The 68,805-nt window shown below is 43.7% G+C and overlaps 5 protein-coding genes and 1 long non-coding RNA gene across 15 annotated transcripts in view; 4 read left to right on the top strand and 2 right to left on the bottom strand.

The window, feature by feature from the left end:
- LOC116321730 (BTB/POZ domain-containing protein KCTD9-like) overlaps positions 1–5,213 on the top strand; it is a 5,937-nt gene extending 724 nt beyond the window's left edge. Inside the window, exons 3-12 of the mRNA XM_031741648.2 lie at positions 8–51; positions 337–430; positions 808–866; positions 936–1,064; positions 1,138–1,205; positions 1,269–1,364; positions 1,636–1,785; positions 2,363–2,468; positions 2,567–2,700; positions 3,330–5,213. Of these exons, the coding sequence (XP_031597508.1) occupies positions 8–51; positions 337–430; positions 808–866; positions 936–1,064; positions 1,138–1,205; positions 1,269–1,364; positions 1,636–1,785; positions 2,363–2,468; positions 2,567–2,700; positions 3,330–3,446 (997 nt within the window). The 3' untranslated portion in view covers positions 3,447–5,213. The remainder of the gene's footprint in view (positions 1–7; positions 52–336; positions 431–807; positions 867–935; positions 1,065–1,137; positions 1,206–1,268; positions 1,365–1,635; positions 1,786–2,362; positions 2,469–2,566; positions 2,701–3,329) is intronic.
- Positions 5,214–12,096: 6,883 nt separating this feature from the next.
- Positions 12,097–17,209, top strand: LOC120441256. Of its 2 annotated transcripts, XR_005613928.1 has the most exons (4): positions 12,097–12,401; positions 13,220–13,313; positions 16,104–16,253; positions 16,818–17,209. It is a non-coding gene; the product is annotated as an uncharacterized LOC120441256 (long non-coding RNA). The 2 variants fall into 2 exon arrangements; XR_005613927.1 differs by having other exon boundaries at positions 16,104–17,209.
- Positions 17,210–21,173: 3,964 nt separating this feature from the next.
- On the top strand, positions 21,174–37,372 carry LOC116321739 (fibroblast growth factor receptor 1-A-like). Of its 3 annotated transcripts, none has more exons than XM_031741661.2 (17): positions 21,174–21,389; positions 25,553–25,682; positions 27,956–28,060; positions 28,137–28,309; positions 28,390–28,513; positions 28,656–28,846; positions 28,992–29,136; positions 29,218–29,420; positions 30,958–31,103; positions 31,432–31,553; positions 31,837–31,947; positions 32,049–32,239; positions 32,757–32,879; positions 32,963–33,033; positions 35,795–35,932; positions 36,346–36,451; positions 36,907–37,372. In XM_031741661.2, exons 2-17 carry the CDS (start codon positions 25,586–25,588, stop codon positions 37,003–37,005), a joined length of 2,145 nt encoding a protein of 714 aa, XP_031597521.1. In that variant the 5' UTR covers positions 21,174–21,389; positions 25,553–25,585; the 3' UTR covers positions 37,006–37,372. The 3 variants fall into 3 exon arrangements, with proteins under 3 accessions (XP_031597521.1, XP_031597530.1, XP_031597538.1); XM_031741670.2 differs by having other exon boundaries at positions 21,174–21,352; positions 36,907–37,042; XM_031741678.2 differs by having other exon boundaries at positions 29,218–29,408; positions 36,907–37,042.
- Positions 37,373–39,947: 2,575 nt separating this feature from the next.
- LOC116321763 (fibroblast growth factor receptor 1-A-like) lies at positions 39,948–56,147 on the bottom strand. Of its 7 annotated transcripts, none has more exons than XM_031741698.2 (12): positions 56,057–56,147; positions 55,472–55,613; positions 55,054–55,178; positions 49,752–49,918; positions 49,539–49,662; positions 49,016–49,206; positions 45,630–45,774; positions 44,086–44,222; positions 43,868–43,991; positions 42,705–42,895; positions 41,073–41,220; positions 39,948–40,361 (listed from the first exon to the last, which is right to left on the bottom strand). In XM_031741698.2, the coding sequence occupies exons 3-12, from the start codon at positions 55,133–55,135 to the stop codon at positions 40,285–40,287; spliced, it is 1,386 nt and encodes a 461-aa protein (XP_031597558.1). In that variant the 5' UTR covers positions 55,136–55,178; positions 55,472–55,613; positions 56,057–56,147; the 3' UTR covers positions 39,948–40,284. The 7 variants fall into 7 exon arrangements, with proteins under 7 accessions (XP_031597558.1, XP_039471721.1, XP_031597575.1 ...); XM_039615787.1 differs by having other exon boundaries at positions 55,472–55,573; XM_031741715.2 differs by lacking the exon at positions 56,057–56,147 and adding an exon at positions 56,031–56,049.
- A 2,041-nt stretch (positions 56,148–58,188) lies between these two features.
- Positions 58,189–60,477, bottom strand: LOC116321306 (stanniocalcin-like). The gene is made up of 5 exons (XM_031741104.2): positions 60,280–60,477; positions 59,610–59,752; positions 59,429–59,536; positions 59,024–59,127; positions 58,189–58,737 (listed from the first exon to the last, which is right to left on the bottom strand). The coding sequence occupies exons 1-5, from the start codon at positions 60,389–60,391 to the stop codon at positions 58,440–58,442; spliced, it is 765 nt and encodes a 254-aa protein (XP_031596964.1). The 5' UTR covers positions 60,392–60,477; the 3' UTR covers positions 58,189–58,439.
- A 6,288-nt stretch (positions 60,478–66,765) lies between these two features.
- Positions 66,766–68,805, top strand: part of LOC116321786 (excitatory amino acid transporter 1-like) — a 16,927-nt gene continuing 14,887 nt past the window's right edge. The window contains exons 1-2 of the mRNA XM_031741741.2: positions 66,766–66,822; positions 67,018–67,134. The gene's annotated coding sequence lies outside the window, so the exon portion shown is untranslated. The remainder of the gene's footprint in view (positions 66,823–67,017; positions 67,135–68,805) is intronic.

The following is a 68,805-nucleotide window of genomic DNA, read 5'->3' as shown; positions in this document are numbered from 1 at the left end:
TGTGCAGAGACGATGACGTGCTCTACGTTTCTGAGGGAGACTCATTTGAAGGTGAGTGTGATGACCTACAGCAGAGGGGTCAGAGGTGTGCTGCTGGGGTGTTTTTTGACTCTCAGCTCAGAGTGTGCAGAAGTTCCTGCACATGCTCTGAACTTGTTTTGTTTTGGGGTCTTTTCTTTTCTACTCTGGCATCCAAATGATGTCCCTAATCTGACACGGAAGCCCCACCCACCTTTTGTGCAGACTTCCTGTTTTTAATGTTGATGTCTGCTGGTAAAAGAGCTGATTGGACTCATGTTTATTGTACTAATGCTACCTGTGCACTCACCTATGCAGATCCGCAGGATGACCCGAGAGGCCCTGATAAGGATCAGACTCACACTGATTGGCTGACTCTCAACGTCGGTGGGCGCTGCTTTACGACGACGAGGTAAGCGTGACCGTCACCACAGCAGGTTTTACACTGATTTAAATCGGTGGTTTTTCTTTTCGTGATGACCTTAATGATCAGTCTTTAATGACGCTCAGCTGTCAAAGTCAAAACAAAGGTCAGAGTTGGAGGTGCTGCAATGTGCAGAGTGACATGCTGGGGCCGCTGTTGTCCCCCAGCAACGCAGAATATCCAGATTATTCTGTCCCTCACCTGAAGGCTGCTGATGGTGATCAGAGGCTGCTGATCAGCTTGTCCTGAGTTTTATTACAAATTTCATGATTTTGTTTTTGTGAAGCTGAACCTCCTTGACATGGAGGGTTAAAGATCATTGTTAATGTGTGTGTGTGTGTGTGTGTGTGTGTGTGTTTGCTCAGGAGCACGTTAGTCAGTAAGGAGCCGGAGAGTATGCTGGCCCACATGTTCAGAGAGAAAGGTGAGCACAGCTTCACGTCAGCAGGAGGTGGTGCATGTGTAGCGTGCTTTAATAATGTGCACGTTTCAGACGTGTGGGCAAACAAGCGTGACCGTCAGGGCGCGTACCTGATCGACCGCAGCCCGGACTACTTTGAGCCCATCCTGAACTACCTGCGGCATGGACAGCTCATCATCAATGAGGGGATCAACCCCCTCGGTACGCCACATACATTCACAGCGCCCACTCAGGCCACAGAGACAGCCTGCTAACCATGTTCTTACCTGTGCAGGTGTGCTGGAAGAAGCTCGCTTCTTTGGGATCGAGCAGCTCGCCGAACAGCTGGAGGCCCTCATAAAGGTAGGGGGTGGGGGGGTGTGTGTGTGTGCGCGCGCTCTGCTGTGATTGATATTTTGTGTTCAGTCCTCTCAGCCTCCTGACGATCACTCACCTTTGACCCGGAAAGAGTTCATCAGGTTCCTGTTGGCCACGACCACAAAGTCCGAGCTGCGCTGTCAGGTGAGCACTGTGTGTCTGTGTACCTGGTTGTCATGGTAACATTAGCTGAAATTAACCCCTGGGAACCAAACAGTCCCTCTTTCAATCGGCCATCCTGCCTTTTCCTGTGTTCAGTCGAGTTAACACTCCCTACCTGCTGGTTACCCACAGCAGCTACCTGACAGGTGAGGGGGCGTGATCACCTGTGCTCTGATTATCTTGGCTCAGTCAGGTATTTGAAGACACCACATGTAACTTGGGTAACAGTGGGCGCTCTGTGGTTTTGTTTCAGGGTCTGAACTTCACTGGTGCCGACCTGTCTCGTCTGGACCTGCGTTACATCAACTTTAAGATGGCCAACCTGAGAGGAACCAACCTGACCCACGCTAACCTGAGCGGGGCCAACCTGGAGCGAGCCGACCTGTCCGCGGCCTGCCTTGACGTAAGTCGCCGCCCACAATCACCTAATCATCGTGTACAATAACTCTGAGCCCTCATGGTTTCAACAGCCCAGCAGATCTCCACAGGTCTGTTAGAAACTAAACCCAGATCAGTTTAATTTTCACAATCTGATGATTGAACCTGGTGACTGAGCATCTGAGTGATCATCTGTCACAGTCTGAATGACCTGCAGCACTTTGACTTTGACACTTGTTTCTGATCACCCCGAGTGCATCCTGGGTTCAGGTTCAGATCGGCAGGTGGAACAGGTGTCTGCTGTATCTGGCTGTGATTCCTCTGTCTCAGAATCGTGTGTGTGTGTGTGTGTGTGTGTGTGTGTGTGTGTGTGTGTGTGTGTGTGTGTGTGTGTGTGTGTGTGTGTGTGTGTGTGTGTGTGTGTGTGTGTGTGTGTGTGTGTGTGTGTGTGTGTGTGTGTGTGTGTGTGTGTGTGTGTGTGTGTGTGTGTGTGTGTGTGTGTGTGTGTGTGTGTGTGTGTGTGTGTGTGTGTGTGTGTGTGTGTGTGTGTGTGTGTGTGTGTGTGTGTGTGTGTGTGTGTGTGTGTGTGTGTGTGTGTGCAGTGCGCCAACCTGCAGGGCGTGAAGATGTTGTGCACCAACGCTGAAGGAGCATCGTTGCGAGGCTGCAACTTTGAGGATCCTGCAGGAGTCAAGGCCAACCTGGAGGGTGAAGTAGCCAATCACAAACTATCTTTAGATAAACGCACCGACACTAGTTGTCGTGGAGAGCGAGAGATATATATGTGTGTGTGTGTGTTGGGTCAGGGGCCAACCTGAAGGGCGTGGACATGGAGGGAAGTCAGATGACGGGCATCAACCTGAGAGTTGCCACGCTGAAGAATGCCAAATTGAAGAACTGTAACCTGCGGGGGGCAACTCTGGCTGGGACTGACCTCGAGGTCCGTACAGACATGCACATACACACTCACACGTGAGGCTGGAGTTCAAAACAGATCTGACCTGTGTGTCCTGTTCACATGCTTGATAAATGTCTCGCTTCCTAAACGCATCACACTGTGCAAGTGCCTGTGCCAAGCTTAATCAGATGTATTTCCTGTGCGGGAAGACTGACTGAGCCATTGACTCGTGCTCGGTTCAAATGCTGAAGATGTGCTTTAATCTGACCTGTAACATTAAAAAGCTGATGACACAGCTTGAGTCAAACACGATCACTTCCATTCTCTTCTGATCTCTGTCCAGGGCATACCAGGCGGGGTATGCCCTGGACAGGTCGCCAGTCTAACACAGAGAGACAGACAACCATTGACATCTATGGGCAATTTATAATCACCAGTTAACCTAACCCCACTAACTGCACACCTTTGGACTGTGGGAGGAAGCCGGAGTCCCTGGAGAGAACCCACACAGCATGACTAATATAATTTAATTGGCTCCATTTATTCAACTTAAGAAATCTTCAGGAGGAGGTGAAGACACAAACTCATAAAAACCTCAACGAGCTCCACAAATGCACGGGCTGTTCATGTCCGTGATGCTTGCAGGTTCATTTTCTCTCTTGTTCCTGCAGAACTGTGACTTGTCCGGCTGCGACCTTCAGGAGGCGAACCTGCGGGGCTCCAACGTGAAGGGTGCCATCTTTGAGGAGATGCTTACGCCTCTACACATGTCTCAGAGCGTGCGGTGAACCCGTTTTCCATAACCATGTACACTCAGTGCCACACCGACCAATGAATGCCAAACTTTTTTTTTTTTCTCTCTACTCTCGACCCAAAAAAGTGGGTGAGCCACAAAATTAAAACCTGCTGTTCCTACCCTGAACCTTCTTCGCAGGTGGGGGCTCCTGTGTTCTGCTTTAACCTCTTTAAACCCAGTTTGGGCTCTTTGTTATTCTCTTAGATGCTGCTGAGCAGTTTGTGTTGTTGTGGGAGACAGCTGCCACCGGGCGTGCCATGCTTGGCTTACTGTGATTCTTTGTCGAGTGGTCCGTGTCAGAAGCGTCCACCTGAACACCAGGACCCGTTGGATCACAGTGAGATGTTCGGTGTCTTGCAGAGGCTTTAATGTTGTGGCTGCTCATAACGTTAGCTTTATTTCAGCGTTTTCAGACACATCTGAAGTTCTGATGCCTGCAGTATTTCTGATTTTATTTGTTTGTTTTTTTGTAAATGTAACGCAGGTTTGTGGTTGAGGCTTGTATAATTGTATATTTTAAAGGGGACCTATTCTTTGCATCCCTGACAGTTCATAAAAAAACCATCACAAACTAGGCCTCAGTGCAGCTCCTGAGCTCTGTGATGTCCCTCAAGGATCTACTCTTGGTCCTCCTATTTTTCATTATACCTGCTTCCTGTTAGGACTTATGTTTAGAAAGCATAATATTTTTTTCTCATCGTTATGGAGCTCGTACCCTGTTTTATTTTGCATATGACCAAAAATGCCCAGCAGTCACTTTAATGCTCTGTAAAAGGATAAAAAAAAAAAAAAAAAAAAAAGGCTGAAGTATTTAGACTGATGATTGGGAGTGTCAAAGGGAACCACAGCAATCCTGTCAGTGATTGAATTAGATTAAAGCAGGTCAACGGAAAAACGAAGGATCGACCTGTGAACTAATTTTTCTGCAGCTTTACAGATGTTAAAGTTTTCTCTGGTTTAAGGCCAGCTTGTGGTGGAAACTCTGAGGCATGTTGTTTTCCATTAAAATCGCAGGCCTTGGTCATCTGAATTATTTTGGGATGAACTTATTATTTTGTAGGGTATTTCTTTTACTGTGTAGGCTTAGTTCACACCACAAACCTTTAATCCATGCTTCTCTTTTGACCTCGCTGCTAAGAAGTGTCTTAATATTAGATAATCTTTTGTTTTAGTTTTTTTTTTTTTTTTTTTTTTTTTTTTAGCTTCCCCCACTTTAAGCCAACTTTAATCTGATTGGCTGTCCCCTCTCTGTGACATACAGAGCCATAAGTAGAAAAAACTAAGATGAACTAAGTGATTCGATCAGCACATTATCAGAAACTTACATTTAACATGAAACTCTGCTCTGGAACAGGAAGTGATGCACGACAGGAAGTGAGGAAGAGCAGAGCAGGTCCTCTTTAAAATCAATGAGCATTTCTCTGTATCATGTACATGCAAACAAAATTTCATTTGAAAGAGTTTCATGGAAGAAAAATGATGAGTGAGAAGTCAATCCTGCTCACCCCCGTTTGTGTGGAGCTGGGACCAGCTTTACCTCCCTCATGTTACCTCTGAGCGGCTGATTTTCCCCTCGTTGTGAGAGGTGCAGCAGGCTGAAATAAACTGGAATGAGCCTTTAATAAGAAGCAGAAACGGGTGTTGTTGTAATAAAACAGTAATGTCAGTGTTTCTGAGATTTTAGTGACTGTCAGGAGTGAGGCAAGGCGTCTCCTCTGCTCTTCATCCTGTTTAATAAATCTGTTGTTTCTTAAGTTTATCACCCGCTGTGTGTTTATTGGGCCAGAACTGAAATGTCTGAATGTTTCTATCTGCATGAACCAAATCAGTGATTACAGGTTCCTGTTTTCTTATTTCTGTTTATTCCTATTTACTTTGGTTTTTCTTTAACTTTGATGTTAGGTTATTCTCAGAAATATTGCACCTTAATGTCGTCAGCAGCGTCTGAAAGCATGCAGGATAAATCTCAGACCTGTCTGATGCTCCTGCCTCACCCTTGTGCCAGCTGACATCGATGAACACATTCAGGATTCACACATACAAAAACAAAACCACACGATTTAAATGGCTCTTCAGTTTCTCCCTGACGGGAGGCAGGATGTAGTCGGCTCTGTTTGTTAGCAGTCTGGTTTCTGCGGTTATTATCACATCATGTGTGATTGCAGACACTAGTAAGAGCTGGAGCTGATTTCATTTTTGATTAGGTTGGCTAAGCATTTGACCATTGTTTCAAAGTTCACCTTGAAAAAACTTCCAAGAAATCAAATTGAGTAATATATCATATGAAAGGGCATGGAGAGAGCTGAACAGCACACCTTATTTTTATTTTTTTTTTTAATGTGTTTTTACAGCTTGTAGGAGCCAAAGATTTCAGCCAATGTGCTCCTGTCATGTGTACAGATAATAAAATACACAGGTTAGCATGTAATCAGTGATTAAGTAAATGCTTTAGTTTCTACTGAATCATCTCTCAACTTCCCAGCAGTGTGTTAGTCCTTAGGGTACATCCCTGGTTTAAAACACTTTTTCAGTACAACATAATGATTTATATACAACACTAGATTTCCATAGTGTGCTGATATCAACACAAATGAAACATGAACACTGATGTCATCAGGCTGACCTCAGCATGTTATAATTAAAACAAAACTAGTATAGCTGTTTTTGGGTGAACCCAGTGAGAAAGGACTTAATTAGCTGTCAGGTGGCAAAGGAGCAAAGTTTTTAGTAGAGACTCAACAAGCACAAACTTAGAAAATCATCTTATCTGTTAAAAGAAGAACGAGCCAGGAGAGGGCAGCAGTCTGTGGTCTCCACTTGCTGAACCTTTTTCTTCTGCCTCCCCAGCCCACACAAGTGTGATTGTAGAAAAAGCCTTTGACAAAGTCAGCTTGTCCTTCCTTTTCGCAGCTCTTTTTGCTGCTCTTTGGAAAGTAATTCAACCAAAAAACTCTCCAAACTGAATAGATTAATTTCACGGTATCTGTTTACCCATCTCCAAAAAGACTTTCAGCTGTCCTCAGAATCTGATTTTTGGACACAGATTTGTAAATATACAAATGTAATCACAAAAAACAAATGTACACCCCTTTCAGTTCAAATCCTGCACAGAACTCGTATCACAGGGCGGATAAAATGGGCTTCTCTGATTCTGATATTTGCACTCAATGTTCTCAAAAAGACACAGACACATATTTCTTGCACTATGGATCTGCTCACCTGTTCAGCATTTTTGGTGTGAAATTACTCAAACACATCCCATAATGAGTCCCATTATCTCCTCATTTGTGTTTACTGACAAAACCTCGGTCATCCAACCAAAAAAGCTAAACCCACACTCGCCAAACTAGCCATTGCTGAGAAAATAATACCTATTAATTAGAAAAATAAACAGTCCTTTAGCATTAATGATTGGTTGAATCTCCTAATTGAGCTCATGTCCGTGCAAAGAGTGTCTGCCTCTGTTATTGAACCATGGTCTCAATTCATTAACTCATTAGACGTAACTGTAGTATCTTGATTTTGCCTGAGATTGAATTGGACACGAGTAATTTTCCTTTCTGTTAATATTCTAATCACTGACTGGATTTATATAAATGTACTAATTACATTATCATCACTGATATTATTGATATGAATGGATTGTTCTGTGTTATTAACTCTTCCATTCTGGAAGGATTTTTCAGGAAGGATTTTTCTTCTTGCAGGCAGCGACTGATCTCTTGAGGGGTCCCGGGACGAGTTAGTAGGATTTCCTATTGGTTTTGTTTTTGGGGGGCCTTTATGTTCCAATGGAGGCTGTATGGTTGACCGCTACTACCTAGCCTGTGGGGGTGCTTGGACTAGCAGTTTTAGTGGAGGAGCTGAGAAAGCCTGAGCTCCACGCTGCTCAACCTGAAGATGTGGCCTGTGATGTTTGCAGTGGGAGGAAACTTAAAGCCACCAGGGTCTGTGGGGCCTCCTGCTGTGAGAAACACCTCCAACCTCACTATGACTCTCAGACTTTCAAAACACCAAAACTTGTTGAAGCTTCTGTTCTGATCTGCTCTCATCGCGATGAGGTGATGAAGATTTTCTATCATGCTGTTTACATTTGTATTTGTGTATCTTATATTAAACAATGAATCAGTGAGATGAACGACATCTTTGGGTGTAGATAACACGAGTCAGGCCTTTGATGGTAACAGAGGTGATTACAGGTTTGAGCTGCAGCGCTCAGAAGAGCCAAAACTTCATGTTTACCCTTAAAATTTTGGGACAACTGTCATTCTCAGCAGGTGAAACTCAGTGTTTTGCTGCATGTATGAAGTGAACGGAGTTACTTTAAACCAGTTTAGTGTGTCTCAGTGTCATACCTTCTGGGTTTGTAAGACATTTGAGTGAAATCAAATGTGTGTTTTTTATATTTTGAGTAAATTCTTCTTTATAGTTTTGTACTCCTTTAATATTCTGGGAAATGTAAATATGTTTTAAAACAAACAGTGATGACGTATGATTACTGGACAATTTTAAAAGTGCTGCTGGATGTAAAACCTCAGTTTGCCTGCAGAAGGCACCATCACCACCCTGAGTGATGATTTACTGTGAGTAAAAGATTTAAAGAGTCACAGGTTGGTGGTGTTCTTGTTGTCCTGCATGAACGTGATTATGAGCTGAGCAGCAGTTTGTTGCACCACGGTTCATTTTTAAGGTTTCAGCAGGTCATAAAAAACAGCGAATTCAGTTTCCTCAGAAGAAGAAAAAGAAATTAGGAAAAGTTTATGGAAACAATGTTTTTGTGGCCTTTTGTTTTTTTTAGCCAAAACCTGAAATGAACTCCACACCAAAAAAGTGCTGAGTCACCAACAAAGTTTATTCTGGTCATCTGGACTTTAAGTGGGAGAAACGTTCCATCGTCAATCACTTCTTCAGTTTCAGCTGACTGCAGGTTTCCCCAACCTTATAAACATTGCACTGAAACTAGCACAACTCACAATAAATGGGCTGTGAGGCTAGTTTATGGTCATTAATATCCAAATTATCATGACCACTAATCAAAGCCCACTGATCAATGTCCATGAGTACCAGTCACAGAGAGTTGGGGAATGGCTGCAATCACAGCATTATAAGATGGCGAAAGATGTACCCTTAGGCCCCCTCCTTGATTCAGAGATGGAAACTGACCTCATTGTTCATCAGTGGTGCTAGTTTCAGTCATTATGCAAATGTACTGTTTATAAGGTTGGAACCCTGCAGTCAGCTGAAACTGAAGAAGTCACCTGTATGACTGAGCATGTATCAAGACGATTGTTCCTGAGTAATAAGAGTGCAGCTGTGAGTTTGTAAAAATGCAGGTGTGTACTGTTGCTACAGAAAACCACAGTAACCACACTGAAATCTCCATCCTGGAAGTTCTTCAACAGGAAGTCTTTCAAAGAGCAGCACGATCTGCAGACACCATCACGTCTTCCTTCTGATCTGTTCCCCATTGTTCCCATCCCGGCCTCAGAGACGCAGATTTGGCGTGATTGATGACCTCCTTGGATGAGGTTTATTCACTTGAGAACTTGAGTTGTTTCAATTGCTTCCTTCCCCTTTTAGTTCGGTGTGATCTGTTTTAAAACAGCTGATGAGTCAATCACTCAGTCCATTCAAACTGTGGACTTTGAAGCTAAAAGCTGGTCACCACTCCAGGCTCGGGTTTAAGTAGGTAACCCTCAGATGGATCTACCACCACCTCATCTGTCAGTCAGCGGTAGACTTCAGCACTGCTGGTAGATGCTTGTGGTACGATTGTTTGTTTCACCTGTCGTTGTTACTTGTCTGTATTCGAAGGTCTCTGATCGTAAGTCAGGATTTAACTGCATGGGATGGGATTTCAGGACTGCTGACGGCTGGTTTCATAGGCCACCAGTTCTGCTCAGCAACGGTTGCTCACAGTGGGTGTGGATGGCCTCCTGTACTCCTCTCAGACCACGTCTTCTCATCTCAGACTTCTTCTTCTTCCCTCCATCTTTACAGGCTGTGGTCTTCACAAAGACAAACTTAGCTCAGGGGAAATGTTTAAGATCAGTGAGTGAATGTCACTTTTAGTGTGTAATGTAGAAAAAATCACTGCTTAAAGCTGAGCAAGATAATCTAAGATATTAAAAAAGGACTCCTGACCCGACCCAGCAGCGTCCTGTTGATGCCTGTTTCAGGATCTGGTTTCTGTCTGTGGTCTGTTCCTGTAAACAGGAGGTCCTCAGAAAACAGTGTGAGCCCGCTGGAACCAGAATATGATGATGTTGATGATGATGATGATGATGGAGGAGGCGTTTCTCAGCGTTGCTGCATCTCCTCATTCTCGTCCAACCATATCGGACAATGTTTAGATGGGGAAATTAGGCTGGGGGTGGAGGAGCTTGATTGGTGGTTTGTGGTTAAGAGACAATAGCATTGTGTCCAATCAGACTTCAGTGCACATGTGTAAACCACAGGTTACAAACAAACGCAGTGCTTCCTCTTCTTGTTTGAGTCGTTTTTGGATGAACCGTGGAGCTCCGGGTCAGGAGGTTGGGGCGGGTGGAGGCATCAGTGCAGAGGGTCTCACAGTGTAAAGGCTTCACTTTGAATTCAAACTGTGGACTGACGTCATGATGTGGATCCATGCGCTCCTGTTGCAATGCATCAGAGGAAGCTGTGGGTGTTTCCACAGAGACAGAGCTGTTTTCTGTTTGGATGGTCAGCTCTAAGGAGGGGAGAAAATGCTTGGCGTGGGTGGAAGTGTTTGAGTTTGAACGCTGTGAGCAGAGCAATGGGTTCCTGTCACGTTTCTGTAGGTCCACCGCCTTCATCAGGAAGGGGCTGAACATGACCGACAGTCACATGATGTGACTGACTGCTCACTGAGCTTTCAGCAGGGCTGGGGTTAAAGAGCGACAACATTCACGACTGCTCGCTGCAGGTGTGTCGCTCAGGGTCTGCAGATGCTGCACATTTGCCACCTGCCCTCACACATCACTTCACACATCTGTGTGATCCTTCAAGACATGATCGATACCAAATTTCCCCTGCTTGTTATTCTGAGTGATGTCATCTACATCCCTGATTTACATCACTGTGTGTGTGTGTGTGTGTGAGATGACAGCAGCCCACTCAGATATGAACTCAATATAACGTGAGTCAACGCCACGTGTGTTGCCGTGACATCAGTGGAACAACAACATGTCAGTGTTCCTTCTTACCTCCTTCTACTTCTTTGCTGTTGTTTTCATCAAGTTTCCTTCTTTGGTGTCTCTTTTAAACCAGTTTGTCGTAATTTTTGTGGACTTTGTAATGTTTTTCATCTCTTTGAATCAGTTTGGTCACTTTGGCTGGTACACGTCTACAAATCAAATGTGTTTCTAAGACCAAAACAAAGTGAATGTCAACTTCACAAAAAGCACTCCAAATCGAGCAGCATATGTTCGTTTAGCGCTGCCAAAAGTTCTGAGAGAGGAAACTCCACCTTCAGAAGAATGTGGACACCTCAGTTATGTGGAGAGCCCACAACACTCCTCAGAAATGAGTGAAAATGTTGTTATTAATATGTCGAGCATTAGAGTTATCCAGCAGGAGGTGGTGATGTCATACAGACAAAATAATCCGCTGGATTCATATTTTTTTTTCCAAATCCCAGCAGAGCAGGTGCTTTCCTGCACTGTATATAAAAGATGGACACAACTATCATGATGTCATTCACTGGGTTTGACTACTTTGTATTGGATTTTGTATGTCTAGCATCCTAGACTGTGTGGGACCATCACACAGTACACCTTCCTGCTAACATAACATGTAACATCCAATCAAAATCCGAGAATGGAAGTGGAGCTCCGCCTTCTTTGTACGGTCTGCTAGTAGAGTAACCTCACAGCAGCCAAATTATTGGTCACATGATGTGTCCAACAGCACAAACACGGTCCAGAGGTCTAGTTCAGGGGAAGCTAGCAAACAGCTAGCAGCTACATTGATCTGTGTCACCATCCACCTCTCAATCACACCACGCCCCTAATAATGCAAACTTTAAGTGTTAATGTGAGTTCTGAAAATGTTATGAAGGGGAAAGTTACCAATAAAGATCGGAACAGTTTGTGTATCAAGCTGTACACGTTTATTAGTTTTAACATGGGAGTCTATGGGAGTGAACTCACTGCTGCCTCTCCTGGACACTAGAGGAACTGCAGGGTTTGGCACAAAGGTTTTTAATTGCTTCAATCATCGTCTGCAAGTGTTCAGGTAGGACCCTTCTCCTTAGTTTGGTTGCCATGATGTCTCTGTGTGGGTGGAGGCTTGTTTCCTTGTTTGTCTGCTGTTTTTTGTAGGCTTTTCTTTGTTTCTGGTTGGAGCTTTTTTTGCTCTTTATGGTTGTTTTCCATCCTCTGTGTTTGTTGGCTGGCTTTCTCTATTTTGTGTCTTTCATGAAACTTTACTGACTTGTTTTCAGCTGAGTTCCTCCCACAATCTTTTTGCTGTGCGCCGATGAACTGAATTATTAAATGTTAATAACAGATGGAGCTTTTATTGTGTGTGTGTGTGTGTGTGTGTGTGTGTGTGTGTGTGTGTGTGTGTGTGTGTGTGTGTGTGTGTCTGTGTGTGTGTGGGATGTGGCTTTTGGAACATTTTCTTCAGGCCAAATAAAGCTGCCCATGTAAACTCCACATTCCTGACTCTGCGGTGCGTCTGACTTTCTTTATGGAGGGAGGAGGCTATCTATGTGTGTGTGTGTGTGTATCTGTGTGTGTGAGTGTATGTGTGTGTGTCTGTGTCTTTGTGTTTGAGTGTGTGTGAGGTTCACACACTTTGTGCTGACTGCAGTGAAAGCGGAGGGTCAGGGTTAGTTAGACCTCGTCCTCTCTGCAGAATGAACAGCTGGAACGACTCTGAGGATCTGGCAGGGAAACTACACCAGCTACATTCACTACTGCGAGTACTGCAGTACAAACCTGAGGTACTTCATCTGCACACCCACAGACGAACCTGTTGTTCACTTTAAATTTAATCTTTCATGAAGTACTGTCTGATACTTTGATAAAATACACTGCAGTGCTTACAGTACTTATAATGTACTTGTACTCCTGGGTGTAGCAGTTCCTCAGATGCATCCCTTCCTGCACTCTGGAGACTTTTGAGACTGAATCTGTCCTTTAAACAAACCTTTAATCAGTCTGAGGACAAGTCTGCAGCCCATGTGACCTCAGGACAGGCGCTGAAAGAACCACACACAAAAACACTCACAGACTCACACACACTCAGAGGTGAATTACATGCGATGAGAGCCCACACTGGGAGGATGACACTGAGGCAGTGTTATGGTGCGTTATCACGCCGCCCTGCAGGAGCTCTGTGATTATAGAGCAGCCAAAATTACACTCTGACTCTGGTGAACTCCAGAAAACCTGCAGGCAGGTCCAGAGCTTCAGCACACACACACACACACACACACAAGCACACACACTAACACACTACCACACATACACACACACACTGACACACAAACAATTGCAAATTCTTTTTTAAATCAGACCTCCACATAAACGTCTCTAACAGTACTTTTATTTTGAAAACCATGGCTTTAACTTGAAGCAAATGCATTACACAAGTGTAAACTACACCTGCCTTAACTGTACCTGTGTTTTCACCCAACTCCTGTGTGCACTGTGTGGCTCACACTGATTGGCTGATGCTCAGTCTGGTGATATCACAGAGCTGCTGCAGTGTCCTGACAGAAGGTTTTACTGAAACTCCATGTTTTTGTTTCCACATCAGGTGATTTTCACCATCTCTGTTATTGCTGGTACCTGAATAGTCTGCTGGATGGAGATGATGGTGCAGCAAGTGGAGCATAACTGTGCAGGTGAAGGTGAGCCTGAGGCTGAGGACGAGTTGTACTCTCCGTGCTCATCTGTTGATCAACACGTTTTAATTTTTTAATTCTTTTTTTTACATTTAACCTTTTATATCCAGTCTTTAAGTGATGACGTGATGAATCCTGCTTCCCGGCCCAAAGTACTCAGCGTTTAATAAGGCTGTTGTGTATTCAACATGTTTTAATGCTTTGTATCTTGTTCTATTTAATCTCAACAAGCCCCTAAAACAGTCAGTGATCACTGTCGGCCTCTCTTGGTTTTTATTATTATCGCTATTCATTTTAAAGCGCATTTATTAAAACAATCTGATTGAACTACAGCCCAGCCCATGCAGCAGTATATTAATGACTAACCTTGTACTGTTTTCTCAGTTGTTCTCCTGACTGAAGTTTGGTCCGTTTACAGCATCCTGCCATGTGATTGCATTTGTCCCTAACCATCGGGAACCCTCACATTAACTTTTATCGAGTGGAAAAAAGTTAGTGTTCATCCTCCAGCTTCACTGTTTATATTATGCTTTCATAGCTGTGTCGCTAGTGATCATGTAGCACATCATTATATACGGTGTTGGGGAGTAACGGAATACATGTACCGCCGTTACGTATTTAGAATACAAAATATGAGTAACTGTATTCCGTTACAGTTACCGTTTAAAAAGGTGGTATTCAGAATACAGTTACTTTGTTGAAATAAATGGAATACACGGCGGTACTTTCCTGTTTCATATTGTCGCGGGTCAGGACTGTTTGGGTTTGTTTGACAGCTACGTAATGTTGTTCCAGGCGGCAGCGTTACGGTTGCCATGGTTACAGGGTGACGCGCTCTTTCTCTGCGTGTTTCCTGGGTGAGAGAGCGCTTTTTTGTTGTTGTTGTTGTGCTAAGCTAAAAGGCAGAATGCTACAGGCATGGCCCTAAAGAATGTGGCCTCATGGGCAGTGTAGTCCGTGCCGCAGCGAGAATGGACTGCCATACACGTTATGTGTCTGTGAGCGAGGGAGGGAGAGAAAGGAAAAGTCCGAGCTGTCACGGAGCAAAAACGGGAGCTGGAAGCATGTAAATATAATAATAACCACTGCAGCCAAGAAGAGTGCCTGACGAGCCCATTTGTAAGTAAGCTATTAAGACTCAACTGTACACTGTGTTCGTGTTTTCCTCCGGAAAAAATAAGTTCCGTTGGAGCAGCCTTTCAACGCCTCTCTCTGTCTCTGGCAAGCAAAGTTGACCCAGACGACAAAGTGAAGCTAGTTTTCGGCTACCAGCCCGACACGGAACCCACCGTATTAGCCAGAGGTCCCTTTACTACGGTTCGGAGCCGCGGACCTTCAGTATCAGTAATAAATCACAGCAATAGTACATTCACGTAGTTGTAAACAGCATGATAATATATTAAGTAATCCAAAGTATTCAGAATACGTTACTCTCATTGAGTAACGTAACGGAATACGTTACAGAATACATTTTGGGGCATGTATTCAGTATTCTGTAATGGAATACATTTTAAAAGTAACCTTCCCAACACTGATTATATACCTATGTCACTGCTGTTTACTTTCCTGTCTTCATTTATGTCGGAAGTGACAGCAGAGCTGTACGTCTTAATTTCTTTCAGAAATCCCTCAGTCAGAACATGGTATATTATATTTAGATAGAAGCTAGCGAGCTAACTCCCTGCTAACTTCTAACGCTGTTAAATTTCATAAATTCTGTTTTCATGGATGCCTGGATGTTAAATTTAATTGTTACACTTGGTAAAGCAGCAACGCTGATCATTTTATTACAGATGAAAGAATTTAGACACTTTTTAACTCTCAGTGATGCCGCAGTGATCGTGTGACTTGCAGCGGAGTTTGGGCCCAGGGACAGCTAATGACATTAGACTTAAAGACCGGATGAATGTGGCAATATGAATAATAATACTTAAATGTACAGAAATATACAGTTAACAGCTGGTTTAAATAATAATGGATTGCATGCCCTGGGACAGAGGCGAGGCTGCCATATCGCACCATCGGCCCCTCTGGCCATCACCAGTAGGTGGTAGGTGAAGTGTCTTGACCAAGGACACAACGACCGAGAGTGTCCGAGCCGGGGCTCGAACCGGCAACCTTCTGATTACAAGGCGAACTGCCAACTCTTGAGCCATGATTGCCCTAAATAGCAATAATAGTAATAATTATTTGATGTTAAAAAAGTTTATAAGAATCGTTTCATATATTTTTCCATAGCATTACATTTGAATTTAACAGTTCAATCTTTCAAATAACGGACAAATATTTGTGAAATCATGATACATTTGTGAATGTATTTTAACAATCTAAATATGCGTATGTACAGACAAATACATTTTAAAAACAAGAAAATTGTGTTTTATTACAGTACAGTCATTTTATGTTAATCTACATTTGAAATGTGAAATCACAGTCTATGTAAGTTTAATGATATTCTAGAAGAACAGAACAAAACTGTAAAATACACAGTAAAATAAGTTTATATTAGGACTTTTTCTTACAGTGTGTGTCTTGTTACCCTCCTGTTTTCTCCACTCGACCCAGGCTCTAATGTATCCGTCATCCTTTATCAGAGTATCTGCTCCCTGTAGCAGTTTTTGGGTTTGAATTCTTTTGTTCAGACTTTGTCATGGTAGCCCATGACAGGTTTTCTGCCCTCTGTCCTACAGCCCTGGTGGCTGTGAAATGACCTCTGAGCTGCTCAGACGGTCTGTCTCGGCCTTCAAGGTCACTTCAGCTCTAATTTGCATAACATGGTTTGTTGGCTTCCCGCAGCTGTAGAGGACCTGGAAAGAAAAACCCCAAACATGCAGCACACTACGAAACATCCAGCTGTGCAAGACGAGCAGAAACACCACAGCGGGAAAACTCTGACAAGAAGTTTGAGTTTTCCAGCAGGAGAGGGACTCGAGTTCACAGCCACAGGTGAAATATTTTCCAGGCCACAAATGCAAGTTGACGTACATTAAACTCACCACGATCTTAAAGAAACCTTTCATTCAACAACACCTGTGAGCATATTTAGGGTCAAACATCTGCATCCACAAACACACGGCAGGAAATGTGTGCAGCCTTTCTTTATGACAGTATAACTCACTCTAAATCAGTATGAATTAAACTGCATCAGATTCAATGTAAGCTGTTTACAGTGTTCTTATTTGAACATGTTTAGCTTCAGTGAAGTTATTCTGTATTATTATATGGAGGATGCAGAGGGCGGGGCAGATTTAGCAAGTTCAGAACAAATATTAAAATGCAAACAGTCATGCAGAAACTAACCGTCAGAAAATCCGAAGAAGCTGTCTTCCTCTGTTTTTTGGGTTTGTTTCTTTTTTCATTTTTATGGGAGCTCTCAGGATTTTATTTTTAATACATAAATAAACTGAACTCAGAGCTGCTTTGAATTTAGGGACTGGTTCTTATACAGTGCTTTTCTCCTCTGAGCACTCAAAGCGCTTTACACAACTTTGGCCTCTTTCACACATTCAGACTCTGGTGGATGCATTGCGAGCAGCTTAGGGGTTTTGGTCTTGTCCGAGGATATATGTCATGCAGACTGGAGCAGATGGGGATGGAAACTGAATCTTCTGTTTAATGTTTGAAGTTTTTGACTTCAGCTCTTTTATCCTTGTGTTGTTTCCTGTGATGTGCACTCTGTCTACTCTGGCTCCCTGAGGTCACTTTTGCTGTAAATCTAATAAAAAAAAATGATCTTTGTGTTATGTTTGCCTGTTTTTAGGTCCTCTAAATCACTGTGGGCAGTTGTGCTGTACAGACTGTGCACACATGTAGCTGTGTTAAAAATACTCTGTATACTCTGCTGACTGAAGCTCCTTGTTGCTGTAACAATAAAATGATCAGAAGCTAAATGCTTCAGTATGAAAAGCAGTGATGGATGCTCCAACAACATCATATTCTGTGTTTTTGTTCCTCCTGCAAGTCACTTACGACGTTTGGAGGGGAAATAAAAACTCCCCTTTGGTGTCTTAAAGCTATAGTAATGAGCCTGGTTGGAAAAATGAGACAAGAGCACATTCAGATGTTTGTGTTTAATGCTGGGACTAAAATAAATACTTGAGTAACTACCTGAAAATGCTGCTGAAGTACAGTAATCAGGTAAGTGTACTTCGCTTTCACCTCTGACTGCTTTACTGTAAATGTGGAAACATATTGTTTCATAAGGTTTAGTTTTTTGGATCATGAACTTAGGTGTTGCCGGGTTTTCCTGATCATCCACAAACACTTCTTCCTGCTCAGAAAAGTGTTGCAGACCTGCAGCAGAGTACACGCTCATCCTGTGCTTGGCTTTGGTGCCTTTTTCGTTTTCCTCTTGGCCTGGTGCGTCCTGGCTCTCGTGTGCTCTGGTTTGGCTCTGGGTTTGGGTTTGGGTGGGTCTGACTGTGTGGTTTAACAGGCTCGGTAGTTAGTGCCGGGCTGGGCCTGGGGCTGCTCTGGCTCTCAAGGCAAAGTCCAGAATAATGACTGGATCCAAGTGGCCAGGCTGCAGGACTGACTGCTGACTCAGAGAGGCTGGCAGAGCAATTCAGTGATGTTATCCATGAAATTATCCATGAAAGGAACACAGCTGGGATACATAAACACTACCAGATTCAGTTTAAAGGAGACATATTTACACATTATTCTTCAGGGCTCCACTGCAGACTTTTTTTTAACTCAAGGAGGGCTAAAAGCTCAGTTTATCCAGATTCTTCAGGTAAAAAAACATAAGTAATGCTGAGAAAACAAGTTGGCTCAGGCAAGAAGAGACTAATGCACAGAGAGAGGATATGAACCTTGCATATTGTGACTGCGGAGCTTTTTATTAACCAGCAGTCAGACGTTAATCAGTGCTGTGAAGTCCAAAGTCCGTCCTATGTTTGTAAAGCAGGTGCAGAGAAAGCACTGAGAGCCCCGTGACCACACTTTACCAGGAATCAAACCCACATCCTCCTCAGGATGCCTCAACCCTGCAGGGCATTAATGCCTGGACACCATCCAGGGAAAACTTCCCTCGTCTCCTGTGTGGCTTCTATAATAAATACAGGAATTTTCTCACTGCTGGCTTCGATCCAGAGTCAGCAGCTTTTAGCACTTTCAGAGCTTTCTGTGGTTATTCAGAGGATTTTTCTGAATGAACACAGCAGAGTTATTCAGTTAGGACAGGAAAAATCAAACGTCTGTCTCTCAGTACAGTGCTGACCACACTGTCTCAGCTGACAGGACAGTGGCCATATCACACTTTTAGTGCCTTCACTGAGAAACTAACACATGCTGTGCTGTGGGTCAGTAAAGCTCTGGTTAGAGATGCTCTTCTTCATTGGTCCACATGTTTAACCTAAATCCTTCTGAAGTGAACTAAAGCTGTGGACAACATGCAAGCGGACTTTATGTCCAAAACATCTCTGTGTTGCTCTGAAAAGACACAACCTTAAGGCAGACTGAAGCTGCAAGGTTGTATGGTTTCCATGGGCCGGGAATGCAACACAACAGAAAATACCGCACAACAACAGCAGGGGGCGACTCCTCTGGTTTGACTGTGTAGAAGTCTGTGAGTAAATGATCCTGCTTGTCAGCTGATGTCTGAGCTCAGTAAATGTTTAAAATTACAGTAATTTTAAACATTTAAATCTATTCGTTTGTTATTTTGGCGTATTTGACCATGAAGGAGGTTACTGTCAGGAGAAAAGCTGTGAAACTTATAAAAACAGTTTAAAGACCAAAATTTCTGGCACATTCACATTTTTGAAAGCCATACATTGGGCTGGACTGAATTCTTTGGCGGGCCAATTCTGGCCACAGGCCTTATGTTTGCAGCTAAAAGCATGCACGGTTAGCCAATCTGTCTGCAGTCAAGTCCATCCCACATGAAGCACATGTCCGTCCTTTATATACAGTCTGTGGAGAGTACTGAGAGGTGGAGGAGACACCGTTTCTAACATACAAGGACAGGAATCAGTGAGTGGGACTACAAACAGTGGCTATAGCACCTGGAAAGCACCTGATATCAGCACCTGTGCTGGCTCCTGCAAATGAACCAAAGATAAGAGAAGATAAAAACAACAAAAGGAAATACTCGAGTAGTTTTCCATCTTTGGAGGCAGGCCTGCAGCCCTCAGAGAGGAAAGAATAGATCATTTAAAATACATCTAATATATGCTAACGGTAATATAAGTCTTTATCTTAACTTTGGGTTGGAAACTTTCTGGTAAAATGCTTATAGCCACACTAGAAAAGGAGTACTTTCACAAAGTAGTTTTTATTAACGGCTCTTTATCTAAAAAGATGTGAGTGCATTGTTATGGTGAATACTCTGATTTATGAGCTGTTCCCAAATGTTTATGGCAGTGGAGCGTCCATCCTGCCCACTCCTCTAATGACTCTGACCTTACTTTGTGTGACTGGATGGACTCACAATACTGCCTCTGTCCCCCCCCACACACACAGTCAGAGTCATTGTTCACAGCCTGACACTCTCAAACACACATTATACCAATCTGCCAATGAATTCACAATGGAAACCATCTGTGTGAGTGTGTATAGTGTAGGTGTTTATCAGTGTTATGGGGACAGTCAGTTTGCAGTGACTTTGTGGGGACTCTGCTGTTTTCTGGGGACAAAAAGTAAAGCTCCTATCCAGCAGATAATAAAATCAAAAAGTGAATCCTTGGATCAACTTTAAGGTAATTTAGGCTTCCAGGAGAGGATTTAAATCAGTGTAAAGCGCTCTGAAGTGACTGAAGCTTGGCTGTGTGAGAGCTTATGGTGATGTAACTGAGGCAAGACTAAACAGCCTGTTTAGGTACACTTACCTGATTACTGTACTTCACCAAGACTAATTATGGAATAACTTGCCCTTGCACATTAGAGAGGCCCCTGTTAGAACACGTCTTAAAACTAGTGCTGTCAGTGTTAATCTTGTTAAAATGACGTTAACGCCATAACCGCATTAACGCGGCAAATCTCCGTCAGCGAGTTAGCGCGGATCGCCCTGTGTTTGGGGTTGCACAGTGCTAACGTGTTAACGGGCTAACAGCGCTAACACTTTGACGGTGTGTAGGCCCATGCACGGGGCGATCCACGCTAACTCGCTAACGGAGATTTGCCACGTTAATGTGGTTATGGCGTTAACGTCATTTTAACAACATTAACGCTGACAGCACTACTTAAAACCCATTTTTATTCTTTGGCTTTTGACCGCAGTGAGACTTAGTTTCTCTTTAAATTAAATTATTTGAATGAATATGAATTTATTATTATTATTTTTATTTGGCTTTTATTTATATCTTATGAAATTGTGATTATTTAGTTCTAATGTACAGCATTTTGTGTCATCTGTGGTTGTTTTTAAAGTGCTTTATAAATAAAGATGATGATGATGATGATGATCTGACACTTTAGTAAAAGCATGTCCCCACACTGAAGTCAAAACTGAAGCCACAAAACTTTGCAGAATTTCCAGAAACATGTAAAACTGTACAGCCCAATCACAACAACACTGACATATCAGTCTTTCAGATGAAGTCTCATAATCCAATGACATAAAGGTTTTGTTTTCTTTCTGAGTGTCTAAGAGGGGGCAAAAAGTGTTTGCCCTGGGCCACTTAGAAGATTAGTCTGGCTATGTTTAAACCAAACTTAAACCCAGCTATAAACACACCCAGTAACCCCATGTCCCATGCTGGAAGTTACAAGTTTGGGGACCTTTCTGTCCCCACATAGCGGCCGTATACACGCGTCCCCACAGCACCGGTAAAACCAGCCCTGCCACAGTGCGCTGGGGTGGGGGGGTGGGGGTGCAAGAAACGCCCCCTGTGGGCGGGCCTTTCCGCTGACCGTGCACCGACAAACACCGTGAGGGACTGTGCTCTGCACGCGCGGCTCTCTGGGCGAAAAGGAGTTTGGATCACTCCGCCGGGGCTTTAACGTGAACTAGAGCCCCAGACGGAGTAGCGGGCAGGCTGCTGTTGGTGCCCAGTCCCGGGACTAACTAACGCTGATTCCTCCACTACCGTGGAGCTCCACAGGTACTCTGATCTGAGGTTTACCGGGATCTGTGTGTCTGTAAGTACTGCGAAAAACAGAAGTACTACTGCTCTGAGGAGGGCGGGGGTTCACTATTCTGAGGTCAGCTCAGATATGTTTGCACCCGCAGGGCTCTGAAGCTTCACAAGCTTCACCTGCTCACAGATGTACTTTCTCTCTGACACACATACAGGACCAGATGCTCCGACCAGGGGTTTACTGTGTGTGTGTGTGTGTGTGTGTGTGTGTGTGTGTGTGTGTGTGTGTGTGTCAGGCTTTATTACATGAAGAAAAACGAACAGTTTAATGTAAAATGATTAGTTTGAAAGCAGAAGGCTGACACTAGAGTTGTGATGGTGTAGGTGGTGTAGGTGGTGTGGATCAGTGTAAAGCAGAAGCCACACACTTTTTCTTGTGCTGAGAGCGGAGCAGAGACTGATGCTGACGCTGAATTGCAGTACTCTGACTCACAGTAAACAGGACTCGAAGTATTTGAGTATCTGCTGTTAGCGTCCTGTGTTAGACACTACAGGGACCCTCACAGGTTGGGCTTTGCTGCAGTGTGAGGACCAAAAGCTTATTAGGCATAGGTGTTCCTAAAATGTTGTCTGTGTTAGTGGGTCAGTGACAGCTGCAGGCTGTGTGAGTCCTCCTCTGTGCCAGCACACACACACACACACACACACACACACACACACACAATCATCATCGTCATCATTGTCATCATCACCAGCGAGGTCAGAACAGAACACCTGAGCCTGTGAAGGTGTAGTTGGAGCTTGTTACAGTTTCCTGTTCGTGTTTGTCAGCTGTGAGTCTGTAAATAGGTTCACAGTGATCTCATCACTACCATCATCATCGTCAGTCTGCTTTAATCACGCTGATGAAACTTGCGAGCAGTAGGCGTGACTTCAGGTGTCTGATGGGGTTTGAAGCATGTTTTGGCGTTTGTGTCAGAGACTGAAGCACACTGCTTTGTGACTGGCTGTTTGCTCGCTCTCCTGCTTACCCGAGCGTGTCGCTTTGGCCAAGGTCAGATTGTTTCACCCTCACAGAAAAGTGGACTATTGAAGTGAAAGACTCTGGGTGGGTTTCTCTGAGGTCATAGCGTTACCGTGACACCAGGAAGACTCCTTAGTTATGTTAGGTCATTGCAGGAAGCCAAAATAGTTTTTCAAATTAAAACTGGATTCATTGCACAGGACACAAGCCACACAGGGTGGTTCTGCATCGTGCCAGTAGCTAAAAGCTCCAAATGGTTCCATCCATCCTCAGATCCCTGCAGGAGAACCGCAGCTTCCTCTCATGTGAGCAGCTGGAAGCTTCCAGACACACACGCCGTATTTTTATTATAGCATGAAGAATATTTCTGAACTAGAGTAATCCTAATAATCATGAATAAACACGAGCTCAGGCACTGATTCAAGCTTTAAGGTTTTTTACCTCCGACCACATTAAAATGATCATTCTGTCTGTGAGTCTGTGATGGTGTGGATGGTGATGCAGGTGGTGTAGGTGTCTGTGAGTCAGTTCCTTCTGTAAACACTCATAAATAAGCATATGTGATGTTAACACTGTAAGGATGGAGTGGAGAGGGTTAGGGTGGTGTTTAAGCTGAAGCTATGGGTCTGGTGGGGTTGGGGTGAAGCTGTGGCTCAGGGTGGTGATTGAGGTGAAGCTGTAGATCAGGGTGGTGTTGGGGTGAAGCTGTTTTGGGAGTGGATGTGTCAGATGGACAGGTGTACACAGTCTGCTGCAGGTAAGGTTTCATTCAGAGGGTCTGCTCTGACTGATGTTAGTGACGTGGAGGCAGCTTCCAAAATGACTGCTAATGAAAGCATCAGGCTGGTTTAAGAAACCACCTTCATCATCCATCAGCACTGTCCCAACTGAGCTGACCCATCACACCCGAGTTCACATCACACTTGGGTTGAGGAAAAAGTCATCGTCCGGGCTCAGAAATGAGGAGAGGAAGTCGTAGAGATTTATCTGGATCCAGTTTTCATTTAAGGATTTTTTAGTTAAAGAAAATAAAGAAAGGACCAAAACTGAAGAGAGCTGCACCACAGATATTACAAACAATATACAATAATCAATAAAAATTAACAATAATCAGAGTTCAGTGATACTTTGGAAGGAGCTGAGGCTCATACAGGACCACATCTCAGCTCTGAAACTCAGAGAGGATGGGCCGTGAGGTCCTCAGTGACAGGATGCTTCACTGTTTGACTCCCACTGCGAAAATGGAGGTGTGTGTGTGTGTTGTATGAATGGTGTCTTCACACGGGGGGTCTCATCCCAGTTGGTTGGGGCTGAAACAAATGAGCCTGGAGGTGTCTTGTAGGTGTAATGGAGGTGTCCTGTCAGATCCTGCTCGTTTTGGTCAGTCAGGAGGAGTTACGGAAGCGTCGTGGAAGAGTCATGGAGGCGTCACACAGGAGTCATGGAGGAGTTGTGGTGGCAGCCTGTCAGATGCTGCTTGTCTTGGTCAGTCAGGAGGAGCTGTTCATTCCTGCTGCTTCAGCTCCTTCAGTCTCGTCTACTCACCCCAGGCATGAATGTCAGAGTCATCCTTTGAACTGTTCTTTCTCCAGTGGAATAGCTGTGCAGTTTGCATCTTTAACCACTTTAAAGAACAAGTGTGGATTTTCTCGGATCCACACAGGTACATACGCTATATCGCCAAAAGTATTCAGTCACCCATCCAGATCATTGGTGTTCCATCACTTTCATGCCCACAAAATCAAACACCTAGGCAGCAGACTGCTTCTACAAAGATCTTGAAAGAATGGGTCGCTCTCTGGAGCTCAGTGAACTCCACCGTGGTACTGTGATAGGATGTTACCTTTGCAACAAGTCTAGTTTCCTCTACTAAATATTCCACAGTCAGCTGTTAGTGGGATTATAACAGAGTGGAAGTGATTTGGAACGGCAGCAGGTCAGCCACTGAGTGGTCGGCCACGTAAACTCACAGAGCAGGGTCAGTGGATGCTGAGGATCAAAGTGCACAGAGGAACTTTCTGTTGAGTTAGTCGCTACAGACCTCCAAACTGTTTGGAACAGGGAATAGTTTGTGGATGCAGCTTCCTGTTTCAATATGACTGCACATCAGTGCACAAAGCCATAAAGACATGGATGAGCGAGTTTCCTGTGGAAGAACTTGACTGGCCTGCACAGAGTCCTGACCTCAACCCGACAGAACAGCTTTGGGATATATTAGAGGAGACACTGACAGCTAGGCCTTCTCTTCCAACATCGGTCCCTGACCTGACAATGTGCCTTTGGAAGAATGGTCAGAAATTCCCATAAACACTCCTAAACCTGTGGAAAGCCTTCGCAGAAGAGCTGTTATAGCTGCAAAGGGTAGCTGAGATTTATATTAAACCCTATGGATAGATGGATGTCACTCAAGCTTGTGTGTGTGAAGTGAATGCTTTTGGCAGTGTGTCTGTTCAGACTCACTGATATTTGGTTAAATATCTCTTAGCAGCTGCACATCGACCAAACTCTTCTGGTATCCATCAAACGCTCTGGCTGATATCAGACCGCTCTCCTTGTCAGAATTAGTGAAGTTAATTTAACTTCACCAATGGTTTGGTTGGTTTCCTGGCACAGACCCGGATTTCAAACAAAGTTCCTAAATGTTGCACAGCGTTGAGGTTGGAGCTTTATAGAAACTTTATAGAACGTTTATTCATGACCACGATCATTGTATGCAGTTTGTGCTGCTGGAGTCACCTCAGAGAGGTCAAAGTTCATCAGCACCCTTAGCCAAAACAAGAATGATGCTGTGGTGCATGTGAGTGTGAGCTTCACTCATCCTCTTTTCATGTTTCATCACAACTCATTTGTTTTATTGACTTCCTGTTTTCATTTTACGATCGTACATTTAAACAAACTAAATGATAATAATGATAAAAAGTGTATTAAGTTTAAGTTGAAGCACTGTTTTCTGTATTTTTAAACTTTTATAAGGTAGAAAAAAGCTTTTAAAACTGGAACAAACCCTCCCTTGGGCAGCGTTTTGCACATTTCGGATTCTTCTGCTCACCAAGCAGTCAGATCATCCAGTACGCAGCATTTTAATTTCACACTGACAGATAACTGAAGCAGGCAGATTTCCATCCTCGGTGACCTGCACTAGTCAGACCCTCAGAGAAAGCAGGAAGTCTGACATTGTTGTGTGTTTGTTGTCGCTGCAGTGTGTTCGGAGCACGTCGCTGTGTTGGGACGCGATGTCCTGCCCTTGCCGCCTCCTGCTGGTTCTGCTAATTCTGCTGGTTCACGACCCTCCGGCTCAGTCCAGGCCAGCCACAGAGGACACGCACACAGGTGAGGAGCATCTGAGGTCTGAGGGTGGACACCATGACTGAAAGATGTATCTAAAGTCACTTTTCAGACACCTCCTGCAGTTTAACCTGAGATTGCTTCATTTAAACTAGAATTAAAGCCGTGTTTAATGTCCCAAACTCAGACACGTCAGTGTAACTGACACCAGATCCAGCATGGAACAAGACGATGTAGCCTCCTGATGGAGGCGTGAAGCAGTTAGAGCCATTCATACATGTAAACACTCAGGCTGAGCTCTGAGCTGTGACAGCCCTGCTGTAAGACCCTGGTGTTTACGGAAGATATTACTAAACTAACCAATCCAAACTCCTAAAATTCATTTGAAGATTTGTCAGAGAAGTGCATCTCTCTCCTTGGAGACTCTGAAGCAGGCGTATATTTGTTATTTATGCATTTTATTCATTTATGAAACCAAACTGAAACCTGTGCCAGTGAATTTCTGCAGTGAAGTAAAGCGGGGTGTCGTCGGCGTGGCTGCAGCTTCGGATGCTGTTAAATGTGGGAGTTATGATAAACACATAAACACTTTTCTGAAAAACTGAAATGAAAACGAAATGCGATAAACTCACAAATATTCTCTTAACAGAGAATCTGAGACACAATAACTTGTTTCTTTTAATTGGCTTTTTTACTGTCACTGTCACTGGCTTTTATTACTATTTTTACCCTGGAGCAGAGAGCTGTGGTTATCTGAATAACCACAGTTCATGGTTAAAGCCTGGTGCTCAGCGTGGTGCTGTGATGATAAATCGGGTTCCTGGCAGCGCCGGTACGTCAGCCTCTTTTTAAGTGCTGCAGCGCTTGTTTGGGCCTCGCCCTCCTTTGTTTGAGGCTCGTTCACATCTGATCTCGACTGTGGTCGCGGTGTTTCTGTCTCCACGTTATATAAAAGCTCATAAAAGTTTCCAATGAGAGAAGTTCTGTAACAGAAAAGTGACTTTTCAAGGTTCAGTTGTTTGTGGCTGCGAGGCATCTGAAAGCGTTTAGAGTGATTTTTCCTGGTTAGAGCGAGGACAGCGCTCAGACTGCTCCTGTGAGAACACATGAAGCACTGTGCAGCACAGACACAACAAACACGCTTGCTTCGGGTGGTGTGTGTGTGTGTGTGTGTGTGTGTGTGTGTGTGTGTGTGTGTGTGGTGGGTGTGTGTGTGTGTGTGTGGGTGGGTATGTGTGTGTGTGTGGGTGGGTATGTGTGTGTGTGGGTGGGTATGTGCCGGTCCAACCATCTGGACTCCAGCTGAGTGTTTGAATCTGTAGTTTCTTGTTTTCCTCAGCTCAGGTTGAAGCCACGCCTCCTTGTGGCAGATGCAGTAACAGAAAACGATCCTGAGCTGGTTTCTCGTAAACGGCATCTCTCGAGCCCGGCCCTGTCTCACTGTTCTTCTCTGATGTGTTTACCAGGAGCTGTACTTTCAGAGCCACAGAGTCCCTCCTTCACACGCTCCTACAGAGCCTCTTACACCGTTAGTCTACAGCAGAAGGCCTTCCAGGCTCCTGATGCTGGTTTGGTTTTCTGTTTGTGATCGTTGGTCTGGGAATATGAAACAGCTGAGAATATTTCTTTGAAGGGTTTAAGATGAAACTGTACTGCTCACTTCCTGCTCCAGGTTTCATTCTCAGACTCTCCCAGAGCTGCTCTGCATGATTCACAGTTCATAATAATCCTTCTTTATCTGACCCCGGGCCTCGGTCCTCTGTCTGAAACCAGCTGCTATAGGTTTGTCTTCTTGAAGACCGACCTCCCAATCTGGAACGAAAGTCTTCTAAAGCTGTTGGCCTGTTTACAGTTAGCAGTTTATTTCAGCCACATGTTAAATTTGCACATTTCACAACCTGATGTTTCCCATCAGGTCTTACAGATTCATTTTGGCATTACACTTCTTCTGGTATGAGCTTTTCCACAGAATCAAAGCATCAAGAGGGGCACCTCAGTGTCAACCATATATCTGATTTGTGTAACATACTGAGATATTTAAAATTAGAGTGCTTTTATATAGTATATAGTTTCTGTTCTAACTGTCTTGGAGCGTTGTGACATCACTGCCTCTTGGATTACGAAAGTGTTTTGATTCCGATTCATCTCTAAAAAGGGCCGGATGTTAGTTTATTCCTCTGAATGTGGAGTCAGATCGTCTGATGTCCTCTGAGATGCTCTCAGTAATCTTCCTGCGATACACATCATGTGTGCTCATTGAGGTTAATGGAGAGCTGTAAAAGCTGCACGCTTTAAACTTACTGCCTTTTATTTTGAAGCAGAGGCAGTGAAATCCTCCGAAGACGAAGAAGATGATGAGTCTTCGTCAGAGGAAAACAAGCTGTCCGACGAGCTGTCGACGAGCAGCGAGAAGCTGCAGCAGCGTAAGCTTCAAACTGCTCTCTCTCTCAGACAGGTGTTTGTAATCAGGATGCTTACGTCGCTGTGTCTCCTCGTTAGCGCTGGAGCCACAGTGGGTGACGCCAGACAAGATGGAGAAGCTCCTTCACGCCGTTCCTGCCAGCACGACGGTGAGGTTTCGATGCCAAGCAATGGGAAACCCGCTTCCCTCCCTGCGCTGGTACAAGAACGGGAACGAGCTGAGGAAGGACCAACGAATCGGAGGCTACAAGGTGAGTTTGTGACATCAGAGGAAGCTTCAGAGTTAGTTTTCCTTTTCATCCTTTTCGTTTACCTGTGTTCTGTCCTTCAGATCAGAGACCACATGTGGACTCTAATAATGGAGTCAGTGGTTCCTTCTGATAAAGGGAACTACACCTGTGTGGTGGAGAATGAATATGGAAGCCTGCGACACACTTACCAGCTGGACGTAGTCGGTAAGAGTGATGGTGAACATTTCAGGCACAGCCGAAGCTCTGTGAAACCCCATATTCCTCCAAACTGAACAAAATCACAGCAAATCATCATTCTTCTCCTCTTATTTTACCTCTGTCTTTATCTCCATCCCACCTGTTTCAGAGCGCTCTCCTCACAGGCCCATCCTGCAGGCCGGGCTGCCGGCCAACCAGACGGCAGTGGTTGGCAGCAACGTGGAGTTTGTGTGCCGCGTGTTCAGCGACCCACAGCCTCACATCAAGTGGTTCAAACACATCGTCATCAACGGCAGCAAAGTGAGCCCGGATGGACTGCCCTACGCTCGTGTTCTCAAAGTATGGAAAGCAGATATAAGTTTAGTCAAACTTGTTCCCTTTACACCCCGATCACGCCTCAGGGGATACCTGCGTGCTGCTGGATAGCAGCGCTTTACATCAACATGAATAATCCCAGGAGTGCCGCTCCCTTTGTTTCTCTTAGAGTGCCAACGTGAATACCACGGACAGAGAGATGGAGGTGCTGAATCTGAGGAATGTAACTCTGGAAGACTCTGGAGAGTACACCTGCATGGCCGCAAACTCCATTGGGGTGTCGCACCACTCTGCGTGGCTCACTGTGGTCAATGGTACGTGAAGGTTTGCAGGTTTGCCACGCACAGAAACGAGCTCAAATGTCTGTTAATGTTCCCGATGTGATCTCTCCTCAGACCCTCCGCCCTCCCCACTGACCTCGCAGGCGTACCTGGAGATCTTCATCTACTGCCTTGGGTTTTTCATCATCGTCGTCCTCACCGCCACGGCAGTCATCTGCAGGCTCTGCTGTGCCCCGAAGAAAAGTGACTTCAGCAACCAGCTGGTCGTGCAGAAATTAGCCAAGAGCATGCCTCTAAGGAGACAGGTGAGAAGACAGGTGAGGAGACAGATGAGGCGCCCTCGCTCTCTCCTTTTTAAGATGTGCTCTCAAACGTTCACCCTAAACCAGATAACTCATTAGCTGGAGAAGAAATGGCGTATCACAAATTTAGAAGATCATCATTTAGCCTGGAGAAATAGTTTGCTGCTCTGTAAAGCTAGAACATCTTACTATTCATCATTGATTGAAGAAAATAAGAACAACCCCAGGTTTCTCTTCATCACTGTAGCCAGGCTGACAAAAAGTCAGAGCTCTGTTGAGCCAACCATCCCTTTAACGTTATCTAGTAATGACTTCACAAACGTCTTACACAAAATTACTCATAATCATTTCACATTTCACATTATGTACAGCTATTTTCACTACCATTGATATTCATTTAGTATTTTTCTCCAGTTGATCTTTCTGAGTTAACTTCAGTAATTACTACCTCCAAACCATCAACGTGTCTTTTAGACTCCATTCCATTCTTGCTCTGGATGGCATTACCTTGGCAAATTAAAACTGTAATTCATTATTATCAGGATGCCCTAAAAACTCCCTGAAAAGACTTCAGTTGATCCAAAATGCTGCAGCAAGAGTACTGACAGGAAAGAGAGAGCATATTTCTCCTATATTTTCTTCTCTTAATTGGCTCCCTGTTAAATCCAGAATTCAGAATCCTGCTCCTCACATACAAGGTCTTGAATCAGGCCCCATCTTATCTTAATGACCTTATAATACCGTATCACACCATTAGAGCATTTCACTCTCAGACTTGTTGTTCCCAGAGTATTTAAAAGTAGAATGGGAGGCAGAGCCTTCAGTTTTCAGGCCCCTCTTCTGTGGAACCAGCTTCCAGTTTGAATTCAGGAGACAGACACTATCTCTACTTTTAAGATTAGCTTTAAAACTAGTGCTGTCAGCAGATCGCCCCATGTGTGGAGCTGCATGGTGCTAATGCGTTAACGAGCTAACTGCGCTAATGCATTGACGCCGTGCAGCCCCACGCATGGGGAAATCCGCGCTAACTCGCTAACGGAGATTTGCTGCGTTAATGCGGTTATGGCGTTAACGTCGTTCTAACGAGATTAACGCTGACAGCACTACTTAAAACTTTCCTTTTTAATAAAGCATATAGTTAGGGCTGGATCAGGTGACCGTGAATCCTCCCTTAGTTCTGCTGCAATAGGTGTAGGCTGCTGGGGGATTCCCATGATGCACTGAGTGTTTCTTCTTCACATCTCTGCATTGAATCATTAGTTATCATTCATCTTTGGCTCTCTTCTACAGCATGTCTTTGTCCCGTCTTCCTCCCCAACTGTCTGCCCCTCCCTTAACTTGGTTCTGCTGGAGGTTTCTTCCTGTTAAAAGGACGTTTTTCCTTCCCATTGTTGCCAAGCGCTTGCTCATAGGGGGTCATATGGTTGTTTTTTCTTCTGTTTCCTTTGTATTATTGTAAAGTCTTTACTTTACAATATAAAGTGCCCTCAGGTTACTGTTGTTGTGATTTGGTGCTGTATAAATAAAATAGAACGGAATTCTGCGTCCACAGGTGTCAGTCGAGTCGTCGTCCTCGCTGCAGTCAGGGATGTGTTTGATGCGTCAGTCTCGTCTCTCCAGCGCAGCCACCACCGTCCTGTTGGGCGCCTCGCAGTACGAACTTCCCTACGACCCTGCGTGGGAGCTGCCTCGTGACCGGTAACCATGCCTTTTCTGCCCCTCCCAATCTGCACCTGAGATTGCTGCAGCAATTGACATCAGGGCAAAGACTGTACTGTTATTTCTTCATCTGTTACATTCTAATGTAACCTGCCTGTCTCTGTGACCTTTGACCTATCACTGACACGACCAAACAACCAGTTTACAGACTGAGTTGGAGAGCTCGCTTTCACTGAGCTGCACAGCATGTTTCTGAAATTACGTCAGCCTCGTCTTCTCGGTCTGTCCTTGAGGTTTAAATATAATGAAAGAGAGCGTGAGTTCAGCGTGCTCCTGTATCTGCTGACCGTTTGTTTGTCATCCTCAGGCTGACTCTGGGGAAGCCTCTGGGCGAAGGCTGCTTTGGTCAGGTGGTTCTGGCCGAGGCCATCGGGATCGACAAAAACAAACCGACACGGGTCACCAAAGTCGCCGTGAAGATGCTCAAAGGTGAGAGAACTTGCAGGCAGCAGTTTAGGGTGAAAGATGCCCCCTGCAGGTGCCTCTTTGCAACCCACCTCCACCCTAGCCTCTCCATTCCAGCTTGTGTGTGTGCCCATAATAAAATTACTGCAAATTACTTTAGAAGGAAATAAAGTTCTGACTATCGTGGTTCTCAGTGAAGTCTCAGCAGAGCTCCAAATATAAATGTGGAAACGTGTGCAAGTGTGAGCTGCAGGGGGCATGACATTGAGGTTGTCGCTGAAAGATTACGTGTTGTTGCTGCGTGCAGCTGATGCCACGGAGAAGGATCTGTCTGACCTCATCTCTGAAATGGAAATGATGAAGATGATCGGCAAACACAAGAACATCATTAACCTGGTGGGCGCCTGCACGCAGGACGGTGAGCGCCGCCGCGTCTGAGGTCTTTAAATTCCTGCCGTGTGACTATTTGATATTAACGCGTTTCTTTCATTCTTCCCGGGTCGCCGTGACCCGGAGCAGGTCCTCTCTACGTGGTGGTGGAGTACGCTGCGCAGGGTAATCTGAGGGAGTATCTGCGAGCTCGCCGCCCAGTCGGGGCAGAGTACTGGAGCGGCTCCAGGCAGGCGTCGCTGGGCAGCCTGGAGGTCAGGGAGCTGGTGTCGGCAGCGTACCAGGTGGCCCGAGGGATGGCATACCTCGCATCAAAGAAGGTCAGAGAAACTTTTCATCATCAGGGTGCAGACTCTGCTCATTTTCATGCTTGAATGATCTTGTGAACTCTGTGGGCATTGGTTTTCTTTTGCCAGTAAACACAGAGCATCTGATGAGAAACCTGACACACGCAGTGCAGAAATATACTCACAGCTACTTCATTAGGTACACCCATCTCCATACTTTTATTCCTGGACTCTGCTGCTCAGAAGAATCATTTTTCAGTTTAATTCCATTTCATTTAAGTAGCACCAAGCACAGTAACAGGTGCCTCAAGGTGTTTTATATTGTGAGATAAAAACCCTACAATTTTAACTGATCATCATTTTTTTGTCTTGTGCTGGGTCTTCGTGCAGACTTACTAAAAATATGGAGCTGGATGAACTGAAGGGGTCTCCAGCCTCTATTCTTTAAGAATAAAAGGGGGAGGGGGGGTAGCTGTGTTGTGAGTGCGTTGGGTTGTCGGTTGAATTCTCTGTGTCATGATGTAAAGGCTGACCCTCCCCTGTGCTTCAGTGCATTCACAGAGACTTGGCGGCCCGGAACGTTCTAGTCACTGAAGACAGCGTAATGAAGATCGCCGACTTTGGTCTGGCTCGAGACATCCACCACATCGACTACTACAAGAAGACCACCAATGTAAGTCAGACAGACTTTTATTTTGGCGGGGTGAAAGCCAAAGGTGATAGGGTGCTGATCTTTGGGTTTGAATGTTTCCGCAGGGTCGGTTGCCAGTGAAGTGGATGGCGCCGGAAGCTTTGTTTGACCGAATCTACACACACCAGAGCGACGTGTGAGTCCTCTGAAGCCTACCGAGCACTTGAACCAAGACTTCCTCTTCCTGTGATTTCACAGCATTTTACAGATTCCTGTTTTTTGAGCTCATCACATCATGTTTAATGTGTGTTTTTAAAATAATTTTTTAAAGTCTTCACTGGTAGGGAGAAGCAGTCTCAGCAGAGATGCCTAGACCTCGCTCTGTCTTCCTCCTCCTCCCCAGTAGTGCTATGTGATACAAAGTAAATACAGGGATAATATTACTGATACCGATATATTTAACTTATAGAGGCAGCTGATGTCGGGGAGCCCGGTGCGTACTGATTTATGACAAACCATCATCAGTTTGCAAATTCTGAACAGATTTTAAAGATCATTAAATCACTGTGACTTTTACTTTCAAAATAAGAAGTTAACACAGAAAAACAGACCTTCCGGCTTTTAATTTGAAACTGAGCTGAATGTAGAGGTGTCTATCTCAGCGTCTGTAGTTTAACTGTGCTGCAGGCTGGAAACAAAGCAGACAGTCCGCACAGACGTGTTTCGTAGCTCATGTTTGGGGTGTATGTATATAATTATTTAAAACATGATTTAACACACTTCAGTGAGCTGAAAATATGCAGTCTGCTACGGTAACAGCTACAGTATCTCACAAAAGTGAGTACATCCCTCAAATTTGTGTAAATATTTTATTGTATCTTTTCATGGGACAACATTCAAGATATGACACTTTGATACAATGTAAAGTAGTCAGTGTACAGCTTGTATAATGGTGTAAATTTGCTTTAATCTCAAAATAACTCAACACACAGCCATTAATGTCTAAACCGCTAGTAACAAAAGTGAGTACACCCCTAGGTGAAAATGTCCAAACTGGGGCCAAAGTGTCAATATGCAGGGATTTTTCTGCACATTATTTGATAACTGTCTTATCACTGCCTTAACTCTGTTGGTCATGGAGTTCACTAGAGCTTCACAGGGTGCCACTAGAATCCTCTTCCCCTCCTCCATGATGACATCATGGAGGTGGTGGATGTTAGAGACCTTGTGCTCCTCCACCTTCCATTTGAGGATGCCCCACAAATGCTCAATAGGGTTTAAGTCTGGAGACATGCTTGGCCAGTCAAGCACCTTTACCCTCAGTTTATTTAGCAAGGCACTTGTCTTTTTGGAAGTGTGTTTGGGGTTGTTGTCATGTTGGAATACTGTCCTGTGGTCCAGTTTCTGAAGGGAGGGGATCGTGCTCTGCTTTAGTATGTTACATGTTGCCATTCATGGTTCCCTCAATTAACTGTAGCTCCTCAGTGCCAGCAGCACTCATGCAGCCCCAAACAATGTCATCCCACCAACATGCTTGACTGTAGGCAAGACACACTTGTCTTTGTACTCCTCACCTGGTTGCCGCCACACATCCCTGACACCATTGGAACCAAATAAGTTTATCTTGGTCTTATCAGACCACAGGTAATCCATGTTCTTAGTCTGCTTGTCTTCAGCAAAGTGTTTGCAAACCTTCTTGTACATTATCTTTAGAAGAAGCTTCCTTCTGGGACGACAGCCATTTGATGCAGTCTGAGCACTGACAGACTGACCCTCCACGGCTTCAACCTCTGCAGCAATGCTGTCAGCACTCATACATCTATTTTTAAAAGACAACCTCTGAATATGACGCTGAGCACGTGCACTCAACTTCTTTGTTCGACCATGGCGAGGTTTGTTCTGAGTGGAACGTGTCCTGTTAAGGCCACCTGCTTGGCCACCGTGCTGTAGCTCAGTTTCAGGGTGCCTAGGCCATCTTAATGTAGAGTAACAATCCTTTTTTCAGATCCTCAGAGAATTCTTTGGCCTGATGTGCCATGTTAGACTTCCAGTGACCAGTATGAGAGAGTATGAAAGCAATAACATCAAATTCAAGACACCTTCTTCCGATTTGCACCTGAGACCTTGTAACACTAACAAGTCACATGACACCAGGGAGGGAAAATGGCAAATTGGGCACAATTTAGACATTTTCATTTAGGGCTGTACTCACTTTTATTGCCGGTGGTTTAGGCAATAATGGCTGTATGTTGAGTTATTTTGAGGGAACAGCAAATTTACACTGTTGTACAAGCTGCACACTGACTACTTTACATTGTATCAAAGTGTCATATCTCCTATGAAAAGATACAGTAAAATATTTACACAAAAATGTGAGGGGTGTACTCACTTTTGTGATTAGACCTGAAACTCATCGTGAGGAGGCGTCCTGTTCAGATGCTGAACCTGCCTCCTTTTTATGTGGAGGAGCAAATCTGCTCTGAGCTCCTCCTGAACTCCTGTCTCTGAGGACCCTCTGGAAGCTCATTCCCACGCTCGTGCTCATGGGTGAGGGCAGGAACGTAGAACGAGCTGTAAATCTGCAGCTTCACCCTCAAAGCTCGACACAAATGTCTGTCAATCACCCGCTCCGCTTTCCTCCGACTCGTGAAACTCATCCCAGCCTGGAGTGGACCTCCACCCTGTTCCTACTCCACCCCAGCAGAAGGTGACATTAAAGCAGCAAGTAGCTGTTTGGCAGCTCCGATCTATGGAGTGTGAAATTAGACACTGGTGCTAAAGATCATGGGTTGATGTTTATATGTTTGATGGTTCAGATGTCGTCTTCAGCTGAAGCAGAGAGAAATAGTTAGCTATTTACTATTTTAATTATTAATAAATGAGGATTTGTATGGGTTATTTTCATGTGACAGTTGGAAGCAAATTAAAGAGCTGCTCGTTTACCTCTGTGTTCACAGCTGGTCCTTCGGGGTGCTACTGTGGGAGATCTTCACCCTCGGGGGGTCTCCGTACCCCGGCGTCCCTGTCGAGGAGCTCTTCAAGCTGCTGAAGGAGGGACACCGCATGGAGAAGCCATCGGCGTGCCCTCAGGAGCTGTGAGTACATCATCACATCAAACGCTTCAGTCTGACACTTAAGCAGAGGAGTCAGTCATTCCTGGAAAACTCAACAGAAGAGGCAGCTTTATTAAATGCCAATATCTGAAAACATGAGACCTGGAGGATGAGCCCACTTTAAAAATCCAACATTTATGACATTTTTGCTCTAAATTCACTTGAAACTAGTCAAACAAGTATCTCCAGACATCTGCAGCTAACAAACCTTCAGCCAAATCTGAAGGTCGCTTGTGTAGTCGCACGTGACTGCATGTAAATAAGGAAACACATAGTCAGAGACACAGCTGCAAACATTTGTGATCAAAAGAAGATATTGTGTGGTTGTTTTGGTATTTTGTTCGTTGATGTGATGATCCGACCTGCGCAGTAAAGCGTGTGTTGCGTGCTCTCAGGTATCTGATGATGCGGGACTGCTGGCACGCCGTCCCGTCCCGCAGGCCGACCTTTCAGCAGCTGGTCGAGGATTTGGATCGAACTGTCTCCATCATGGCCAACCAGGTGACTTGTCGTTTCTTTGTTACAGAGTAAAACCTGCAAATATCCTCCACTTCAGCTGTTTCTCTTCAGTTGGTCCATCTCGTTCCTCTTTAAACATTTAACTGATGGGTGGAGCACTCGCTAACCATCAGGAAGTGAAATTTATACCACAGTCTCTGTTGGTTTTCTCTCAACTTAGTTGCAGTTAATAAGTTGGCTAACGCAGAGCTGTGTGACTGCATCAGTGCTGAAGCCTCTGCTGGACGTCAGAGGAACTGCAGCTTTGCTTTGACCTTTCAAAAACGTGGGGTCATGATTGTAGTCATTTATTTGAAGAGGCGTGGGTCTCTTGGCAAGAAGAGGTTGATGTGACGTTGAGCAAAGAAAAGTTAGAAGCGAGTTTTGGCGTCATGTGACAGAGCTAAAGTCTCCAGAGCTTCCACTTCCTGTTCTAATGTATGATTCTGCCTCGGCAGGACTACCTGGACCTGGCCGTCCCTCTGATCCAGTACACTCCAGTCCAGTACTCCCCGGTCAGCACCTCCTCCTCAGCTTACTCCTCTATCTCCACATAATCCTCCCGGGAGCCATTCTCCTTCCTGAATCATCTTCCTCCCATTTCCTGCACAGCAGCGGTGGCGGTGGCCCTGGGATGAGCTGCTTGGCTGCAGCCTGATGTGAAGAACAGCTGGACTGAGCCGAGCTCAGGAAATAGCACGGACTGACGAGACGTCCTCAGTGTGGATATTGTACATAAAGTTTGTCTCATCTGAGAAACGGGACATGAAAGGGTGAAGGTGGGAGCGAGAGTCTGAATCAAGCAAAGTGTATAAATTTGTAAAACTCAAATCTCCCTGATGCTCCTGAATGCCTCGTTTATGGATTTTCTTTCTTGGATCTGTAAAATAACTGATTAACATATTAAAATATCAGAGTTTTTAATGCTTTGTGGGTTAAATGTGAGTTATTCTTTAGAATAACTTCATGAGCAGCTGTTTGTTTCCTCAGAAAGTGAAATGATGAGTCTAAGGAAGCCCGGACATTAGAAAATGTCTCTGATGATTGATTTTTTTTTTTCTAGTCTTTGTTTTCGTCATAATAACTAAGGTCATCTTTAGTTTGAGCTGTAATAACTTTGATCACATCATCCTGGTGCAGACGAGAGGACGGGTGATCGGTTGCAAGTACGTTCATAAATGGTTTCTTATAAAGCTCTGTCTAAATTTGAATGATATTGGGTTTGAAATGGTGTGGCGCAGAAGGACGGGCTCAGAAGTGGAGGCCCCATTGATGAGGAGAGTCTTCATCATGGCTCACACAAACATGGCGTTTCGCTCCCGCAGAGAGGAAACATGATGGTGTTTTCAGGTGCTTGTCTGTCTGCTTCAGACAAGTTATCTGTAATTCATAAACAGTTATTGCAATCTTCTTGCACTTCCTCTGGCGTCCAGCAGAGGCAGCACTGAGTCGTTTCCATACACTCCCAGGTTAAACCTTTACAGTACAAATAAACAGGTTTACACATTTACACTTTTGCGATACACAAACTGCTTGGTCTCTGTTGATCATTTATAGATAATTTCCTCTTCATAAGAACTGGGTGGGGGGATTGCATTGTTAGGGGCGTGGCCTTTTTGACTGATGGGTGGATGGTGACACAGCCGGCTGTAGCTGCTAGTTGTCTGCTAACTTCACCTGAACTGGACCGTTTTTTGTGCTGTTGGAGCATTTTTAATTACATCATCTGACCAATTATATGGCTGCTGTGAGGTTACTGTACTAACAGACTGTCCAAGAAGGCAGAACTCCAGGTTTGCTGAGTAACATCTGAGGATTTTGATTGGATGTCACACTGATTAGCAGGTATTTATGTGTGTGATACACCTGTACAGTCTGTGGATTCAGTTTGTGTATGAAGATGAAAAGAGGTAGTGAACTTATGAAAGTGATCATTTTGTTTGATCAGATGAGGAGATGGTCATGGTCATGCTTGAAGAGCTTATCTCAGGTGTGTGTAAGTGTGTCAATGATGGTGAGGTTACAAATACTGGGCTACTGGTGGAGGGTTTGCTTTAGTAAAGGCAACATTAGATCCTCTAATCATGCCTCACTTTGTTCTTCATGTTCTGTATCATTGATCTGATCTTGCAATGTTAATATAACAGAGTAAAACTCTGACCTTAAACTTCATTCACCTCACCTGTTCTCTTGGCGTCTAACCCTCTCGTTTCACTTGTGCAGAGGCAGAAACGTCGGTAAACACAGAGCGCTGTGTTTCTGGTTCCAAGAAAAGCCTGATGGAGGCTAATCGACCAGACCAGTGAGCTGAAGACCCATTGTTACCTTCAGTGACAGATGGCTGAGGGTAGCTCACATTACACCTGCAGGAGTGTGGATGTGACTCTGGGTTACCTGTGAATGAAGGTGCTTTCAGTGGGTGTCAGAAAAATCTGGAAAACCAACATTTCACTGGGAAACAGTGATGAAGGACACCATAAACCATAAAGAGCAAAACATTCTCTGTGATTCAGAGTTTAACTGTATCTTCAACAGATGAACATGTGATCGGCACCTGCCGTGTGGGTTTAGCAGGCCACAAAGTACAGCTTTAATATCGATATCCATCTTACTAATGTCCCAAGCACTCCCAGAAAGGGCACTTCGATCAAAAACAAAATAATAAAAAAGTGATTAATAATCCAAATCCATTTACCATTTTATCGAATTTATAACACGAAACCAGGTTGTTCATGTAAACAAGCTCAGTTATTTATTAGAAGTAGTGAAGTGATCATGTTGTTTAAAGGTCCTTACAATAAGTTCTTAATTAATCAGAATCAGAATACTTTAATAATCCCTAAGGAAATTAATGAAGAAACAACTGCAGACACCACAACATAAGTTATGCTGGACACTGCTGTAATACCAATTTAAACCAGAAGGTGTCAATGTAACCTCAATATAACCTATTGACAGAAGTATTTCTCACTATAAGATTTGACAAAATAAGTATTTAGCATGACATTTGGGGGATTTTACTGGTTCCACAGCTTGTGTGTCTTTGCAGATTTTAAATGTAACATCTGAGCTAAATTTTAAACTTCACATAAACAAGCACACAAACACCACAGAATCAAAGGACCTGCCTCCCCACAGGAACGAGCACACATACAGTCATGCTTCTCTAAGAAGTCCAACAAAAGCAGCAGGGAATCAATCACTGCTGTGATCAGTGAAGCAGTTTCCTCCAATAATCAATAATATCTGTGATCAGAAGTTGATGAATGTGCTGTTCTTTAGCTAGGTAGGATCTGCTACAGATCGATATCAGATCTCTTCTTTACATTTTAAAGAGTCCTGAGAATGAGACTTTGGACTAATGTGGATTATTAGGTGATTATTGATTACTGGTATAAATGCTGTCAGTAAAGTGGTAATCAATGAGAGGAATATTCAGTGTTTATGAGTTTCATTTAGTAATCAAAGAGGGTGATTAAAAAAAATGATGCACAGTAAATGAAGTATCAAATGAAAGATTTATTCTTATAACACATGTCATTACACATAAAGGAGCCAATGTGAAAGAGGTCAAATGTAGTCAGAGAAGAGCTGCAGAATCCAGATCAGCGAAGCACAAACCTCCATCCATCCGCCAGCAGCTACACATGAGCCAGCAGGAGGCTTCAACGCTCAGGTGAAGTCTGAAAACTGCAGCAATGACTGCAACTGTCTGAACTTTGGGCTCACATGGATGACTGTGCTGAGATTATCATCTGAAACTCTGAACATCCACCACCAGAACTGAAGACACACAACAGACTTTTTAACAGAACTGAGAGGACCGCTGACATAAACTAGGTCCAGTGCTGACATGTGTGGGCTGAAGAGCAGTGGACTGGAGAAGACCTCTGGAGGAGCCGCAGAGATGCTTCTGCAGAGTGAAGCGAGGAGAAAAGCAGTTAAAACCATATCTGCTCGTTTCACAGAAATCTCACAGCTCAGGGCTCCCTCCTCTGAGAGATGGCGCTCTCTGTGTAAGGTATGATAAGCTCGGTAAAGAGAAATGCCATTTTGGGGGGAATTACCACCTCCATTAAAATGTAACAAAAGGTTCCCAACCATCGTGAAACCATGGGGGAAAGTGTCACCAGTGCTTTTCCCTTATCCCTAACGCAGTGTTTGCTAAACACTGAACAGGTCGCCCCACAGATCAGCTTTTAGAGTCAGGACTGATCCCACCCCAATCCAAACATCAGGTCAACAGAATTACCCTCAGGGAAATAATCGTTGCACACCCTCTATTATACAGGCATCCATTAGCAATGTTGATGTTATGTAGCTACCAATGATTGGTTATTTCTTTCTAATTGGTAATTAGTTTGGGTAGTCTGTAAACTAATAATAAACTAACAGTCCATTACCAAATTACAACACAAATAATAAGTGTTTAACATCTCCAGGGTTAGCTTCCTATCTGCCCGTTTATTTTATAATAGATGAACTACGGCATCAAAATGCCTTGATTTGGGAGGTAACCAGCATGCGGTTAACATGAAACCCTAACCATAATCCTATCCAGAAGCAGCTCACCAGAGACCAGGTGAGCATGAACAGGTGAACAGAGAGAGATGAGGTCACATACCATCGATCACTATGAGCCATACAGTGTGACGAGAGACTCCTTCAGAGTTGCTTGCCAGGCAGGTGTACTCTCCAGCATCAGCCAGAGTTACGTTTCTCAGAGTCAGCAGCGATTCTACCTCATAATCCATCGTATTCAGATACTCATCCTGAGAGGGAGAGGGACATGGATATCACCCAAACATGTTTCACTCAAAAGGTTCCAATCAAAGCTGGTCGATACAGCTCTAAACACTGGGTCAGGAGTCTGAGAGAACTTTAAGAGTGTGACACTAAAGGCCAGTTTACATCAGTTAGTTTACTTTTCTTTTAGTATGGGACTAGACTCGGTCCATGTGTGGGGAAGGAAAAGTAATCCCATGGTTTAGTGGCATGTCGTGGTGATATGCGGGTAAGAGTGCAGTAAACTATAACACATTATACAAGTCTTAACTTCTACCCATCCATTGTCTCTGGAACCCTCCTGAGCCGAGACATCCTTCAGAGGGAGTTCTTTTCCACCACATTTGTCTGCACTCTTATGCCTTTGGTCTAAGGCCACAGCTCATCATCATAGATCATGGTAAAAATATAGATTAACGAGTAAATCGACGGCTTTAACTTCACCCAGCACAGCAGTCATTCCACCAAGCCCTCTATGAATGCCCTACTTCACTTTACTCTGGTTTGGAAAGAAACTAACCAGACTGGGCAATCCAACATCTTCTAGATAAAAATGGTTGCGTCAGATTTGGAGGTGCTGATTCTCATCCCTGCCTTCCTGATGAATCTGAATTTGACCAAACAGGTAGCGTCTTTGCCAGTACACCAGCATAGCATCTGACTGCTAATAGGTGAGTTGTCACCCTTGTCCCCTCACAGTCCTCCACAGAGGAAAGGTGGAGGAAGATGACCCCATTTAAGGTCAGCAGCTGTTCTTTGGATGGTTTGAGAGCGACTAAATGTGCTGCTTCATGGCTTCACCAACATGTGAGTTTTTGTTTTAGTGACACCCAAAGCTATACTCTACCCTCCCATACATGTCAGCTGCCTCCAGAGGCTCACAAGCTAAGTAAAATTTGATAGGACTCCTTCTACTGCATCTCTGGTGTCCACCAGGTGGTTTGAGGATTGATGTTGCAGCTCCAATAAGACACCTCTTTAATAGAGAGGTTTAAGCCCAAATGGGACAATTTAATAGAACTTGTCCCATTTGGGCTCAATGTCCCATCCTCGAAATACCATTCTAATTGTGGAGGTTGTAGCTGTCGATCTTCCTGACCGTTGCCTATAAATGGTATTTTTTTTTATATGTTTGAATGTGTCAGGCCTGCCCGGTACCCTCCCCAGCCACCAAGCAGATGACAGCTCAGCTCCAGTCTTCACTCGAGTGGTTGCAGATGTGATGACAGAGAATGTGCATCTTTGGAGCTCAAGCTGCAGTCTGTGATCTTCATTCCCATTCATTTGTTCTCCCTGTTACACTCATGCACAAAAACTACTAGCTTGGGTTTAGGAAAAGATCACGGTTTGATGATGTTAACCCTTACCCCAACATGGACCAGAATAACATTAATCTCGCTTCAAAACACTTTGGAGACATAAAATAATACTAACATAAGCCTGTAGTGCTGCTTGATTGTGGTGTACGTACTTTGGGAGGACGAACAAAGGGAAATACGTCTATGTCTTCTTTGCTGCCATTGATCACGATGTGTTTGAACCACCGTATGTAAGGCTGTGGGTCACCCATCACTGCGCACACAAACTCCACATCACTACCAACAACAGCGATCCGGTTAGCCTGCAGCCCAGCATGCAGGTCTGGCTTTTGAGGAGAACGCTCTGTAACAAAACAAGGTTTAAGATTAGCATGATGCGAGATCATACAAATGACTAATGTCCACAGAGAGCAGGAGGAGACAGATAGGCATTCTGTTTGCCTGCAACATGAGGATGTTCAGTCTGGATAAAGTCTTTATGAAACTCTGTACGTTTTGTAGTTTACTGACGTTATGTTTGTCCACTTAGTAAGTACTTAGAAAATGCATTAACCTCCTAAGACCCGAACTCTTCCACGACATGCATTTTTAATTTCTCTTTGATATTTGGGCATATTGGGGCCCAATGAATGTAAAAACAAAGAATTTCCAGATTTTTTTTTTTTTACCTTATTTTTGTTTTTAAGAAAAATGAGAGCCACAAATGAGGATATTCATTTAAAATTTTGATAGAACAGTAGCAGTATAATGTCCTCGTAAGTGGATATCAGGCCCATGTAGAGCAAAATTGAGTATTTTGGTCAAAATAACCAAAAATGTGATGTCCACATATGTGGACGGCAGGTCCTAGGAGGTTAATGTTATTACTAAAGCTCACTGTGCCATAGTTTAGTGATATTGAGTTTTTATGTGCTTATATTTGCAATCTCAGATTTGGAGGGAGTTCTATGTTTCTTTCACACGGTCACATTTTAATATTAGGTGTATTTGATATATTGTTGTTGACTTTGTTCAGTGAGCTTTAATGCAATTTAAACAAAGAATACCCTTGGGAAACCCCTACAGCAAATCAGCACTTTATTCACTCCAGCATTTCCACTCTTATACTTCTCAAAGTGCAGTAATTTCATTTTTAATTGTTAAGGCCAAACCGCCTCCATCAGTCATGCAACCTCCTTGTTGGTGTGGGTGGTTGTACAGGATCAGTCAAAAGTTCGGACACACACAGTCCAAAGTTCTGACTGGAACCATCTGGTTTTTGCAATAAAGCGCCTCTGATTATCCCTTTGTGTATGCATGCTGCAGATAATCTTACCAATTACATTCAGCTGATAGGTGTGTTGGAGGGTCCCGTGTCCATTCTGCACCACACAGGTGTAGTTCCCTTCATCAGAGGGAGCCACTGACTCCTTTATTAGAGTCCATGTGTGGTCTCTGATCTGCAAGATTAAAGAAATATACTGAAAGGGTGAAGTAAAGCTTTACAAGCTGAAGTTGTTTCTAGAGGCCTTTGACTCGTTGGTCCATCCTGACCTCTTCTCCGTTCTTGTACCATCGCAGGGCAGGAAGCGGGTTTCCTGTTGCTTGGCAGTGAAATTTCACCGTCTTCCCGACAGGAACTCTGTAGATGCGTCTCTTGTCCGGCCTCACCCACTGTGGTGGCAGTGATGCTGAGACAGCATAAGGAAAACATCATGATTAAAACTGCGTATGCACCTTTCCAACACAAAGACTGAAACTAAGAGGATCAGCTTGAGGGTTAGCGTGCAGCGTCTCACTGCCTGTGCAACATTCCCCGGGTTGTCCACTTTTTTTTAAATATTATTCTGAGGATTTCACAATTAAAGAGTGTCATTTTAAAAAAAGGTGCTGATGAATGTGCACAGGCTGAACCTTTGCACATAAAAGAGAAATCCATGCATTTTCCTATGATAATCTGATCAACAAGTCTATCATACTTGGTGAAACCAAATCCAGATTATATATCATCCAATACAAAGGTAGTGCTGGAGACCAGTGGAGACCTTGCTCACTTCAAATGCTTTTGCATTAATCTAATTTTAAATTTGATCTCTGGCTCTCTTCCACAGCGTGTCTTTGTCCTGCCTGCCTCCACTCACCCCCAACCAGTTGTGGCAGATACCCGCCCCTCCCTGACCCTGGTTCTTCTGGAAGTTTCTTCCTTTTAAAAGGGAGCTTTTCTTCCCCTTGTCACCAAGTACTTGCTCAAAGGAAGTTGTCTGATTTGGGGGTTTCTCTGTATTATTACAGGTCTTACCCTACAATATAAAGCACCTTGAGGTGACTGCTGTTGTGATTTGCAGGTGAATTAATAAAACCCTGCTGTCATTAGGCACCCTTGATAAAGCACTGCCACATAATCCTCCACACTTTCTTCAGGCTTTAACATTTTCAAACATATTGTCATCTTCACAAAGATCCTCACACACAGACTCAAGAGTTGTTTCATTTTTCTGATTTATGTCAAAAACACCTGCAGACTGGTCATAATTCATATGAGTCTCTATGATGTCAGTGCTCCGCAGATTGTCATTTACATCAGACCTCTCACTGCTCATAAGGGGGCGATTTTCAACTAGTGCCTCAGCGGCGGGGTCCACCTCAGCAACAGCAGGGGTGCTGTGGCCCCAGCTGGCTCTGCAGGGGTGATTGATGTTTCCCTACCAGGTGCCCTGGCCAGCACCCCGACTGTGTGTTTCTTAGCTTTTCTGGACTGTGTCAATATAATGCCCTTCTCCACCACAACCAAAACATTTCATGTTCTCCGATGAAGCAAACACCATGTAATTAAAACCATCTATTTTGAAACTGAACGACAGGTTAGCTCATTAGCGGTGTCCTTGAGGATCATAAAAACCTGCCTTCGGTGACACACAACATGCTTAAGAAGCACAAATTTGCATCCCAAAGAAGCAGCAGCTAAAAGCGGGATGCACAAAAAGGAGTGAAGTTGATGTTGTAAATGTGATTTGCACTTCCCAGCCACCATAATAAACAGAGAAGGAGAGATCTGAGATCATATCTCTGTATTCTATCCTGTACTGATCTTCATGTACCATCATAGACAGTGAGCCATGCAGAACTGTGGGAAATCCCAAAAGAGTTTCCAGCCAGACAGGTGTACTCTCCAGCATCATCCAGGGTTATGTTCCTCAGAGTCAACACCTCCATTTCTTTGTCTGTGGTGTTCAAACCAGCAGTCTAAGAGAGAAACACACAAAAATCTGTGTTATCCTTCATCAGTGTCACTCAAAGGTCAGAGCTGAGTTAAATTCCTCACCATCAGCAAACTGAAACTCAAAAGTGAAACTTAAATCTCTCACAAAGTCAGTGAATTCAGTTCATGGATGGAAACTTTAATTTTACCAGTTCAGCAGTCTAGTGCAGGAGACTAAGATCACTCTGAAAAATCAGAGTGATCTCAGGGGGGTGGAGCAGTGGGTTCAGGGTGTGGTGTCAGGGGAGGCTTACCCACACAGCTGTTCTTCATCACCTGTCTGAGCTGTGTGGTTCGAAAGCCAGAGGAGGCAGCTTTAAAGCCATGCAAGCAAAGCGTGTCAGAAATAGCTGGAAATAAAACACCTGTTAACGTGTCACGCTGTGTGTGTGGGTACTTTATACCTGTCACAAATCTGAGAAAATATAAGGATTTAAAAACACAAAATCATAAATTGAAGCATAAAGATTTGGTTCAGCTTTATTTCCAGTTCAGTTAGATTTCCTGTTGCTGAGACTGGACTGATGAATCGGAGGCCTGGTCAGCTAACTCAGCTTTCATCAATAATTCAACAGCTTTCCCAGCAGGACATTGCTTCATGAATGGCAGTAAGCTGTTAGAACACTGATTCAACAAGTGATGGTTCCCATATGTTGTTATTGCAAATGTCTTAAAAAACAAACAAACCCAACTTTACCCATTTCTGTTCACACAGTTTTCAGAGGCTGGAAATTATGAGAGGTTGACACACCTGAGTGAAAGTCTTCTTTTTTCTTGATCTGTTCCTTTGCGAGCAGCAGATTATGTGCCTTCATCTCACACTATCTTAGCAACCTCCTCTGTTAGACCAACCTCCTGGATTAGAGTCTTGTGCTGGGAAAGGGATCCCAATGCAGGTCCTTACAGGAGCAGGCGGTTTTAAGAATGCTGCGGACTAAAACTAGGCAGCGGGTGCCAAGAGCCTTTGTATTATGTCATGATGTTTAGTAAATTTAAATGTATTTCTTTGAAATGTATCTCAGGGTTTTCTTCTGTTTTTAAGCTGCTGGTGTTCATAATGATATATTTTCATATTTGTTTGGTTTTATGTTTGTTTATTGTTTTTTGTTAATAACTGCACAGATATTTGCACATCTGATTGATAGTTTTTGGTCACATGACTGCAGTAGCGGTTTTAGATACGGGCGACACGGGCGGTTGCCCGGGGCGGCATCGTGATGGGGGGCGGCATCACGGGCATCGGCAAAAAAAGAAAAAAAACGCTCGTACTCATGCTGCCCCTACGGCAGCCAGCGCATATTGGGAATGGCACAGGCATCGATCGGTTTTCTATCGCCCATTTGCTGGGAGTAAGGGCGCCCTCCGTTTGCGTGGTGCGCCTGCTGCTTTGCGGCGCAGAGAGGAGAGGGCGGGGCGGCGGGGATTCTCTGGCTGACTGGAGCGGCATCTAATAACCAACTAGCAAAATAAAACAAAATAACAAACACGAAAACACCAGACATCATGATACAGACTTATAATTTGCACCGATGTTTTTCAAAATTCTATACACGAAAAGTGAGCGCGAGAGCCCTCGGTGCGCCTGCTCGCTGCTGAAGTCAAAGTAAACTTTATTGTCATCTCCGCTACATACAGTCCAGAGAGACGAGACGACGAGGCTCCAGTTACAGCAGTGCAAGTAAACAAACAATAAATATAAGAAGAGTAAGAAAATAAATATACACTTTAGGACTCGGGGTAAAGGGATCAATGACAATTCAAAATTTACAGTTTGATGATTTAAAGTCTCACACACAACCAGTCGAAAGGGGAGGAGCCCCGGCTGCTTCCAAATCGAGCACATTTCATTCCTAATGTTGTAAATCCAAGTCTGTTATGTATTCATGATTTGAATCCTGGGTTGTGTGAAATCTCAGAAATACACCCTAGACAAAGTGAATCTGTGAACTAAGGTGTAGGTCTGTTAGGATATGTTGTGGTGATCCTCGGGTTGAAGGATGGGTGTTCATACTGGAGTGCAAAATTAAAACCAATGGAAGATGGACAAGAAAAGTTCAAAGCCATCAGGTGCTGAGTTTAGAAAAAATAGAAGAGGAGGAGAAACGAGCAAAAGATACAGGTAAGCAGATGTGTCATTGGATAATGGCAGGTCATCCTGAAACACTCAGAATCAGAATACTTTATTAATTCCTAAGGAAATTACGTGTGTTACAGCTGCTCCAAGAAGAAATGGTAAAAATAGTAACACTAACAAATTAAACTCCAAACAATACATTATGTTACAGATTTTAATATTAATTAGTCATTGTCAGTTGTTGATTTGTCCTGTTCTCATTGTATGAAGAATTATGATGGCTGTTTGGTAGCCGTTTGCATACTATGCATACTCTCTCTGTCTTCATATGTGTGTGTGGACAACAGTTTTATGTTAATGTACGATCCTTAATATGTTTTGTGTGTGTGTGTGTGTGTGTGTGTGTGTGTGTGTGTGTGTGGTGGAGGGGGGGCGCCAGAGGGAGTGTTCGCCCAGGGCGCCAAACAGGCTAGGACCGCCACTGCATGACTGACTTGTTACTTCATCATGCCAGCTAATACTGGACAGTTGGTATTACTGCAGGACAGAAGGGTTGTGGTTTTTTTTCACCTGTCTCGAGCCAAGACTACTGGGATCATCTATCCATGTAGGAAAAACAAAGATATGAAGACAAATTGCAAATTTTGGGGACTTCTGATGTATATTCTGCCACAGCAGCTTTATTATGACATGCACACGCAATATATCTACCTTCCTTCACGCCATCACATTGGCAGCTCTCTCCCTTTACCAGTCACAGTCCCTCAATTTGAAATAACTTTCCTTCTCCTTTGCTGTCTCCAAACATGCCCTCCCCTTCTCCTTTTCCTTTCTGAGGGAAACGTGGCCAAATGTGAATCTGAAGTTATGTGCCAGTAGAGAACTCTCATTCCCAGCACTGGGAAAACCACCGGGATACAAAGTGTATTTCTATTAATTGGAGAGGTGTGTACTACCAAATTCACCTTCATGACGTAGCCAATTAAGCCAAGATCTGCTTATTTCACTAAACATATTCTAAGGGCTCTGACAGAGATCAGATTTATCCTCCTTCATTATAGATGTAAAGATTGTCACACAGCAAAGTAAAGATAACAAAAGAAAATTACTAAAACTGGTCTAAAGCTGAATTTGGTGGTGTTGGTACGTACTTTAAGAACACGAACATAGGGCAGCCCGTCCGGTCCCACGTTGCTGTTGTTGATGATGATGTGTTTGAGCCACTGAATGTGAGGTTGTGAGTTGCTGAAGACGCGGCACACGAACTCCACGTCACTGCCAACAGCTGCCGTCTGGTTGGCTGGCAGCCCTTCCTGCAGGATGGGCCTGTGAGGAGAGCGCTCTGAAACAGGGGGGTTGGAAATAAAGACAAAGGGTAATCTTTACAAATGAGTTAGATATCCACAGAGAGAACAGCATGTCCCCAGTAACACCTGGAGGACGTACCTGAGGATAAATTTTCTAACTGTAGTCATCCACGAGCCATCGGTCACAGTACCATTCACAATCAGTATGAATGGGTGACAGTATTCATGTCACCCATGACATGAATACTGTCACCCATTCATGGAAGGACACTGAAGAAAAATAACAAGACTGGTTTGGACCGAGACCTTTTTATCATTTTACGTTACACTAACATTACGACCCTGTGTGCCAGATAATCTCTCTTACCAAATACATCCAGCTGGTAGGTGTGTTGGAGGCGCCCATATTTATTCTCCACCACACAGGTGTAGTTTCCTTTATCTGAGGGAACCAATAACGTAATTATTAGAGTCCCTGTGTGTTCTCTGATCTAAAAGATTGAGCACAGGTAAAGACAGAAAGTAAAGCTTAAAATCTGGTCATGCCTCTAAAGTTTCCACTTTACAGCCAGAAACACACCTTAAAGCCTCCGATTCTGTGATCCCTCCTGAACAGTTTCCCGTTCTTGTACCATTGTATTGTGGGAAGCGGGTGTCCTGTTGCTTTGCATTGCATTTTTATTGTGTTGGAGACAGGCACAGCATAGAGCTTCTTCATTTCTGGCTGTACCCACTGTGGAGCCATCACTGGTGAGGAGACACCACGAGGTAAACGTCAACAGTTTACAGTGAAGAACGCTGGGTCAGACAGTTATTAGTCTTTGCCACTAGGCACTTTAACACATCGTTCACTTCAAACGTTTTATGTTGATAAAAATGTACTGACACTGAAAAATGTTGAAAGATGTATTGCTATTGGATAAGTCAGAGCTTTCGAGCCAATACCAATTAAACATCAGGCCTTTCCAGTAGTGTGCCAGCCCAGGTCCCAGTTCTGGGACAGGACAGTCAAAGAATCAACCAGAGCTGTATCTGAACATTTATCTTTGGAGGATTTCCCATTTTTGACATTCAGTCAAGCTTCGGAGCCCCTTCCTGATCCCCAAGCACTGCCTCAAGTCAAGCAATAAACAAATAACCACAGCACATCTGTTTGTCCCCTCGGTTCTTTTTATTGTATCTGGGACCTGGTAAGTTGGTCATTTAATAACATTTGTTTCACACAAAGTTAGTTATAAGAGTTGGCATAACCTTTCAAAACTAGACTAAACCAAAGAGTGAAGGTGCATGTGATGGGGCTTAGGGCTGGGCGATTTGGCCTAAAATCCATATTGCGGTATAACTTGAAGCATGTGCGGTAACAATATGTATAGTGACATATTTTTTTCTTCTGTACACCGTATTTTCCGCACTATTAGGCGCACTTAAAATCCTTTAATTTTCTCAAAAATCAACAGTGTGCCTTATGTATGAATTCTGGTTGTGCTTACTGACCTCGAACCGATTTTATGTGGTACGCAGCACTCAAAAATCTGTCAAAAAATGTTTTAGTACCACTTTGGTAAGCTACGAAGCTGCACCGCTTGATGGATTGTCAGAGCATTACCGCTACTGTAGTCAGGAGCCTCGCTGCGTAATCTGGGTCAAAAACTCCGTCCGCTTCACGTCCCAAAGTCAAAAGAACACTGCAGCATCGTATGGGCTCAAAATGTGGTCATAAATATTTTGTACTTGTAAATCTGTTTTGTACTTGTAAATCAGGATTTGTATGTGTAAAAAGAATTTGTGTGTGTGTAAAAAAGATTTGTATGTGTAAAAAAGATTTGTGTGTGGACTTAGCCAAAAACCCCTCTGCAAGTCACAAGCAGTGTTGCCAACTTCTCAGTAAGGAAAATCGCTATTGGCTGTCCTAGAAGTCGCTAGAAGTCGCTAAATGACGTCATCGCCTAATTTGCATAATTGGTCATGCTAATATAATTGTAACCTATGTTGTTGGAGAGAGAAATAACATCGTGGAAGAGACATAAAGTGAGTAAAAAACGTCCTAAATGCATTTAGAATTTATTTAGAACTACAAATTAAATTTCTTTTAGCAATTATTGGTTTTTAATGTCACAATTCCAACCCTGCTCCTTTACCCGGGCTTGGACCGCAAAAGTGATCGAAATAGGCACTCTGGTGGAGTTACTTTTGTGTGTGTGTTTCTAAGTAGTTTTAAACCTTGTGATCCACAAAACAGCATAAGAGTAAAAGAGTAAAAGAAGAACTGACTGTGTTACAGCACCGCTGCTTGTTGAGAGTAAAAGCCATACGGCGCTTTCATCGTCTTTTTTAGCGACTTTTTAAGAAAAAAAGTCGCTAGGGGGTCTGAAAACTCGCTAAATATAGCGACAAAGTCGCTAAGTTGGCAACACTGGTCACAAGTACGAATTTTGACCCTATTTTTCTTCCTTTCATCTGATTGGTCAATGTCATGTCAATCACAAATGTAACAATCCAATCAGAGAACAGATGGGTTTGCCTGTCGGAGGGGCGCTTTTTTTGAACTGCAGGTCCTTGAAGGGAATAAATGCCCTTTTACATGCCAACCCAGCGTTTTCCTTCATCACCACGAAGGAAAACAGTCTGTGGTCGTCCGAGTTTGGTGATTTTTGTGTCACAGGTCTACTGTTTAATACAGCGCTGTGGGACCGGGGGGCAGTGTTTTGGAAATGACAGTCTTCATTACAAAGCTTTCTTCGTTATGAATTAGCATACATGTTTTTATTGAACATTTGAAGAACTAGCAAAAAAACCAGAAACTCTTGTAGAGGACATAAAGTCAGAGATAGAAACGACAAGGAGCAGGTGCATCTAGTACAGGTAGAGCTGCTGCAAAAACCCACAGAGCTCAGCAGCCAGCGCAACAAATTCTGGATCCTTTGCTTTTAGTTAGCATTAGCAGCACATGCTGCGTCTGATGTGAAAGGACCTTTATGGTGCGCACTGTGACTCACAACAATGGTCCCGGGTCAGCCCTGACTTTGTGTTAAACTAATCCTAAAGTAATAATGGTATTTCTAACCACTGATATACCACAACTTTATCCTTTCAACAGCTGCGGACCTAGCTGCTATCGGATATTTATATAGAGATCCTCCAGTTTCAAACTGTATTACCCTTCAAGGACCTGCAGTTCAAAAAAGTGCCCCTCCGACAGCCAAACCCATCTGTTCTCTGATTGGATTGTTACATTTGTGATTGACATGACATTGACCAATCAGATGACAGGAAGAAAAATAGGGTCAAAATTCGTACTTGTGACTTGCAGAGGGGTTTTTGGCTAAGTCCACACACAAATCTTTTTTACACATACAAATCTTTTTTTACGCACGCACAAATCTTTTTTACACATACAAATCTTTTTTACGCACGCACAAATTCTTTTTACACATACAAATCCTGATTTACAAGTACAAAACTGATTTACAAGTACAAAATATTTATGACCACATTTTGAGCCCATAGGCATCACTGAGAGTTAAAAACTGTCTGAAATTCTTTCATCCTTAATAAAATGATCAGCACTGCTGCTTTACCAGGTGTAACAATTAAGTTTAACATCCAGGCATCCATGAAAACAGAATTTATGAAATTTAACAGAGTTAGAAGTTAGCAGGAAGTTAGCTCGCTAGTTTCCACCTAAACATGATATAGCATGTTCTGACTGAGAGATTTCTGAAAAAATTAAAACGTACAGCTCTGCTATCACTTCCAACATAAATGAAGACAGAAAACTAAACAGCAGTGACGTTTGTAGGATTACTGAAGTTGGACTAGCTGGTATACAATGATGTGCTACGTGATCACTAGCGGCACAGCTATGTTAGCATAACATAAACACAGTGACTAACTTTTTTCCACTCGATAAAAGTTTATGTGAGGGTTCCCGATGGTTAGGGACAAATGCAATCACAGGGCAGGATGCTGTAAATGGACCAAACTTCAGTCAGGAGAACAACTGAGATAATCCATCCACAATACGAGGTTAGTCATTAATATACTGCAGCAACATGGGAATAGAGACGCTGTGAGAGAATTCGACATTAATGAATCAAAAGTACGGTTGTCGAGGTAGCGCAGTTTTTGGCTTTCCTCATGTTCGAAAACGTGCTTCATCTCTTCGCTATTGCTGTCGCCCGGCATAATTTGCAGATGATATTGTTTGCAGCCCCTGCGATGCTTTCGACCAAAACATGCGCAGCTTGATGACACCATCAACATGTGCTATTGCGGTAGAGCAGTATAGTCAAAATCTCTACCATTGGCAAAATTCATATTGTTTCTACCGTATACAGTTTATACCGCCCACCCCTAATGGGGCTGTTAGGGAAAGTGGTAGTTTGCTGAAAAGAGCTGCACGGCCAAGAAAGCAAAAGACTTCCTCTGCCAGACAGCTCCTCTGAGCAAGGAATGGGAAGAATCGCCTTCTCAGTAAGGATTCCACATGACCAGGGTCTATACTGAGTTTTGAAATTGAGCATTAATTAGCATATACTTCTATCTAACATTAGTAAATGCACGATTAATCCTTAATTCACAAGATTTATTTTTGAAGAAAACAATATTATTGCAACAGCCAAAATGATTCAAATATATTTTACTGAAAATGAAAATGGTAAGATCATTCTGGAAACTGCTGAGATTTATTAGATAACTGGGTTTATTTCAGTTATTTTTATCTCACTTCATTTGATCTAAGTTTAATCTCAATTAGTTTAACATCAGACTGTTCAATCTCAGTAAATTTAATCTCAGTTAGTATAATCTTGGTTTAATCTTTTATAACTCATACCAAATCTCAGTTATTTTAGAATAAAAGAAATCTAATTTATGCATTTACACTGGACGTGCAAATGTAATGTTCTAAGCACTCCAAGCACTTTAACTACTGTTAAGTCACACTTTAACCACATATTCACGTAGCACTTTATTCTGTACACTTAACACACTTTAATCACATCCTGAGCCAGTTTACAATCACCTGGTAACCCTTGATGTGTGTCTTGTTAGAGGACGGAGGAGTACACAGTAGGAAGAACATGCAAACTTCATACAGAAAGAACCCAGCATCAAGACAACCTCTGACCTTTGCATGACCTCTGTATGACCTCATGTGCACCACTCATGTTTTGGCACATGTCTTTGCAGGAAGATGGAAAAACTGAACTTGAACTTTGTCCCCACTGTCCCATAAAAAGCATCTGCAGACATGGTATGTACAGTTTCACAGTTTCAACGTTGCCACAGCCAACTTTTCCATTGATTCGATGATGCTGGTGAATTTAAAGTCCATGTGAACAGATACGGGTCAGCTTTGACCCAGACAATGCATAAGGGTTAACAGTGTTGACTGAAGTATAATTTCAAGCTACTCTATTAGTTTTCTCTTCATGAAATCACTTCAGTTCTACGCTGGTGACATCTGCACAGCCCAACACCTGGATATCAAACAACCTTCTTTGTCATGCAAACTGCACACAATTCAAAACAAACATTCAGCTGCTTTTCTTTCCTAAACATTACTCTAAGAATGTGAAAAGGTAACTGTAAACAAAAGGCAGCGATTCAGTTTATAACCTTCATAATTGAGAGTCATTAAAAGCTCGATTACTCAACTATGAACTAATCATTTTAGAACCACCTTCAGTTCATTAAAACTGAGGATTTCTTGCTTTCCTGTGTCATTATGTTTGTGTTTGGGAATGATCGATGGTAGATGACAAACACTGGGCTGGTTTTTCTTAAAGAATGCTTGAAGGCAAAAGCACATTTTGATTTCTCCTGAAACAGTTAAACACTGTTACACATGTTCACGCTCAGGCGCCCATGACGCTTCTTACCTGTGTCTGTGCTCTCTGAGTCCAGACCAGACTGAGCCTGAGAGAAGTGAACCAGCAGCAGCAGGAAGCAGAAACACATCATGTCCTAAGCCTCAACTTACTGGGACGTCCACACTCTGAGCACTCTGCAGCAACAACAAAACCAAACTCAACCACCATTATGTCACTGAATCTTTAGGTGACTGTAACACATCTGCAGCGTTATTGAAAACAGAGGGCGCTCCACTCACCTCCTGTTAACAAACAGCTGTTCAGTCTATCTGTGTTTGTTAACAGGCTCAGAGTGTGCTGGCTGTTGAAGGTCAGAAGCCTTTGAATCATCTCCTTTTGTTTAACCTCTCACTGATATGAACTGATCTCTTTGCTTTTACTGTATTTATTTTATTTTTATTGTACAGTGTTTCATCTCTAAACTTACCGAGAGGCTTTGTGCAGATGTTTGTGTGGCTGGGATCTCCACTGGAGTCTTTGGGTTACTGTTGTGTTGTTCTGCACGTCTTAAATCTGACAGACTTACTGTCTGTGATTATAACCAGACAATCAAACAAACTCCATCAGAGCTGAAATAAAAAGGAAACTTTGAAGCTAAATAAAATAATAACACTAATAATAATAATAAATATTAAAATATAATAACCCTGGTTTAATGAAAGCGGAAAGCCGCACCTCTGTATGATATATGTTTAATTCCTTATTGAATATAAGAATATATAACATTATCAGCACAACACAGAAATACATTAATGGCATTTATGGCATGATTTAGGGAAGCCGGACTCACCGTGTATTTCTTTATTTGTTTTTAAATTTATTATAGCTTTCACTTTGTTTTCACTTTCATGTAACTTTAGTATTTTATTTTTAGTTAAATGCTGAAGCAGAGCAAAAGCAAACAGCCTGACTGAGCACATACAGCCTGGTGCGGTCAAAGGTCACAGCAGTGGTACCTGTAGTCACTCATGTAGCAGATGACTCACCGTCAGTGGAAACACAGAGGACTGACCTGTTAGTTCGTCCTGGGATTTTGGGACCAACCTCCACAGAAGTGTCCCGTAGCACGTCTACGCCTGAACCAGCGGCTCTAGTTATGGTTAAAATCCTGATGGTGTGATTACAGATGCCCCCTGAGGGCGGGACGTGGGTCGTCCATTTTCTGTAAGACAAACACGGAGATGAAATGCCTACACAAGGTCATATTTACTCTGAAGTCCCTGTTTACTCAGTGACCACAATCTGCCAGTCAGTCTCTATGAAATACACTCATTATATAATAGTTCACTTTATGTATTTTCACTAATAGGGACAAAGCTGTAAATTAATTTTAATGCAAAACCTCTGACTGTTACAGTTGCTCCCTCAATAACAGCAGGTGGGGGCAACTATAACACTGTAAAAACACATCATATTAAAGCAGTATTAATCACAGTACTCACAGTACTTCACTAGTACCTAATAATGTAACTTTAAAATGTTTAGCTGGTATTCTTTTACATTTTTGAGCAGGATTAGTATCACCAAAGGGCCACAAATGCAGATATAGCACAACAAAGGGCAAATCCACATGAACAAATCCAGAAACAGACAAAACAAAGTCCAAAATCGGTGTTGAAGCTTGCGGCGGTGTGCAGGAACAGCTCGCAGAGCTCATGCATCCCGTCGGTGTCGCAGGTGGAGTTTTCCAGACAGGAGAAGAACCCACAGCCGACGGTCACGGCACCGCTCAAACATCGGGCCACATCAGCTGCAAATACACAGACATTCTTCACACTGGACTCACTTTCATTCATACCCACAGAGCTTTCCAGATGATTGACCCATCAAGCAGTTGCATATGGGACCAATGTGACATGAATATGATGCAAACAAATGGAAGGAAAATATGATTTAAATAGAAAAAGGTGACGCAAAAATTATGTTTTTACAAACAGGGAGGACAGGAAGTTTTCTAAAGTTATCAGTACTCCATACTGGAACTGAGATTACCACCCCCGCCCCTTCAAAAACCAATACATGAGTCCATTAATGGTCGCTGATCAAACTTCAGCTTTCTTTTAACAGATAGTTTTATGCTAATAATATTTCGACGACAGAGAGAAGTGAGAGGATGAAGAATGATGAAGATCCAAAGGAAGCGGAGAATACTGGAAAGTGGACAAGGTAAACACAGAGGGAACACACTGAGCAGGAGCAGGAAGTACACATCAAAGCTTCCTCTAGTGTGTTTTTTAGACACTAGCATTTGTCAATTACCAGTATCCCGCGCCCTCATTGGTGGTTGCTTGAACTGTTCGCCTTGAGGTTGAATTCTTGGGACCCGCCCACTTTGCTTTGGCAGGGTTTGTTTTGTTTTGTTTTTATCTTGTATGTGCTTGAATTTGCTGAACGTCACTGACTGTCATTAATTGCTGGTGTCCACATCTCTGTGAGTCACTTCCTATTTGGGAGCAGCTTCACAGTTTTCTCTGAGCCATTGTCGTTTGATTAGAAAACCCTGATCCCGCTGCCGCTCCCTCCTAATACCAGAGATATCTTTGGGAGTGTGAAGGAGCACTAAATAAAAGTAAAAATACCACCGCATTTGATCTTATGTTACATATTTTACTGTATTTTATCTGAATGTGTGCTGCATTGCAGGGTCTTACATGAGAATGATCCTATAGACAGTAAATACAGGACTGGTATCACCAATCATTTCAACTTGAATGAATCTGTATAGCTTTAAATGTGAAAACTGAATAAACATAAATACTTTTTAATGGCACTGCATGACATGCTTCTGTTGTTTTAAACATGCTGTATAAATAAAAATGGCTGGCTGTTGCGTGTCACGCTTTGTTGCTTCATGGTTTTGAACGGCGCCATCTTAGATCAATAACGATTCCTCCTGAACTGTCGGGGAGCTGAGGTTCAGGTTTGTAGCTCTGCTTTGTTATAGTTTATTCAGTGGCTTCTGTTTTAAGCTGAGGTTCTATTTTTTGTTGTGTTGCCCTTCCTGAACTCATTCCAGTGTCAATAAAAGGTTTCAAACTGACCCAGAACGCCTCATGTTTCTCCACGCTCTGCACTGCCACTCTACCTAAACCCCGCCCACCCAGAGGACGTTGCATTCATACAACAACATGACAGGAGCCGAAAGCCATCACATCACATTGTTTATTTCTACCACAGAACCAGACTCAGCACAGATGAGCAACACGGAGTAAATGAGCTCCACGGCCAGCATGAGAGCATCTCCTTACCTCCGCGGCCTCTCGTCCTCCTGCATAAATTAACTCAATAAAAATAAATATGCATCATAATAATAAGTTGCTTTTATAGTCAGCCATTGGCTGGACTGATGTATGCGTGTTCAGGGCTGGCTGTGTGTTTACATCAAGCTGCGTCATCTACTCGTGGGCTTTAATTCCGTCTTCTTCCTCCTGGCTGTCTACGGACCTCCTGGCGAACAGGTGGGTGGGGTCTCGGCCTCTGAAGCCTGGCTGGATGTTGAAAACGGGCATGTTCCTCCAGCTGGAGGGGTTATTGTAGGCGGCTGAGCCAGAGTCGGGGGTGCAGGGTTTGTTCTGGATGAGCTGGAGGAAGGTCTCCATGTCGGGGCCCAACCGGGACACGATCCCGGCCCTCACCGCCGCCACCGTCTGCTCGTCACAGGCCTGCAGCGTCTGGAGCAGGGTGCTGTAGTACCTGCAGGCCAAACAGAGACATGTTCATCTCAGACCTTGGCCTTCTGCTTGACCGTTTCAGATTTGCATCAAAATTCTACTGTACAAAATTTGAACATGTATAATAAGTGCTGTGAAATTTTAGCATCATACATCGAAAAAGGTTTTTAACGGCTGAAGATTTCTTAAAAATTGTCCATCAACCCATTTCAGGCCTGTCGAGTCTTTGAGGCTATTGCTTTAGCATCTCCACCCTAAAACAGGTGCTAGCATTGCCTCACATTTTTTAATGTCTACTGGGTGCTCACCTGTTGGGGAAATGAGTAGGCACCTGCACCACCTCTCCAATGGCGTCAGGGTTAGTCCTAGCCACAGTGCAGATGTCCAGGCTGGTGTAGCACTCTTCTTGAACCTTCGATGAGATGGACACACACTGACTTAGGATAACAGGAGCACTTTCTCCTCTCCTCTAACCTGCTAACCTGCAGAGGTAACAGGATGCTACCACACTAAAAGGATGAGGTTAAAGCTAACAGTGATACAGGTGTTTTCATATATAAACTGATGGAGGCACTGAACAGGTTAGCCTGGTTCTGCTGGAGTTGTCTTCCTGTTAAAGGAGAGTTCGTCTTCAAATTTATGATTAAAAGCTAAATACAGTAGAACTGAAGTGATTTTTATAAGGCAGTGTAGAAGTTTGTGAGCTGGCAAACCTCAGCGATCATCCTCTGAAAGATGTTGCAGCGGCGGATGGACTGGAAGACTTTGCCCGAAATTCCCTGAGACATGCAGTGCAGACTCTTCTTGACGAACGTCTTACCCTGTGGAGAGAACATTGAGGTCAGACGGCAGGTGGAAGACAGGTGGAGGACAGGTGGACAGTAAGTCACTCACCTCGGTGTTGAAGCTTGCGGCGGTGTGCAGGAACAGCTCGCAGAGCTCATGCATCCCGTCGGTGTCGCAGGTGGAGTTTTCCAGACAGGAGAAGAACCCACAGCCGACGGTCACGGCACCGCTCAAACATCGGGCCACATCAGCTGCAAATACACAGACATTCTTCACACTGGACTCACTTTCATTCATACCCACAGAGCTTTCCAGATGATTGACCCATCAAGCAGTTGCATATGGGACCGATGTGACATGAATATGATGCAAACAAATGGAAGGAAAATATGATTTAAATAGAAAAAGGTGACGCAAAAATTATGTTTTTACAAACAGGGAGGACAGGAAGTTTTCTAAAGTTATCAGTACTCCATACTGGAACTGAGATTACCATCCCCGCCCCTTCAAAAACCAATACATGAGTCCATTAATGGTCGCTGATCAAACTTCAGCTTTCTTTTAACAGATAGTTTTATGCTAATAATACTTCGACGACAGAGAGAAGTGAGAGGATGAAGAATGATGAAGAACACCTGCTGCTGTGTTTAGAAGATTTAAAGCCAATAACCGATCAAATATCACCTCGCTGATCCGGTAATAATCAGGTACAGACTCCTAAACTAAACGCGTTCACTGCAGTACTTGTACTTGTGAGTGCAGTAACACAAGTACTCACTCGGGCTGTTGGCGGAGAAACGGGCCCGGCGGGGAGCCGCCTCCTCCGGCAGAGGCTCGAAGGCGGAGGCGGAGCAGAGGAGGAGGAGGAGGAGAGCAGAGCCGCGGAGCATGGTGCCTCACACTGAGGATAAAGATGAAGAAGCAGGAGGAGGAGGTGCTGTGTGTCTGCTGTCTCCTGCTGAGTCTCCTGCATTTATACACAGGCAGCGGGGCTCCGACCAATCAGAGCGGGAGGTTTCGGGGGGGGGTTAATGGTTTATTGAGGATTAATGAACCTTCGGAGTTAATTGGTTATTTCCACACGCAGAGGAGGAATTTCCGAGCAGCGGTGAACTCAGCGCATAAATTTTGGACTTCAGGTTTGAATTAATGTGACAGAAACGCTCCTGAGCTCAAGTGTGACCTCAGCACACCTGAACATGAATATGGTGTCAGGTACAGCAGAGCTTTAACATATGATAACATGGGGTCAGCTGATCGGAGCGAACAGCTGTTCACATTATGGAAGGTTAAATGAGCCGAACCCTCCTTTCATACTTTTAATTCAATGCTCCAAAAATATTAAATAATTATTATTTCAATATTGGAGACGTAAAAGGGCGGACTCAGACGGATTCTCGGCAGATCAGCGACAGCCTCTGCCTGTGGGACCCTAACCCTAACCCTGAGTGAACACTTCCTAACCCTGAGTGAACCTCAATCTAAACACCGAAGATCAACTTCCGGAAGTTCACCTGTATTTACATGTACACGTGTGCAGCACCAGAATAAAAGGATCAGGATAAACGAGCCTAATGTCTCCTATCAACTCGGGATAAGGTCACAGGTCAGCCTCGCTTACTCTAACACTAACGGTGGAATTAAAGCGAAGGTTTCGCTATGCTGCGGCTGTGACGCGACTGTGACGTGTTATCTTTGCCGTGGGAAGTGGATGTGTTTAATTCCAGTCACGTTTCCCAGATTTCCTGTGAGAGAAAACACACAAGGTCGCACTCACACACCTACTCCCACACAAACTAGGATCGAGAACTGCAGTAAAGTAAAAGTACTCAGTACTTGCTCTCAGGTCTGTGCACGGACATTTCGCAGATTTTTGAATGGAGTCTGGTGGTCGTCAGTGTGATGCTGAAACTTACTTTCTGTTTTCTCTTTCAGTTTAAAACAACATGAAAACATTTATGAGAACTTTATTTTTTTTTTAAAAAACATCATTCATAACCTGACACTTATTAAACTTTATGTTATTTAAACAGATTTTTACTGGTAACTGTGATTATTATGATCACAGAGGTTTTATTAGAGACACAGCTAAGTGTTTTGCATTTTGCCATAATTTGTGAAACTTGAAATTTCTTTAGTAATGAATAGTAGAAATTGGGCTTTCTTGATAGAATAGAATAGCCTTTATTGTCATTGTACAGGGTACAACGAAATTGGAGTGCCACTCCCTTGGTGCAAAATGCAATAATAAATATAATAAAAAATAGTAAGATATAAAAGGTACAATAAAACAAACATAAGTACTCAAACAAAAGTAAGTATGATATTTACAGGATAGCAGCATTAATATAATGACAGTATGACAGTATGAATAGCAGCATAATATAATGACAGTGACAGTATGGTATGGCTAAGCAGGTTCAATTGTTTTTGTGCTTATTTGCAATGGTGATAGCTCTGGGAAAGAAGCTATCCCTGAATCTGTTTGTTCTGGTTTTATGTGACCTGTACCGTCGGCCTGACGGTAATAGTTCAAACAGTTGATTGCTGGGGTGAGAATGGTCCTTGATGATATTGCCAGCTCTGCTGAGGTACCGAGAGTTTGCAATGACCTCCAGGCTGGGCAGAGAGCAGCCAGTGATCTTCTGGGCTGTGTTGATGACCCTCTGCAGTGCTTTCCTGTCTGCAGCTGAGCACCCTGCATACCATGTTGTTATGCCGTACGTTAGGATGCTCTCTATGGTGGCTCTGTAGAATGTCACCAGCAGCCTCTCCTCCAGGTTGTTCCTCCTGAGCACTCTCAGAAAGTGGAGACGCTGCTGGGCCTTTTTACCACCGCCGTGGTATTTGCAGTCCAGAGAGATCATCAGAGATCTGCACGCCCAGAAACCTCATGGAGTGTACCCTCTCCACACAGTTCCCGTGAATGTAAAGTGGGGCTGGGTCTGCTCTTCCCTTCCTAAAGTCCAAGATGAGTTCTTTAGTTTTTGTGGTGTTCAGTTGGAGGTTGTTAACTGAACACCACTCAGTCAGTCTGTTGACCTCATCTCTGTAGTCTGACTCATCCCCTTGAGATGAGTCCAACCACAGTGGTGTCATCCGCAAACTTTATGATGGTGTTTGAGAGATGGGTAGGGGAGCAGTCGGATGTGTAGAGCGTAAACAGGAGGGGACTCAGAACACATCCTTGTGGAGACCCGGTGCTGAGTGTGATGGTGCTGGACAGGTGGGGGCTGAGTCTGACAGACTGTGGTCTATTTGTCAGGAAGTCCTTGATCCAGAGGCAGATGGGGGTGGAGAGTCCCAGGTGAGACAGTTTCTGGACCAGGATCTCCGGGATGATATGATTGAATGCTGAGCTGAAGTCCAGAAAGAGCATTCTTACATAGCTTCCTCTGTGCTCCAGGTGACTCAGCGCAGTGTGGAGCGCTATGGTGATAGCGTCCTCGGTGGATCGATTAGTCCTGTAGGCAAATTGGTGGGGGTCCAAAGTGGGAGGCAGACTGGCTCTGATGTGCTGACAGATCAGTCTCTCAAAGCACTTCATCACTACAGGCGTAAGTGCAACAGGCCTGTAGTCATTTGGGCTGACCACAGCTGTCTTCTTGGCGATGGGGATGATGGTGGAGGTTTTGAGGCAGGGCGGGACGGTGTTTAATGACAAGGAAAGGTTGAAGATTTTAGTGAAGACTCCGGTCAGTTCGTCAGCACATGCTCTGAGAAGAGCATGAGGTCATTTTTGGGGGGGGAACAGTGGCTGACAGCGTTGTACACAACAGTAGATTGGTGGTAATAACCAAGAGAATAATGCAAAAAAACGAGATTTCTGATGGTAAACAGGTCTTGAGAGAGAGAGAGCTGTGCAGGAAGTGTGATTTTATCATGGTGGAAGCAAAACAGCAAAAGTAAAAGGGAACTCATTACAATTTTTTTCAAACGTGTAGTGTAGTTTTGATCTACTTTTGCTGCTGGTTCAGTGAATTTTGATTGAAGAGCAATGAAATCTGGACTTTGGGAATCTGTTTCCGTACCAGATCGGCATGTCCTGTGCGTGGGATCCGTGCTTTGTGTGTGTGTGTGTGTGTGTGTGTGTGTGTGTGTGTGTGTGTGTGTGTGTGTGTGTGTGTGTGTGTGTGTCTTTATTGTGATCTGTTGATAATCTAATCAGATTTCAATAAATAATTTGCTGTTGATGAGGAAATTACATTTGATCAAGTTTTGTGTATAAAATCAATCATGTTATTGTTTTCACCAGCAGCCGGTCGCCGCACCTCCCTGAACCTGGTTCTGCTGGAGGTTTCTTCTTGCTTGAAAGGAGTTTTTCCTTCCCACTGTCGCCAAGCTCTTGCTCTTGGTGTCTCTGTGTTATTATAGGTCCTTACATTACAGCACATGTCTCAAACTAAAGGCCGCAGGCCAAATGTGGCCCGCCACATCGAGAGCTTGTGCATGATTGTCTTAAAATAAGTTTACTGTATTCTGCTTAAAAGCATATGTTAACCGTAAACTATATCAATGCATTTTAATTGTTTGAACCCCAATGCTCCCGGTACCAGGGCGAGAGGTAGAACATCTGGTTTAATGTGATGTATTGCCAGATCTGTTATTTAAATAGGCATGTGCACTATCCACAGAAATGTCAGAATCTCATCTAAAAGCTCATGAAACCATTTTAACTTGTTTGAACTTTGATACATCATAACGGGAGTCAGACGTGTTTCATTTAATAATCAATAATTAAACTTTTATTAAAAATGAGAAAAGCACAAGGAAAAAAACCTGTACACAGTAATCATAAAACGTGTCTTTAAAGTGAGAACCAGTGAAAACAAAGACCTTCATTTCATTTTTTGATTATCTTTAAAAGCAGAAATCGTCAACAGCTGATCAGCAGGTCTGTGCTCCTCTTTTTCTTTGATCAGAGGATCTGAAGTGCTCGGCTTCTCTTTTTTGGATCTTGTTAAACTCGCTCTTTGTCTCATCATCAGCGTTTTGTGGTTGGTGTGGAAAAATCGGCGTGTCTTATCAGCTCCCACGTTTAGACGGAGGCCCGCTCGACCAGAGGAACCGGTGAACCTGCACGGCTCTGCTGACTTCATCAGCACGGAGGTCAAAGGTGCTGATAACCATCTGCACCCGTCATGCTTCACTCATCAACTCCCCCCACGGAAAACCTGCTGCCATAAAAACGGCAGCACCTGAGAGCAGCCCCTCACCTGAGCGTGGCCCTGGAACACCAGGAGATTTATATTTTATACGTGAGCTTTGGAGAGTTTGGGGTAGTTTGGGAGACTTCTGCATCAGCAGTGTGATATTTTTTATTTTATTTTTTTCAGAAAAACTGAAATAAGTTTTTTCTGGGAAGTTTTTAAATAAGTACAAAAATGCCCATAGATGTGAAACGGGTGTAAGATTTATATTTCATTTGTCAGGGGGTTCAACAAAAACTCGGGTGTGTGAATTTTCAGGCTTTAGTCACTCTTTTCTCACTTTGTTCCCAGGAAACACAGAGCAAGGTCAGAGGTCAGAGTGAACTGTCTGCTGTCTGAAGCTTTGTTCTTGTGTTGTTTTCAGTCTGATGTTCTCATTCAGGGCAGGGATGAAGAGGAGGAGGAGGAGTAAAAGATTCTTATGAAACTGCTCTGCCTGAGTCTCACTCACTCACACCAGCAGCTGCTCTGTGTGTAAACGCTTCCTCTCTGATGCAGTGTGAGCGATGCAGGTGAACCCGGGGTCAGGATGTGGTCCAGGGACAAAGCTCCTGCTGAATGCAGAGCTCCTCATCTTCATCACAGTATATGATAGGATCAAGGAAACATCCTGCAGCCTCATCTGTCCTTTGCACAGGTGTTTGCAGCTCACCTCTTATTTCCGAGCAGCGTCAAAGGGTAAATGCGTCCAACCCCCCGCTCTAACATCATCATCCTCAGGTGTTTAACTCACTTCCTGCTGAAAACATTTATCTAACAGGAAACCCAGCACAACGTTTTATTACTGCACACATTAAAAAAGCACAAGAAGTAACGTAAGCTGAAAAAAACGCACGATCTGATATTGTCGTGTTGGTGTTGTTCCCAGATCAACATAGTAAATGTTGTTCCAGGATCAACATTGCAAGTGACCAATCAGAATGTTGTGACGTCATACTTTTGCGACTTCGGGAAAAACCTCCGTAAAACAAAAAACTGTACTTAAGCTGCGAGAAACCGCCTCTGTCCGCTGATCAACGGACCCTGACCCTAACCCTAACCCTTAATAAACGCTAAGCAGAATTGATATTGTCCTTGCAACATTGGAATTTCATAAATGCACGAATGGCTTGGCACGCCAAAGAATAACGTCACAACAATGTGATTGGTCACTTGCAATATTGATCCTGGAACAACATTCACTATGTTGATCTGGGAACAACACCAACACGACAATATCAGATCATCCGAAAAAAAACAGGTCTAAGGGCAGGGTGGCATACCAGGCAGCCAATCACAGCAATGAAGGGGGTTAACAACAGTCAGTATGTTGTCTGTGTGTGTGTGTGTGTGCATTCCCCCTCGAACCTCAAAAAAAATATTTAATGTGAGTTCCATGGTCAGAGTAGAGGTCAAAGGTCACACATTGTGGGATCCATACGACTCCAGTTTCATTACAACTGATGAAGAGTTTCTGACAGCGACCTGAAATTGAAACCGATTTTCACAAAATTGTTCCGTTTCTGGCTTTAATGAAGAAGTTTCGGTCTGAGAAACACGAGCAGCATAAAGTAAACCCAGCATACAGTCCGAAGCTTCGCCTCCAGCTTCACTAACAACATCATCGTGTCAGAGATCAGAGCCGGTTCTCTGAGATGATCAGCTGATGCTGTTGTTTCTGTCGGTCAGATCCCGCTGTGAGCTCATCCTCAGTCTGTTTTTAGGCATCGAAGGGCAGTATTAAAAATAGCAGCGAGTGTAGTAAAGCCGTCACAGGCCGATGTTCCTGCTTCATTCACTGCTGCCACAGTGACCGGGGAACAGTGTTTGTAGGAGGCTAGGCGACCTGATTTCAGGGATATTCTTCACTAATTATACTCATCCCCCCGCGGGAACATGTTTCCATACAGTCAGGTCGCTCTTCATCTCAGCTCCACTTTGTTCAGCTAATTGTGGTGCGTCGTTTACTCCGAGGAGTAACCTCAAACTATACCACGTCCCGAGGGAGGCGCGGCTTATTGTTTGATTGGCATCCTTTCACATAAATATGTGGATGCTAACCGAGCATCAAAGTCACACTTCAAGCTGAAGAAGGAGAGGAGTGCAGAAGAGGTGAGGAAGAGCGTTTAGAGGTGAGTAAGAGCTGGAACTTTCAAAGGCAGATAATGTGTCAGTGAAACAATCCTGTGATGTTTCTCAGAAACTTTTTCATCCACCTGGGCTTTACCTGAAAGTGTGTCACAGGGCTAACAGTGTTATTATGGGAGGATCATTATCTCACCCGCCCCCCTCCTCTGGATGCCCCCTCCTGTCTTTTCTGGTTGCAGTCGAGCTCTGGTTCCCACACTGAGGAGCTTCATCGCTCAGACTCTCTGTCCCTCTGCTGCTTTCTCTCCCTGCCGGGTCAACCTCAGCGTCTGAAGGGCCAACGCCACAACCAACAGGTAGGTGAAGAGCAGCATCTATCTCTGATTTGGATCGAAACACCTGAATCTAAGCCATCATAGATGGTAACCCTACCCTAACCTTTCCTCATGCGATGGTAAACTTTTTCAATTTCAGCTAGAATAATTAATTTGTTTGCTCTATAATTGCCAAAAATGTAATTAAAAAACGAGATGCATTATTATCTCCCGGGGTTAGGGTTGGGGATGGTCATCACTGACGATAACGTAGACCTCAGAGAGGAAAGAGATAATGAAATACAGAATGGTAATAGAAATACTTCAGAGGGCCAAGTCACCCTAACTTTGGAGCAAAAAAAGTACTTGGGTCTAGGAAAAATATGTCTTTTATGTCTGATAGAGTTATGTTTTCTGTCATCGGATTTTGAAGCCTTGGGAGAACAGTTAGGGATTTAGATTATCATCAGTGATGAATACTGCCTTGATGACTCTGCGGACATGGCGGCTGGAGTCTCAGTGCCGCTTATCTGATGTTTGATGTCCATTGCCTGGGATGAATTGTACTGTAAATTCTCCAAAGATGAGTTTGTGGTCCCAAAGGGGGAGGTCCACATAGACCCTCACACTCACGATCAGATGACAACATTTACGTCACTCGTACCCAAGCAAGATCACAGACTGAGCCTTTTGACGTGACGGGGTTCCCCTCTCAGCACTTATCAGGTCATAGGTGTCCCGTCTCAGGTTGGGGCAGTTTGTGTTTCAGCCACATGCTGTGGCACAGGCACAGTTTCAGAAATTAGATCATGTTACCTTTCAGATGAAATCTCACACATTTATTGGGACCTTGCATTTTTTTTATGTTAAAAGATATTTAGTTGTTTCAAAGTAGGGAAATAATTATATGAAATGGGCTGGATATTAAACAAACCCAAGTCTTAACATAAACAGGCTACTGGTGAACTGCAGGGTTGATTTGTCCATATTTTACAATATTTTGTTGAAAGTAAGAAGGATTTTCAAGTCTGGTCTTACTTTGAACAAGTGGACAGTTGGTTGGCGTAATGTTAACACTGGAGACAGGTGTATTTAACCCAAACTGTCACCTTCTCATAAAACCGACCAAACAGGAAGTGAAAATAAAACTAAGTGGTGACAAAACTGCAGAAATGGAGCAGTCTGTGACACAACGACGTGACCACAACCTCTTTGTGCAGACTTTCTTGTTTTTTTACAGCAGGATAGTTTACTCTTAGTGTCGAATACTCGTCTGTATCTCAAAGACAGACTGCTTCATCTCTTTGAGTTTCAGTGGAAATATCTCCAAACAGAATAATAATGGGACAGGAGTTAGAATAATACTGCTAAAGTAATAGCGATGGTTTGGCCATGTGTGTCGAATGGATGTGAGCCGCCTACCACACCAACTCCTCTGGCGTAAACGACCAACCCAGTGGAGAATCCAACGAACGGCACCGAAGAAAACGTGGCTAAAACAGCTCAAAGATGACATCAGAGATCGCAGAATGAATCTTGACGAGACCAGGACAATCACCAACAATCGCAATGCATGGAAACGAGCTGTGAAGGAAATTCGACAACCATTGGCACCCACAGCAGCGTATGGGCTTAGGAGTTGATCCAGGCCTAACACCAGCTAGGGATCAGGGAGAGGAAGAAGAAGATGGTTACATGCAATGTTCCCTCTAA

Source organism: Oreochromis aureus, linkage group 7, assembly GCF_013358895.1.
Source record: "Oreochromis aureus strain Israel breed Guangdong linkage group 7, ZZ_aureus, whole genome shotgun sequence".
NCBI lineage: Eukaryota > Metazoa > Chordata > Actinopteri > Cichliformes > Cichlidae > Oreochromis > Oreochromis aureus.
Note: the sequence above shows the minus strand (reverse complement) of the source record. Positions and strands in the feature narration are given on the sequence as shown.

Excerpts from the sequence above, each read along its gene's own strand:
- LOC116321739 (XM_031741661.2), top strand. The coding sequence starts at position 25,586 with ATGTCCTGCCCTTGCCGCCTCCTGCTGGTTCTGCTAATTCTGCTGGTT. Across the intron at positions 28,310-28,389 it reads AACGAATCGGAGGCTACAAG|ATCAGAGACCACATGTGGAC; the intron begins GTGAGTTTGTGA and ends TCTGTCCTTCAG. Across the intron at positions 31,554-31,836 it reads CGCCGTGAAGATGCTCAAAG|CTGATGCCACGGAGAAGGAT; the intron begins GTGAGAGAACTT and ends TGCTGCGTGCAG.
- LOC116321306 (XM_031741104.2), bottom strand. The coding sequence starts at position 60,391 with ATGCTCCGCGGCTCTGCTCTCCTCCTCCTCCTCCTCTGCTCCGCCTCC. Across the intron at positions 59,128-59,428 it reads TTCAGAGGATGATCGCTGAG|GTTCAAGAAGAGTGCTACAC; the intron begins GTTTGCCAGCTC and ends ATCTCATCGAAG. Across the intron at positions 58,738-59,023 it reads CCTACTCATTTCCCCAACAG|GTACTACAGCACCCTGCTCC; the intron begins GTGAGCACCCAG and ends TTTGGCCTGCAG.
- LOC116321763 (XM_031741698.2), bottom strand. The coding sequence starts at position 55,135 with ATGATGTGTTTCTGCTTCCTGCTGCTGCTGGTTCACTTCTCTCAGGCT. Across the intron at positions 45,775-49,015 it reads CCTATGTTCGTGTTCTTAAA|ACTGCTGGTTTGAACACCAC; the intron begins GTACGTACCAAC and ends TTTCTCTCTTAG. Across the intron at positions 43,992-44,085 it reads GGTACAAGAACGGAGAAGAG|ATCAGAGACCACACATGGAC; the intron begins GTCAGGATGGAC and ends TTAATCTTGCAG.